The sequence below is a fragment of the Amblyomma americanum genome, chromosome 7 (assembly GCF_052857255.1).
Source record: "Amblyomma americanum isolate KBUSLIRL-KWMA chromosome 7, ASM5285725v1, whole genome shotgun sequence".
In the NCBI taxonomy this organism is placed as follows: Eukaryota; Metazoa; Arthropoda; class Arachnida; order Ixodida; family Ixodidae; genus Amblyomma; species Amblyomma americanum.
Window position 1 is genome coordinate 85,876,046 of NC_135503.1, and position 72,089 is coordinate 85,948,134.

General features: G+C 46.7%; 2 protein-coding genes across 3 annotated transcripts in view; one reads left to right on the forward strand and one right to left on the reverse strand.

Annotated features, from left to right (window-relative positions):
* Nucleotides 1–3,260: 3,260 nt before the first annotated feature.
* On the forward strand, nt 3,261–41,713 carry LOC144097305 (juvenile hormone acid O-methyltransferase-like). Of its 2 annotated transcripts, XM_077630049.1 has the most exons (5): nt 3,270–3,342; nt 34,413–34,482; nt 36,058–36,703; nt 39,749–39,914; nt 41,115–41,713. In XM_077630049.1, exons 3-5 carry the CDS (start codon nt 36,146–36,148, stop codon nt 41,285–41,287), a joined length of 897 nt encoding a protein of 298 aa, XP_077486175.1. In that variant the 5' UTR covers nt 3,270–3,342; nt 34,413–34,482; nt 36,058–36,145; the 3' UTR covers nt 41,288–41,713. The 2 variants fall into 2 exon arrangements, with proteins under 2 accessions (XP_077486174.1, XP_077486175.1); XM_077630048.1 differs by lacking the exon at nt 34,413–34,482 and having other exon boundaries at nt 3,261–3,372; nt 36,061–36,703.
* A 27,480-nt stretch (nt 41,714–69,193) lies between these two features.
* The window catches only part of LOC144097892 (lipase member M-like), a 33,506-nt gene continuing 30,610 nt past the window's right edge, over nt 69,194–72,089 (reverse strand). The window contains exon 8 of the mRNA XM_077630497.1: nt 69,194–69,324. Coding sequence (XP_077486623.1) covers nt 69,194–69,324 — 131 coding nt within the window. The remainder of the gene's footprint in view (nt 69,325–72,089) is intronic.

Consider the following 72,089-nt stretch of genomic DNA (forward strand, 5'->3'; position numbering starts at 1 on the left):
TTTTTCATGAGCTCTTGTACAGGGCATTGTACACTGCAGGCCCAAGCAGATACGTTTTAAAATGACCCGTGGAAATGCCGACCGCCGGCACTAAACATCGTTTTTTTTCTACACACGGGAACGTTACCGGTTAAGTTTTTAGACAAAAATAATTTTTTCTACAGCAGATTTCGCGTTGTTTGATTTATAAGGAGACCGAAATAGGGCTCATATTTGCTTACGTGGTGGAAAGCGGCACTTTAGATTTAATTCACGCGTCTCTTACTACTTCTGCACGAAGAGGGATGGCGCAATAGAATGGCAGGTTACAACTTAGAATCGGATTTGAGATCTGCTTGAATGTTATTCGTGAAAATATGCATTGGCTTGTCAGAATCAAAAAAGAGACGGCGGAATGTTCCGGGTGGCTCTCAAGACTACAGCCGCTCAAGACTAGATATGTGGCTCGATGATCACAAAGTCGCTTTAAGTTATTCTCTTATAATACATTGTGTTCTGCGGGCTATTTTGCTTTTCTTTCTCCTTATGTAGCGCTTCTGGTTTTTGTGAAATGTGGGGCTGTGCCACTATCCAGTAATAAAGGAATACAAAAGGTCATCATGGCGATGAGTTTGCGTACTCACTTTTCAAAGCAATTTCCGGGTTCGAATCCTACCCGTAGAACATCTCCTCTTTTTTTCATTTTTACAGGGCTAGCTGTTATGCGCCCATTCCTGGGTTTCGCATTGTAGTCGGCGCCGTCGGCGTCATCGTCTTCGGCGCAAACGGTGGGGGCGTTAGCACGTACCCGTTGCGCCGCCGGTCAACCTGTGTCGCATAAGCCCTCGGGAGGCTCTATTTGGAAAAGCCGCTGCGAGTGCAGAGGTCCATGCACCACTTCCGCTTCACAAGTTCTTTCCGTTCCCTCTTCAAATGTAGTCTATTAACAAGCCTTTTATGAACAAACCAATTAACCGTCGGCGCTCAGTCACCAGCTGCTGCGGAGCACCTGACCAAGGTGCCTGTCACACCTTTGACGCAGCGGAGGGCGCTAAGAATCACTGGCTCTCGACATACCGCCATTAGAATCTGAACCTGGCAACGTTTAACGCTAGAAACTTATCTAGTATGGCTAGCCTAGCAGTCCTGTTCGACGAACTAGCGGGCATTAAATCGGATGTCATATGACTTAGTGAAGTTAGGAGGACAAGTCAGACGTATACAGTACTAAAGGACGGGCCCATACTGTGCTATCGCGGATTAGCAGATAGACGACAAAGGTGTGGGATTTTTTTATTAATCTGGATATAGCTGGAAACGTAAAGAAGTTATATAGAATTGACGAGAGGGTAACTGCATTCGAAGTTAGGCTCAATAGGATGTACAAGCTGAAGGTGGTGAAGGCCTACGCGCCTATGCATCCAGCCATGATCACCAGATTGTTGAAAGCTTTTACGAAGACGTGTAATCGGACATTAACAAAATAAAATCACAGTACTCTGTATTTTTGGGTGACTTCAATGCGAAGGTCGGTAAGAAGGCTGGCGACCAGGCGGTAGGCGACCATAGGATAGGTTCAATAAATAGCAGAGGAGAGTTATTAGTAGAGTTCGCAGAAAGAAAGAATTTAATGATCATGCATACCTCCTTGCCCAAACGAGAGAACAGGAAATGGACCTAGAAGAGCCTCAATAGTTAGACTAAAAATGAAGTATAGACTTCATGATATGCGCTCAACCTGGCATCGTTCCGGACATGGAAGTCCTCGGGAAGGTGCATTGTAGCGTCAAAAGAATAATAAGGTCTTGAATTAGCTTAGACTTGAAAAGGAAATGGAAGAAGCTAGTGAAGCAGGAGTCTATTGATGAGTTAGCGGCAAGAGGAAAAAAGAGAATTTCAGGATATCGCTGCAGATCAGGCATTCATCTTTAACTGAGGTACGTGATCTTAATGTTCATACAATTAAAGATAATCTGACAGGTATCATTACGGAGTGCGCAGTAGAAGTAGGCGGTGGCACGGTTCGACAGGATACCGGCAAGCTACCTCAGGAAGCGAAAAATTTTATTAAGAAACGCCAATGCATGAGGGTGCCTAACCCTACAAACAAAATAAAACTAGCAGAGTTATCGAAGTTAATAAGTGCAACGAGGGGGGGGGGGGGTTGCCGACATCAGGAAGTTTAATATCAGGAATAAGCATGAAGAATCAAGCATGCTCTTGTGGCAACGGTCAGGCAATCTGCTGTGAGGCGACGAGCCCAAGCGAACACGGGGAGAGCATCGTGACGATTTGGTGCGTCACGCTGTGGGCGACTAACGGATGAAGAGAAGGCGGTCTTAAATCGTCTAGAAATTTAGCAATGACGCCTGATCAAGGGTCGGTACCGGTGGCATGCGCCTGGACAAGCTGAAGCGGTGGAACTGGACAGGAAACGCCTTGGACAGCTAAGCTCGTCTCAGAGTCCAAGATGCGGCAATGCCGTATGTGGATGACGAGCTTGTAGTGTCATAGAAAGTCGGCTCCGATTATTGGTTGGCGCACGTCCGCGATGACAAATACCCAGCAGCAGGTGCGTCTGAGACAGATTTTAAGAGTCACCGAGTTTTGACCGTAGGTCCGTATAATAGATCCATTGACAGCTGTGAGCGGAGGCGAGAGAGGAGGACGGTGGTACTCGACCAATGTAGGAGGAAGGACGCAGAGCTCGGCGCCAGTGTTGGTGATGCAGCGAATCTTGGTGCTACGGTTGGTGACATGGAAGAGGCGACTTGATCTTGGGGCGGGAACACCGGTCGCCGTCAGTGTTCAGCCTGACCGTTTTCCGCATAGGAGCAGGGCTGGCGGCATTGCCGTGCACGAGAACCGCAGCTACGGTGGTACCAGCCGCACCATTCTAATTGTACCATAACAGCCGTATCATACAAATAGTACCGTACCAACCCTACCATTCAAATCGGAACTGAAGGAGAAGTACGGTGGCTGGCATGACGGGAGCTGGAATGGCGATGTTGCAAAGAGCGCGTCCGGCGTGAGCGAAGAGCAACAACAACAGCTGTTATCTTCGCGACTTGCTGGGTGAGCTCTGCGTTTGCACTGAGGAGCCGCGAATTGCCATCGCCAGCAGCCGCGCCGGGGGACAGAGAGTCAGGAGGACGATGCATTTTAGCCGCAGAGGGAAAACCTACTTTCATTATCTTATCGGCTAGCTGAGCCAGGAAGTCCAGGGTCGCAGATGAAGACACACTAAACAGCATGCTCACCTGCTGGCGAAAGCGCTGTAGGAAACGTTGCCGCAGAAGGGTGCTCTCGGTAGATGTAGCCAGGGCTCCAGCCAGGGCGCGTATGCGACGGGGCAAGTCGGTAGGTTTGCGGTCAACGAGCTCCTCGGAGGTAAGAAGTTGCTGCAATCGACGCTGTTCTGTGTCGGTGGCGCACTGGATGAACGTAGGGTTAAGATGGTTTTAAGGTCGCTCGGCTGGAGGGGATCGTAAAATGTCACGAACAACGGCAGCAGTAGTGGGGGTAGACTCCGACGACATGGTCGCACATGGTCAGCTGCAAACTGACGCGATGACGACGGAACAATGATTCTATTGCAATGAAGGAAAGTTCAGTGTCCGACGACAGAATTCGAGAAGTTTGAGGGTACATACCGTAGAATCAGGAAGGACTGGCTGGAGTTGCGAAGACGGCGGCGCATCAGGGGCAGAATCCAAGGCCATAGCGCTCAGGAGGTAGAAAAGGCAAAGAGAGCGGGTCTCGGTCTCCGGGCAGCGGGAGGTCTAGCAAAGCGGCTGAGGCAGAAGCCAGGCAGGAGCTGAGAGCGAAGGAACAAAGTCCGCAGTCACCAATTTGTGGCGTAGGAGTGCTCCTATGGTGTGCTTTTGCAGAGATACCTATATTATTGTATCGCTACCCATCAGGTACAAGGCGTCAATATCACCAATGGGATTTTTCCTAACCGAAGGGTCTTTGGCCACAATAATATTAGTTTCATTTGAACGTTGTAAAACGAGGTTGAACATGGTTTTTATTTGCATTCATTCACGCCATATATACCTGCCCCAAGTATACGTATTCCCTTACCACCTCCAACACGTTTGCTACTAGTTGTGAACTGCTGTTCCCTTGCGAGACTGTTGAACATCAATTTGGTTTTGTGCATGTCAATTCCTGGACTCGCCGTTCTGCTCTGGCTGTCTAGCTTTTTGATCGTGCTTTGCAGTTCATCTCCTGAGTAACTTTTCAAGGAAATACAGTCAGCGAATCGCAAATTCCTTAGTATTCGCCACTAACTGTTATCCCCCGCTGTTCCCAACCCAGGCCTTGGTATACCTCCTTTAAACAGGCGGCGAATAACCGTAGCGATATCGCGTCTCCCGGGCTGACACGCTTTATTATTGGAATTTTATTGCTGACTTTATCGAGGACTACTGCGTCTGATCAGTGCGTATACACATCTTCCAGTTGTTTTTTTTTGACATAAGCCTCTTCTGCACCCTTATTCCGCAATACCTGCATGACTGCAAAGCTTTCCACTCAGTCTGATGTTTTCTCGAAATCAATGCACGCTATATACAATAGGGGCTGTTTATATTCTACCCATTTCTCTGCCACGTGACTGGCAGTGTGAATGTAGTCTTTCGTGGAGTATCCTTTACAAAAGCCTGCCTGATTATTTCTTTCATTGAAGTCTAAGGCTGTCCACACTCTATTATCGACTATCTTAGTAAATACCTTGCAGGAAACAGACACTAAGCTGATTGGTCTTATAATTTGTCACCACCTTGACGTCTCTATTCTTATGAATTAAGATGATGTTAGCATTCTTCAAACCTTCTGGCACGCTCGATGTCATAAGATATCGCGCATGCAGGGTGGCTAGTTTTCTAGCCCGATCCCCCCCCTGCCTTTGAGCAGATCTGCTGCTACCTGATACCCCTTTTGCACTTCTTCTAAGGCTTTTTTTACTTCCTCTTTCTTTACTGGAGAAATAACCCATTGCTGTGCGTTAGTGCCTCTGTGACTTTCAAGCTGATTACGTTGGCAACTGTACAGATTTGTGCAGAAATCTTCGGCTACAATAACTATCTTATTTAATGACATACTAATTACATAATACTAATTACATTCCTTATTTTGTATTTTGACACATACATCAGATTTTTGCCTAAGCCTGGTTCTCCTTTCACCACTTTAAGCTACCTCCATTCTGTGCAGCATGCTCGATTTTCTCCATATTAAACTTCTTTATTCGGTTACCATGCGCTTATTGATCATCTTCAGTAGCTCTGCCTCTTCTATTTCTTGTGCGGTGTTAGATGCGTTCATGTTTTGGCGCTTCTCAAAAAGGTCTTTCGACTCCTGAGAGAGCTTGCTGGTATCTCGCCCCAGCATCCAACCACCTACTTCTACTGCGCACTCCGTAATGATAGCTATATGATTATCTTTAATTGCCTGAACTATTATTAATGTCGCTGTTCTCAGTTAAGACATCATGTCTATTCTTCAGCGACATCCTGAATTCCTCTACGTTCCCTCCTACTGCTAACTCATTAATGGGCTTCCGTTACCCTAGTTTCACTAACTAGGCCCCATTCAACTAAAGGACATGCCCTCTGCTCCTCTGATTTCATTGCTTCAATTCACTGAGTAACTTCACATACCATTCAGATTCCGAAACTCGAGAAAAAAACATTGAAAGTTTTAATTACAGACAGCCTCGAGCTCTTTGCTTGATCACTGTCATCAACCTAGGCCTGACGGCGTCCAGAGCACGAAGAGGATTCTAAGTATCTCGCCAATTATCCCTATCTTGTGCCAGCCGCGAAAGCACCAATTCAACAAGCATTCAGCTACAGGCGCAGGCTTGCTAATCTCTTCCTCCCATTCCTGACGCTCCCTAGTCCGCTTTCCTTCTCTAGGAATCTACTCCCTCATTTTTAAAGATATTCGAATACCTTGGCTCCCAGATGCATACCCTGCGCCCCGAGACAATATTAGTTCGAATGGGCGTAGCTGTTTGGGTCTCTCTGGAGATTCCTCGCACCGCGCCTGCTTTGAACTTGTGTGCCGATTTCTATAATCTCACCCACTATGCTCCATTATTTTATCTTTACTTTATACATATAAGGACCATTTCCATAGCTCACTGCCTTGGGCTTTCAGTTCAAGATTTTTAGTTTGCGTCAAGTTTTCTGCTACATAGCTAAGTACCGATAAGATATACCAGTTAAAAACTGTCTTCGTCAGGAATATTGGTAAACTTCTCTTCATCATCTGAATGAGCCTGCCAAATATACGCCACTCCATTGTTATTCTCTGAGTAATTTCACTCTCGTGAACCGGAACTGCAGTCACTACCTCCCCATATAGACGTCTCCCCTACTATTCCAACGCTTCACTGTGTACTGTACGCCGCTGTTGCCTTCAAAGTCTGCTAAACATTGTGTTCGTTTTCTGTACATTCATATTTACTGCCACCGTCCTGCTTTCCCTATCAAAGCTATGCTATCGAATATATCTTCCAGTTCATCGCAAGGAAATCTCTTCAGTGAGTCGCCCAAGAAAAGTCATTCACCATGAACGTTTATAATGAACTCCTCCGAATCAAGTTCTTAGATTACCTACTATGCTCTCAGAACTCACTGCCTAACACTCTTCCTTATCGATATTTTATTAGCTTCTCTTAAGAGGAATATGTTGGGCGTGCACCCGCTAAGGATATTTTCCTTCACTTTTGAAATGCACTTTTACATATTCCCAGGTAATGTAATGCCTGCACGGCTCATGAAGTGTCCAGTAAATCAAATGTTTTATCATAATCTATGAATGCCAAACACAGAGGAGCTTGTTATACTGTGCGCTTATTTTTTGCGTCATTGATAGTGTCAGTATGGTCTATTGTCGAGTGGCGTTTAGTAAAGTGAGGTCGGAGCTTTCATTCCTTGAGGTCTAATTTTTCTCTTATTGTAATATTGTCACGGGTGGTACAGCTCGGTTGGATACGTCAAAGTAGGTGACTGCAGCGGACGTCAGTAGCAGTCCCAAAAGCGGAGCATTCGCAGCCAGACACTTCGCCTTCTTTTTCTAAGGCCAGCTCGCGCGCGCATTCCGCGCTCTCGTGGTTCTAGTAGAACGACGACGATGAATGGGTGGTGACATTACTCCCCGGCAAAATGAAGCATCGTCCCGATGCTGGGAGTGAGTGGAGAGATCGGAAGGACTGAACGGGGTTAGTGGGCGAGGCTACCGATCGTGATAAGGCTTCAGGCGGACCACGTGAACCACTTCAGGGCACGGGGACAGTCGGGACTTCTGAAATTCATCGGGAATGACCTCGTAGTTGAGGTCGCCCAATGACCTGACCACGCGGTATGGTCCGAAGTAGCGATGGAGGAGTTTTTCGCTCAGTCCTCGTCGCCGAATGGGGAACCACACCCACACACGGTCGCCAGGCGCATAATGGACGTCGTGACGGCGCCGATTGTAGCGATCTGCATCTCGAAGTTGTTGGTCCTGAATTCGAACTTTGGCCAGTTGGCGAGCAGCTTCGGCGCGTTCCAGGAACGTGTAGGTATCAGTGTGAAGGCTAGAGTCGTCCAGATGTGGTAACATTGCGTCGAGCATCGTCGTCACTGCACGGCCGTAGACGAGTTGGAATGGGGACATCTGCGTTGTTTCTTGCATGGCCGTATTGTAGGCGAAGGTGACATAAGGAAGCACTTCGTCCCACGTTTTGTGTTGAATATCGACGTACATGGAAATCATGTCAGAAAGGATTCGGTTCAGTCTTTCAGTCAACCCGTTCGTTTGAGGGTGGTACGACATTGTTCGGCGGTGGTCGGTATGACTGTAAACCAAGATCTCCTGCAGCAGCTCAGCCATGAACGCAGGGCCTCTGTCAGTGATCAGCACTTCAGGTGCCCCATGGCGGAGTACGATCTGATGCACGAAGAACTTAGCGACTTCTAAAGCGGTGCCGCTGGGTAGAGCTGACGTTTCTGCATAGCTGGTAAGGTAGTCCGTCGCGACAATTATCCATTTGTTGCCAGAGTTCGAACGTAGGAACGGACCCAGCATGCCCATTCCTATTCGTTGGAAGGGCCTTGTGGGTGGTCTAATGGGCATCAAGAACCCAGCTTGTTTGGCTGACGGTACCTTGCGACGCTGACAGGCTCGGCACGTTCTGACGTAGTGAGTGACATCAGCACGGAGACGAGGCCAGTAGTAATTCTCTTGGATTCGGGCTAGCGTACGGGCTATGCCCAAATGTCCAGAAGTGGGTTCGTCATGCGAGGCTTGGAGGATTTCATTGCGCAGGCTAAGGGGTACGACGATTAGGTATTGCGTATTGCTTGGAGCGAAATTTTTCTTGACGAGAAGACCATTGCGGATGCATAAAGATGGCAACACGTGCCTGAAAGCGCGTGGGGCGGTCGTGTTGCTGCCGTTGAGAAATTCCATTACGTCTTGAAGTTCGAGGTCGGCGCATTGCTGGTCAGCGAGGCAGGAGGCGCTGAGAGCAGTCAGTAAGATGTCGTCATCATTACAGGCGTCGGTAGAAGGATCTACTGGGGCGCAGGACAGACAATCGGCGTCAGAGTGCTTGCGCCCGGATTTGTACACGACAGTCATGTCGTATTCCTGGAGCCGCAAACTCCATCGGACGAGGCGAGCGGACGGGTCTTTAAGGCTTGCGAGCCAGCATAAGGCATGATGATCGGTCGCCACCTTAAAATTTTTGCCGTAAAGGTACGGTCAGAATTTCGAAGTGGCCCATACAATGGCAAGTCATTCTTTCTCGGTAGCGGAATAGTTTGATTCGGCTGGTGACAAACATCGACTTGCGTAAGCGATGACCCGTTCTTGACCTGCTTGGATCTGGACCAGGACAGCACCTAAGCCGATGTTGCTGGCATCAGTATGGAGCTCCGTGTCGGCGTTTACGTCGAAGTGAGCCAGAACGGGAGGCACCTGCAAGAAGCTTTGAAGGCTGCGGAATGCATTTTCTTGCGCTGCTTCCCATGTGAAAGGTGTGTCCGACCATGTTAGGCGCGTCAGCGGCTCGGCAATGCGAGCAAAATCTTTCACGAAGCGACGGTAATACGCGCACAATCCAAGAAAACGGCGGACAGCTTTCAGGTCTTGCGGCGGCGGAAAATGGGCAATAGCTGTTGTTTTTTCAGGATCAGGCTGAACACCGGCTTGATTCACAACGTGCCCTAAGACCTTCAGCTCTGTATACGCTAAGTGGCGTTTCTCATTTTTGAGCGTGAGTCCAGAAGACCTTATTGCTTGTAGGACCAATTCGAGGCGGTGAAGATGCTCCTGGAAAGTCGGGGCGAAGACGAAAACATCGTCAAGATAGACGAGACACGTCTGCCATTTTAAATCGGCAAGGACGGTATCCATGAGGCGTTGGAAAGTTGCCGGTGCAGAGCACAGTCCAAAGGGCATGGCCGTAAATTCATACAGGCCATCTGGAGTAATAAAAGCTGTTTTTTCACGGTCCCGCTCATCGACCTCAATTTGCCAGTAACCTGACTTGAGGTCCATCGAAGAAAAGTATTTAGCGCTACAAAGGCGATCCAGAGCGTCGTCGATCCGGGGGAGAGGATAGACATCCTTTTTGGTGATTTTGTTTAAGCGACGGTAGTCTACACAGAACCGCAATGTTCTGTCTTTCTTCTTCACAAGGACGACTGGCGCTGCCCAGGGACTCCGGGAAGGACGAACTACGTCGTCGCGGAGCATTTCCTTGACTTGGCGGCCAATAGCGTCGCGTTCAGCGGGAGACACTCGGTAGGGGGACTGTCGGAGAGGGTGCACGTTATCGTCCGTAATAATGTGATGCTTCGCTAGGTGAGTTCGTCCAACACGCGATGATACCGAGAAGATGTCGCCGTAGCGCAGAAGAAGATCTTTAACTTGTTGTTGCTGCGTCGGGGAGAGTGCTGGATTGACGTCGAACGTGAAACCAGTGACTGGGCTCTGCTCTTGCGACAACGACATTGTGGAAATACTGGGTGTGCTGCTGACATGGGCGATGGCATCAACGTGAGCCACAACGGTTCCCACGTTCAGATGTTGGTGTGCACCACCGAAATTGGTTATCAGCACTTCTGTTTCTCCGTCGACGAGATTAACGACTCCTCTGGCGACAGCAAGGCTCCTGGCAAAAAGCAAGATCTGGTTGCCTTCCGCGACGCCTTCGAAATTCAGCACAGTCTTGGCGCCGACAGAAACCATAATACTCGAACGAGGTGGGATGGTGACGTGGTCATCCAGGATGCAAAGTGCGGTCGGATGGTCTGGATCTCTGTGTATTGTGTTCTCTGTGGAGAAACACATGGCCTTTGACTGGAGGTCGATGACCGCTCCATTCTCGGTCAAGAAATCCATCCCGAGAATGACGTCACATGAACAATGTTCGAGTATAACGAATGTTGCCAGGTAGGTTGCGCCTTGAACTGCTACTCTTGATGTGCAAGTCCCGGTCGGTGTAACTAAGTGACCCCCGGCTGTACGAATCTGTGGGCCCATCCACGGAGTGGTGACCGTTTTCAGAGTGGCGGCGAAATTTCCACTGAGGATAGAGTAATCCGCCCCTGTGTCGACGAGTGCAGTGACGTCTGTTCCGTCGAGGGAAATGCTCAGGATTGCTGTCGTAGCCGGCGTGTGAGCGGTACGGCGCGGTGTTCGGTCACGGCTGCGGTGCGGCGCGGGTTCATTTCGATACGTCAGGTGGCATTCCCGTCGAGTCGGCGTTTCACGGTGTTGGACGGCATTCGGTCGGGGCATCGGGTGGCCACCTAGTTGCGGCGTAGGAGGGTCTGTTACATTTCGTCGGTGAGCAACCTCCCCCTCAAAGGTTGCTGCTTTTAGTTTTCCTGGCGGGGGCTTGGTGACCTTCCCCGAGGAAAGTCACCCTAAGACCGACGACGTGGGGATGGCGACCTGCGGGTCCCACCGGCAGATTCGGCCAGATAATCGTTGATTTCTCTGGGTCGCTGCCCAGGCTGCGGACGTGGTGCATCTGCAGGGAACCCCGGCAGGCCCATCTGACGATACCTGCAGTTGCGGTACAGGTGGCCCGGCTCACCGCAGTGATAGCAGAGAGGACGGTAGTTGGGAGTGCGCCAGATGTCACTTTTACGGGAATACGATGGAGCAGGACGAGCAGGTAGTGGGGGCCGAAAAGAGGCCGGGGTTTCCTGAAGACGAGTCGGCGGCGGTTGTGCGCGACGAGCAACAGCAGCGTATGTCATTTGCGGTGGGGCTGTAGACGGCTGAAAGGGAGCTGGTGTTGTAAGCGCCTGTTGCACCTCTTCCCGAATAACCTCGGATAGAGCAGTAACCGTTGGCGCAGGCGGCGTAGCCGGGAACAGCTTCTGGAGCTCCTCGCGAACGATAGCTCGTACGGTTTCGCGAAGCATGTGGGTGTTACTGATGTCCGTGGTTGCCGCAGTCATGGCCAAAGGTTGACGCTCGTATTGCCGCAACCGCATATCGAGTGTCTTTTCCATGGTGGTTGCCTCCGACAGAAACTCTGCGACCGTGCTCGGTAGATTGCGAACCAGTCCGGCAAAGATTTGCTCCTTGACACCTCGCATAAGGTACCGAGTTTCTTCTGCTCTGTCATGTCCGGGTCAGCTCGACGAAATAACTTTGCCATCTCTTCGAAGTATACCAGTATGCTTTCATTTGGTAGCTGGGTTCGGGACTGAAGGAGCAGATCGGCCCATTCTCTTCGAATCACCGTGGTGAAATACTTCAGGAACTGGTCTTTAAATACGTTCCACGTCGTTATGGACGACTCCCGGTTCTCGAACCACGTACGAGCTGCGCCCTCCAGCGAAAAGAACACGTGTTGAAGCTTGGAGTCTTCCGCCCATCTGTTGTACCGGGCCACGCGTTCAAATTTCTCCAGCCAGTCTTCCGGGTCTTCGCCTAAAGAACCTTGGAAGATCGGTGGCTCCCGAGGCTAATGCAGCACAACAGAAGGTGAACTAATCGTCGTCTGCATGCCTATTTCGGGCTGGACGGTCGTCGACGATGGCGCTGAACGAACCGCTTGGGTTGAGCGAGACTCCAGAAGCCCAAACTCGGGTTGAAGGCCTTGGAGCCGGCGGCTGCCGTGGTGTACAGGCGTCACCCCGATGGCAGATGACCCTCGAGGACTTGAATCCCTGCTTGCTGGGGGAGTCCGAGGCATGGAATGCGTTACCCCGCACCTCCACCAGATGTCACGGGTGGTACAGCTCGGTTGCATACGTCAAAGTAGGTGACCACAGCGGACGTCAGTAGCAGTCCCAAAAGCGGAGCATTCGCAGCCAGACACTTCGGCTTCTTTTTCTAAGGCCAGCTCGCGCGCGCATTCCGCGCTCTCGTGGTTCCAGTAGAACGACGACGATGAATGGACGGTGACAATATTATTGCCTTGGTAACATACCTTGTAGCCAACGGACTCTAACCAGACCATGCTGCAATTTTTAAAGGCTTTCACGTCCTCTTTCTTAAGGATTAGGGTAATGTTAGGTTTCTTCTAAGAATTCGGAACGGTCGAGGCGGTGAGGCAATGTGCATTAAGGAAGGACAGTTTTTCTAGCAGCATCTCCCCGCCCTCCTGATAGAGATCTGCAGTTACCGTATCTTCATCAGCTGTTTTCTCTCTTAGCAATGGTTGCAAGCCTTTCTTTATTTCCTCTTTCGTTACCGACTAAATGCACATTTCTTCTGCCTCTCTGTCTCCGTCATTTTCGTCCTGTATAGATCGGCTACATCGGAGTTCCCCTTAGAACTCCTCGGCTGCCTTAGCCATCTCATGGAAATCTGTAGGCTATGCCCTCCTTGTCTATTATCGCGTAACTTTTATTTTTTGTAAGCCTTGTTTCCTCTTAGAGGATCTGAGGCTACATCTGTTCTTTGGGGGATGCTTAGCTCTCTGCCAATTTTAATTTATTATGTCGGTTATCTTACAATTATGCATCCAAAAAAGCTCTATTTCTGCTGTACCTGTGGGATATAGACTTTCACATTTTAGCATGTCAGATTATTTATCTCCTGAGAAAGCTTAGCAGTATCCCGTCTAGCAAACTTGCCCCCCCCCTACTCTTTCAATAACGCACTGAGTCATGGTATCTGGTACCTCGTATTTCATGGCTTGACAACTAATGTCACTCTCCTCTGTTAAACCGGAATTTTCCTCTGCAGTGATATCGCATATTTCTCTACTTTCCCTCTTACCGCTTACTCGGCGATTGTTTTCTTCCTTAGAAGTTGATCTTGTTCTCTCGTCAGGTATAGGCTTATAATACACCTTACCAAACTATGGTCGCTGCATCGCACCTTGACGAGCATGTCCACATTCTGATGGATTTTTATGACTTAAAAGCACCTATGGGTTAAGAGCGCCATGGCGCAAGTTATTTTTGACTACTCAAGGTGGAATAAAAGACCCATTTTCAAAGCGTTTCACCCCAGATAAGCCAAGCACAAGACCAGGGGAAAGCTTGTAGACATGTATCACCGGTGGGTACCCGGTGGCACTGGGGATCGAACCCCGCACCTCCCGCATGCGAGGGGAGGCTCAGTCACTTGGCCACCGCTGCGGATCTTGTCCACATTCTGCATGACACCAGGGAAGTGCTCAAAACCAAGCCTATTTCATACTTAGTTCATACATTCGAGCTCTTCCACGCCCACTTCCGCTTCTCCCGTTCGTAGAAGGAGCTATCTGCGATGCAGAATTTATTTCGATCCTGAACTACTAATAGCTTCCTTCGGCTATTTTAAGAACCTGTCACAAGTTCGCCCACTCAACGACCTCCTGCTTGCTTTTTTCTTTATTTCAACATACTGTCAACCCCATCCGAGGTTTTTACAGGGGTGGGCGAAAGTCAAAAAATACCCTACTTCTAGATAAAACAATTATAGAAGAGTCAGCAGTTGTACAATGAAAAGGATGGGTCTACTTAAATCAAGACAAGAACAAACAAATTTGGGGTAATCAATTATACAGAACGCAGTATATATCGCGAACATTTTAACAATGTTTAGTCAGTTTTGTGGCAGCATACTCAGCTCGGCAAGCTCCAAAAATTTGAGGACTGTCGGCTGCATTACAATCGAAGCGTCAAGGGCATTCCATTCGCGCACTGCTCGCGGAAAAAAGGAAAAATGGAATGTGTTATTGCAACAAAAAATTCTTCAAGTGTAAGAGGATGTTTGCGGCGGGGGATTCTGGAGTGGCTTATATTGACGAAGTCTTCAGAGTTAAGCTTAAATGAATTGTGCAGAAGAAACTAGAAGAATTTCAAGCGGTGCAGTTTCGATCGGATAGATAAAGGCTGAAGTCCTGCGCGATGCAAAAGTTCAGTAGGTGAATCTGTGCGTCTTTACTGGTTATAGATAAATCGCGCAGCTTTTCGCTGCACACTTTCCAGTGCGGCTACAGTAGTACTTGTATAAGGGAACCGTGTAATGTTAGCATATTCTAATACCGGGCGTATAAGTGTAGTGTATGCCAGAAGCTTTATTTCGGGAGGCGAGTTTTTCAAGGCACGTTTGAGGAAAAACAGCTTGTTCATTGCCTTATTTGCTACATACTGAACGTGCGTTGTCCACTTCAGGTCGGATGAGATAAGGATGCCCAGATATCGATATTTCGTAAGAGTTCGTAGCGCAGTGTTATCACAAACATAAGTGAACTTAAGCGGATTTTTTTTCTTTGTGGCGGACATAGAAACAGTCTTGTCTTTGTTAATTTATACAGCTAAATTTATACAGTACACCCTCTTGTTCTATGTGAACGTTCAATCAGCTGATCGCTTTTGTCGAGATTATGCGTGCGTTTCTTGCCAGCAGGAAAAACCAGTGGCCAACAGACTACATTTGAACGGAACGTATTCCACTACTTTTCTGATTACAGCCCTCAGGAGTTCACACACGTAGAAATCGCAACGACCACAGCGCAGAGTCAATTGCTATGCAGGGTCGATCGTCTGCGGTCATACCAGTCATACTTACTGCGTAGTAAACATAGGCGATGATTGGAGAGTACGGCGTGTCGTCTGGCTGCAATAAATTGCAATTGAATACTTATGCATTTTTATTTATTTATTCATCTTTTTTATTTCATATATACTGCCAACCTTCACAGAAGGCCTTAGGCAGGAGTGGTACGCACATCCATTGTTTGAGGAAAAATATACAGCAAAAGAGAAAAACCAGCTTAACAAGAGTAAAACACAAGGGATCAAACATTATCATCCCGATTGGGACCTTCGTCTGAAAAAGTTGGTCGAAACACCTACACATGATCACGCTGTCCATACAGTAAATGTGACGACCAGAAAGGAAAAAATATAACAAGCAGACATATGAAACCAAATGCATAAAAAACGGTAAGACCAACACCGGAGCACAATTCCTGTACAGGTAAGATTAAGAAAGGCAAAACAAGAATGAGAAACGCCAAGTTTAATAAAGGAGCAGTACACGCGCATATATCTAGAACAATTTTCCAATTTTGATAGCAGGCACTCGACAGTGGGGCATTCCGCAGTATTAGCAGAACGTGCGTTCCACTCTCTTACTTTCTTAGGGAATCCTGTCAAATTCAGCTGTATCTTCCCAAATTTGTACGATCCCCATTGCGCCTTCTGCGGTGAAGCGGCTGGCGTATGCCATAAGGTATGGGCATGTCAGAAAAACCCAGCTGTACAAAAAATCGATAACCTAATAAATGAGGACTGGGAGGCGACGCTGTCCAGCTCACATTCGAAGGGCCAGCTTCCGCTGGTGAACCGGGCAATAGCGGCGGCAAAAGCTAATGGGCGCCTGGAATGAGCGCCCACCCAAACATTCTATGCATTAAGCGTTTTTCTGTCTCTCACTAATTTTTATTCAGAAAAAATACTCATATTGTACATGAAAATCAGGTGACATTACAAAGCCTAGAAGACTTGCGCACAACATTTCCAGGAGATATGACATTATCAACACACCCGCCACGTGGTGAACCCCTGTCAAAAAGCAGAGCCCTTCCTCTGCCTCTCCTCCTTCTACTTCATGCCGTCATCATGACTTATCAAGAAAAAAACCTGCTTATCAAAGAGTAACAAAGAAGGCTGGCTTATATATTGTAATGGTTTCTACCGGATGAAATATGCTTCCATTATTTGTCCTGCTGTTTTATCCCGGTGACGAAATAAAATATTTGTGTCAGTAACAAAAGGGCGGCACTTTTCCCTTTTCTCTTCTTTCCTGCAATCGCGGCAGTGACTCTTCAAATGGAAATAGCTTGAATTAAAGAGCGAACTGAGTTGTTCACGCGAACGAACGTTAATGAGTCGGCTGCTTTGGCCTAATTTATTTTATTTATTATAGATACCTCAAGGGCCCTTGAGGGCTTTGTTGCATGTCAGTGGAAACTGATATACTACTGCGCAGGCACAATCCACAACCCTTGCACTGTGTGAAACCGGGCATATGGAAGGGCTAAAAGTTATAACCTTCTAATGATCCTTTTAAATGGCGCGTCAGAGCCCGCTCAGTTTGTGAGGCGCAGAAAGCCCAAAGCCGACCACAAAACACCTCGCCACGTTTTTCAGATTATGTGGTGTCTATATGTCCATGAAAGAACAAGCCTCTTTTTTGTACACTTTATGCCCATTTGGCTTTACAAACGCCGCTTTTACCAATCGCACAAGCTGCTAGCAGGTGGCTAAAATTGCACAATTAGGAAACCCTGCGGTTATGACCTGTAAAAGCACACCATCAAAAATAAAATGGTAACATGAGCTTTGTAGGCTTCAACGAATTCAAGGTACTGCTGTCCTTTTTTTACAAATTTAGAGTGCCAAGATGAATAGTTTGGCACCGATTTCTGTGACCGTGGCGAATAGATCCAACATTCGTTGTCAATTCTGAAAAACAACTTAAAATTAAAAGCTGGACAGTATTACCGGATGCCACGTCAAACGTAAAGCACAATTCCTCTGCACATTCGCAAAAGAGCTTGAACTTGTAGTGAAGTTTTTCAACCAACATCAAAAAAAATTCTTCATGTCTGAAAATACGCAAAGCCAGTCCAGTGATATGCGCAATAATTGCTTTGACCACTTGATCTAGAAAAATTCTGCTGCGTACTGGCCCCATCAATGCAAATAACCTTTTCTTAGATAAAAGTTTTGCCTTGACAATCAACGTAGGTGGATTGCAAATAATCAGATAGACGTTCAATCGAGTTGTGGACCGAGAAAAATGGGGTGGGAAGATTCGAGGCTGGCCTTGTGTTTTCTACGCCTTACAAATTGAGCGGGTTCTGCCGCGCCATTATCATGCCCTGAGAAGTTATAATTTCAGCTGTTTGAAATTTTCAATGTCACATAGGTCAAGCCTTGTAGAGAGTGCCAGCGCAGTTGTATATGAGTTCCCACTGTCATGCAAGAAAGCATTTACGGGTAGAACCGTCCGATGCATTAACAATAATATGAGTGAGCGCCTGAACTCACCCTCTCATTCAAGCTGTTCGGATTTGAAAGATCAATGGCGCGACTGCGGAGAAAAAAGTAGAGAAAAAAAAGTGCCGCCCTTCGATTACTAACACATTTTGTTTAGCCAAAAAAGTTAAACGACAAAATAAAGAAAAATGGAAGCATATTTCATCCGAAAAAAACAACTACAATGAGTAAGCCAGCCTTCCCTATTCCTCGTTGGTGAAGTGGTTTATTTTCTTGATAATTCGTGACGATTACGTAGGGCAGAAAAATAAGGGGTTGGGGGAACGGCTCTGTTTCTTTACAAGGATTTACCACATGAGGGTTTAGTTGATAATGTCATATCGCTAGAAAGTGTTTTGCGGAAGTGCTCTTGGCCTTTTAGTGTCACATGAATCTTATGTATAAAATGAGTGTTTTTCTCAAGAAAAAAAAACAGTTGAAAGTCAGCGCTTGTTTCTGCCGTCTTCTACTGAGTCTTTCGATCGTTTAGCCCTGTACTACCCAAAATGAAATACTATTACCAACTCTTCCAGCTACCCGTCAGTTAACTAAATTTTAGTCTTGAGAATAATGCGCCTGAAACTATAATCATCATTATGAGGTGATATTCAAGCTCTTTTCTAACTCTACTAGGCCATTTCAAATAGCCTTCCATAACCTGGACACATATCTCACCCCATAGTACACCATTTTCTACCTTGTTTCAGACATTTGCTCTATACTCGTTCTTTGTTTAACCTCGCCGAGATAGTCAGTGGCCCAACTCGCGCTGCTGCTCGTTTTGCTGACACTATAGCAGGATACAAGCAAAGAAAGTAGCGGGAGGCCCTCCAGCCAATGGCGTAGGCCGACTGTCATAACGTCGTGGTTAATCTCATTTCAAGGAGGCACTTGTCAATCACCTCCTATTTTCCGCTTTCCTTGCGACTTTTTCAACGTAGCAGAGTCTAAGCAGGAACGGCAAGGAGTGGTGCTTTTTCCCCGTGCCCGAGGCTTGGACTCTTCTGCACTAATGACTCTGCACCCTCTCTCCAACTTCTCACTTCACCCCTCGGCACCGCTATCCCGAACAACAAACAGCCCACTCCCCAAACCCTCTCCTTCCTTTTTCCTCTGTGGCCTCTTCTGGATTGCAACTGGACGTCATGACAACCGGTCGACGCCAATGAGCTGGAAGACCTCCTTTGAGGGGCATTCCCCGCGGCCTTGTTGACATGTATCCGACGATCATCATCGTTACTGCAAATTCGGAAATTATTAGCTCCATGTACAGTACGCGTCAACGTTGCATACAGTGCTCGGGTGGTGCACTTTCCTGCAAAGAAATTCATATCTAGTCCCAGCTGCTAGGTTACAAGGGCAACACTTCTTGTGCGGAGGTAGTGCCAGACAGACAAGCGAACAAAGTAGACATGAGCACTTTTCCCGGAAATGAGGCGCTGGTGTGTAATTTCATTTTTCGTTACCAGGTATGCACTGCTCCAGCGCTCTACACGAGGATGACGCGGGCTGAACCTCCTTCCTGGTCTTTGTGACCACTGTCTAGAACAGTATCTTTTTATCACCAACGTCCACACTCATAAAAAAACGAAAAGCTATTTCAAATTGTAAAAAAGGCTAATTCTGGAGCAATTAATAGGAAACTTTTACTCTTTATTAATCATAACCTCTCGACTATTGATGTAAGATCTTTCTACGGTAAGAAGTCCGGTCTCTTCTCAGAAATAAAATTAAGCTCTTTAGCTCTCATATATGAGCCGGAAATACTGCTGTATTAGCTGGTGAGGCATTATGGAATGCGCATAGCTGAACGAGAGCGACACACAGCTTGGCTGAAATAATAACTGTGTTTCTGAAGGGAATCTATTCCCTCGTATTACACTTCGAAACAAAGATTAGCCAGTCCTTGGCTAATTTCCCTTTGATAACGCTTAAAGCAATTTGACAAATCATCTTCATCATTACAAAAGTGCACTGTGCATTTCTTTCATTTAAGCCTTGTTCACCGATTGCATGTCAGCATCATGCAATGGGAAGTACTCTTTTGAGGTGCTTTTAATAGAATGCGGTCGAGATCATCGCGCCTGATTGCATTAAGAAGGTCCGACACTATGTTGGACACCCTAGTGGCAGAGATTCGCCTTGGCCTGTTTTCATTTTCTACTGCGTTTTCTGCCCTCATGAGACCAAGGGTGGTGCATTGTTTGAATTCCGACGAAGAAATTCCACAACCCTTTCCGAGCTCTTCGCTAGCGAATCACGTGCCATGTCAGATATAACAGTAACCTCAGAGCCATGACGGATACGCATTGCGGACCCAGCAAAACTCTCGGCACACATATTTCAACAAAATTAAGATTTGAGCGAGGGCATTTTTGTTGCCGCTACAATAAAGAAAAAGTGAAATAAATGATGGAAGTTTAGGAAAACATTCAATGAAATTGACGGCACCAACCTCATGCGGCGACTTCTGGAGAACGCCATGTTTTCTGCTCTGCTGCAGCTGTTTTCGCGGCACTTACTCCTACTCAGGGAGGCTTTAATTTTACTGTTGTTCGGGGCCTTAGAAGCACGACTAGTCACTTTATTTATATATTCGACTTCTGTGATACAAATTGTTAATTACGTTTCTCAAAGTTAATTCCAAACCTAAGCTGTTTGTTTCAAGCTACATGGTATTGCCTTCATCAGTAGCCAGCTATAGCGCGCACCGGATGAACATATGTGTGTAAGGCACTGTATTAGCATGGCTTTAATAAAACACCCGAAAACATTATGGAATTAAAAAGCCTGCACATCTTCAGTAAGGCACATAGTGTAGTTCGTGTCATGGTAATCCGATATTACGGTCTTCATAATTGTTATCATCTGTTCAAAACAGGCTCTTAGGTTCATCCTTCACCCTTACAAGCGCAGCTCTTCGCGAACACCATTTCTTCAGGTTTTATGTTTGCAGTCGATGGTTCATCGTCCTATGTCCTACCGGAAGGTACCCTTTGTTATTATTGTACAGCGGTCAGTTGGTGTAAAACAGTCAATATTGTTAAGCAGTGAGGCAATCCGAACAGGACAGAGATATAAACCATTAAAAATTATTTCCCTTAGAAAATCGCTCAACAATTTTCAGTTATCTTTCCCATATACTGCTGAACCACGTGGCATCTTGCACAGGCCGTTCCCTGCGTAGCCATCATTAACAGGTGGAGAGAGGAAATTCCCTTAAACTCCATCTGCGACCTGTACGGTTCACAGCAAGAGGCTTCACACAGACTCCTCCACAGCTGCCACCGTCTCCGACGGCGGACTGTTTTCGCCTTTATGGCGCTCCTAATACTTTCGCATCGAAATGTACACTCGGAGATTATGCACTACGCCTTCCATCTTATGGGCCCGACATAAATTGTTTGTTGCTTCCACTTCAGACACATTTTATGCGATTGCTACTTCTTATCGGCGTTGCATGAAAGGGACCTTTCGGCTCTTGCTGCTCTTAATTAGCCGAAAATTGAAACACATCATTCGCAGAGCAGCCAATACGCTTGTGAAACGGGACTCAATAGCGCATAAAAGTAGTGCGCTTACAGCTATGATTTTTAGACCTGTGTAGAGCATGAGCTTAGCTGACGCTCTTTGTTCATGTATAGGTAAAGCTGGCATTTTTTGTATTTTAGTGCATGGGTCCCGCTGCATGGAAGCAGCTGTGTTAAGAGGACATGTCAGACGCCGACTGTCTCGCTAATGTGACCTGAATCTTTTCGGAACGCAAGAACAAAAATTGCGTTGAACCCATGAACGCTTATCACATTGTGCTGTACTCGGCTGTGTCAAGGGAAAATGTGAAGGACATAGGTCTTAATGAGCTTCAAACCTGGTCGTGTACAACCTGTACGGCCAGAAATAAAAGGACATGCAGCTGTGGCTCAGAGTTCAGCTCGCTCGATACTGAGCCAGAGGAAGCGGGCGCAGTGGTGGCCGCGGCGCCAGCGTTGGGTCCAAGCCAAACGCAAGGCGCCCGTGTAGTGTGCAATGGGAGCGCGGATTAGTATCCCGACTTGGTCCAACATAATCGAAGCCTTGCACTACAGCGTCCTTCACAGCCTGTGTACAAAGCGACGCAAATATTACGAGCGATTTCCACGAGTTCTATTTCGCAAGCACAACGGGAAAGCTGGAGGTTATCCTCTGCAGCATGCACACACTAGAAAAAAAGCAATATTAAAATTCTCAAAGCATGAACCCATTAAAAGTAATCTTGGATTTGAAGCAAGAACGACTAAGGGGATTCAGTCATCTTATCAGCTCGTGTCATCTAATCACGACATTTTCAAACCTGTCGAAGCAATTGCAGTAACGATTTGTAACATAATAAGAACGACGCAGGAAGCTTCTTTTCTGAGAAACTTATAATAGCGCCCTCACAAGAGATTAAAGCAGGAGGGGGGAAGACAGAAACGCACTTGTGGAGGGCTACGGAATAATTTCTCACAGCCAGTATTCTTTAACATGGCCTCGCATCGTGCAGCTCAAGGTCGTCATATGCATTTCGCCTGCTTCAAAACGCGTTCTGAACCTTCTGCACCGTCCGCGGCGACGGCGACGGCCTTTCACTGCAGGCGATATTCGTAAGACTGTCTAGCGCTGTACAATATCTACGCATGTTGACCAGCCCCAGATAGTCTTACTTAATTCGTACCCCTCCTGGAATGAAATCATGGCTATTAAGAGAGATTGCTGATCTACGTACACGCCAACTAGCAGGGGAGTGTTTTATGCGCGCGCAGGAGTAGAAGTTGCATGGGCTAGAGCTCTGCTCAGACGTGTACAGAAGTAAAACCTAATAAAATACGACATCTTCAATTTTGAAGAATTTTTATAGAAAAGCAAATAGAGAATAATGCATTTAGAAAATAAAACTGTTGAAGGTGGAGAAGCCCTAAAGCTTTAACCATATGCGGTCATGTGAAAAAATATGCCTGCCCAAGGCAGCACGAGAGAAAAAAAATGCCGCGTTGCCTCAGTTAGCAAAGGGCGGATATATGTGAGAAAAAAGAAGGGTGCATTTCGTATCTGAATCAAAAATAGACGTTACGATCAAACGGACATGAAATATCAGTATTTCTGTAATATATTCGCTGAAATGAAAAAAGGAATAGAGAAAATGGTTTTGGATTTAGGGAGTTTAACATCCCAAAGCAACTCAGGCTATGAGGGATAACATAGTAGAGGGTTCGCATAATTTCGACCACCCGAGGTTCTTTGACGTTCACTGACAGCCTCCACCGAAATTCTATCGCTGCTGCAGGGATCGAACACGCATCTTACGGGTTAACAAACGAGCACCATTACCACTGCCACCATTACCACCACGGCGGCTTGGCTTGGAGGGAGGTCGAACAAAGAAGTACGTGCACTAACGGACACTCTTGTCAGGAGCTTCTGAAATAGGGAGTGCATCAATGAATCAGGAAAGCTTAGGGTTTCATTGTTCCAAATGGCCTAATAAAGCAGACATATTAAATTCACTTAGCTAATATGGTGGTAGTTCTCATGCAGGAACTTTATCTGCACTATGCAAGGAATAGCCGGAAGGATAGGGGTTGTTCCTGTTTGCTAATGATTATACGAACTGATGCACACAGAGGTAAATAAAGGAGAAGCAGCATTTCCTTCCGAGATATCGAAAAGCAAAATAATCGCAGCAGTGAAGATTGTTATCCCAAGAAGTAAAAACATCGCTGTTTTTCTGGAGGACATTCGTACTTCTTTGATGTTTATACTGCTTATGAGACCTAGCAGCCGGTTTGTGTTAACTGGTGCCTTTTTTGCAGGTATCCTTTTGCGTTACTCAATCAAGAGTAACAGAACATCCATGCATCTAAGCAAGCTTTTTACTCGATAATGAAATTCAATGGAATGAATTTGCTATTTTTTCACACCAGTAATAAATGCTGCTTAACGGCTCTCTCGGGCCTATGAATGAAGAAAAACGAGCTAAAAACTAATTTGCTGCGCTTTAAATTCGAGACATATTGACCAATTGCACTAAAAGTTTTCTAAAAAGATAATTGCTCGCAGTACAGATGGCAATGCACATGTAAGATCTTTTGGTATTGGATTAGCTATTATCTCCCCGTCGTTTATGACGGTAGGAGTTTTCAGAGAAAAGCTTTTGTTATACACTCCGCCACTCGCAAAAAGGAATACAGCTTGAGACCTATCGAATATTTTCATTAACTCTGAAATTATCGAACTCTTTTGCATTCACCGAAAGCTTCAGGAGACGCTGCAGGAAAACACGGTGATATCCTGACTAAAAAGCGGTGCAGGTCACCTCACAACAGAGTCACCACGAAAACTAGTTTTTAAATAGCACCTTCACTTCCAGCAACGTTTAGCAGCTCGTCGTGATTAAGGAAAACATTCATTTTAGTGAATGATTACAGCCAGGATTTCCTTTTAATGGCTCAAGGGCAGGTCCGCCAAAACGGTGCGTGGTTATCTTATGAGCATTCATATTTTACACGAAACAATAAATTGAACGAGTCGCAGCCACGTCTTCCATAGCACTTGTTTTGTACCTTAAATTCAGTAAAATGGCCTGTTTACAAACGGCGAATGAACCATCGTGCTTGTGCTTTCGGGTGGCTCAAAGCGGAAGATGCCGAATTCCTGGGTGGTTGGAAGACAGCTGTTTTGGGTGTACCTGCTTTGTTACCAGAAACACCTCCGTTTCTGAAATGGGTGCTCACAATAAATGCTCTAGAAGATGTTATATCGACTTATGTTATTCTTCGCATTAAATCCTCCATAGTTTTTTCTGAGGTACCTCGACGTCTAATCTATGGCTCAAGCTGCTGAGCGGATAAAACTTTTTTCTTAGCACTTTCATTAGAGCAACACACCCTAATGCGCTCTATGCATCCAGGTTAAACAAACTACCTTATTTTATATTTGTGGTAAGAACTGTTGAGATCGATTAACTCCGCAGCCCGGCGAAATTCCTCCACTCCGGCAGAGTGCGTGGTGTAAACAAGAAAAGGCATAACGTCGCGGTGGTGTGACACCAGACATCTACGCATAACATTGTACTTATAAACACAGCACGGCAGAAGCGATGATGTCGGCATAGCTCGAATAGGGCAAACAACACCTGAATACGTGTTACGTGAATACTTGCAATGAATTGAGAGTACGGGGCAAGCATCACCAGTGCTGCTGCGAAAAACTTGAAAAAAATTTTCACAAAAGACATCTATAAATATTGCTGCGTGAAATTATAATGCAATGAACTATCAGTTGAATAATATTGCAACGAGTGCCTCAGGATGAAATTTTGGGAGGAATACCCAACACATTGCTGTTTTGAACCATTTATACATTTTGTCTGTACATTACTCACTTCAACTTCAGTTTACACAATTTTTAGAACCAGTACATATTATACAGAGCCGAATAAGTGTTCTACATTTCTCATTAATTTCGCATGCATCTTTCTTTTTAAATTCAAAATGATGCTATTTTTAGCTAAAAAGCTTCGTTCAAAACCCGAAAATCGTGGACCAAAAATTTCTTGAAGCATGATACAAAAGATCAACTGCTATACATAAACGTTCATAAGCAATTTTGACTGCAAAAGAAATACCAACCTGTAACTTGCTTACAGAAAGGTAGTTTTGCTCTAGCCTGGAAAATTCAAAGGGCTATCACAAGACGGGAAATCTTTTTTTTCCGAGAAATATTGGGGTAAATTTCTGTTCACAGTTCAGTAAGTACCACTACTTTTTTTCTAAGAAATTAGAGAGAGTCCATGCGCAAACTCTTAGGAGTTTGGCATAGAATGACCCAAAATTTCTTCTTCGCCTATATTTTTTGAAACTACGGCTAGATCCCCAAGAATAAATAATTAAACACTCATATAAAAAATCTCGTCATAAGCATGAAGACTGCATTGAACCAAATTTGGCTCGTGATGTCTATCACTAGTCCTATTTTCTCAATGCGATCACAATGTCGAACTCACTTCCACATGATTCTCTTCTGCTTGCCCTCGGTCAATGATTTGAGTCGTCAGCTTTGTCAATGATGTCCTATTTTGTTGACGTTGCATATTGTTTCCTTTCTTGTATGGCGTCTATTTGCGTGATTACATCTCATTTGGCTTTGTATACGTACTTTGGGCATTTTTTTTTTCAATCTGCCTCTCCTGCTTGGACCATGTGTGGTCTGCAGTCTATGATAAATAAACATTAATAAATAAATGACTTGCAAAGCAACAGTACCTGTTTCAACCTGGCTATGTAAGCAGCGGTAGTACTGGAGCGCACTTTTGTCATCAGCGCATTCCTGTTGAAATTTTGCGCTAAGCGGTATAAGTTCATTGATCTACTACAATTTTTGCCGACCTGCCTTGCGAGTACCCGAGCAATATGTTAAAAAGCACCAGGAAAAAAAGCCAGCAGCATATATTCATATCAACAGCCATAAAGCAAAAGCAGTCCAGCTGCGCGGTTGTGAGTGCTGCGAAGCGATGGCGCACACTTTTCATCGGTGCGGACTGTGCACTCGTTTCGACTGCATTGCCAAATCTCAAATGTCTCCGAGGGGTTCCGTCTACTTCAAGGACATCTGAATCGAATGGGATTGAACCCTTTTGAGTGCCAGCGCAGGTGCCGCTGTCGAGTCTAAGGACATTCGGCTCGTTAGCACTTGATGGTTTATGGTTTATGGGGGATTTAACGTCCCAAAGCGACTCAGGCTATGAGGGACGCCGTAGTTAAGGGCTCTGGAAATTTTGACCACCTGGGGTTCTTTTACGTGCACTGACATCGCACAGCACACGGGCCTCTAGAATTTCGCCTCCATCCGTTCGCACTTGAAACTCCCGTGTGGCAGGGAGAGCAGACGGCCACCAAGAACTGTGTGCGGAGTATTTAGTATCTAAACTGCATTTTCTCCAAAGAAGCGCCATAGTATACGTTCGGGTTAGATTTCCGCCACATTCCGCGCTCTTACATACAATCACTTAGTAATGCATGCGGGCTTTGTCCGCAAACTGGTTCTCAGCAACATGGCTTAGCAGCTGCCTGCCGCAGCGCAAGATAGATCAGAATGAATGGGGTAACAAATACAGAACACTCTGCAAACCGATTGAGGAGTAATTCAATCGCCTGTTTTCCACGTTATTCTTCACGATCGAGAAGTGCGGTCGTGCCAACCTTCATTACACATTAGCCTTCATTAACACTGACTGCACATGGCCAGGTAGGTAGAGCAGACGTGTTTTCTAACAGACGCTTGCTGTTTATAACAGCTTACATACCTAGCAATTCTGGACAAAAGCATTTTTGACCGAGAAACCAGTTATGAACGCGACTCTTTCATATAATGTAAGATTTCGCTATAACAATCAATATATCCGCAGATCACCCTACGACAGTCTTGAATTTTTTTCTGTTAACGTTTTTGCTTTCGTCAAAAGCGTTCCCCACTGGTTTTTTTCTGTCCGTCTCAACTGTTATATGCGACCGATGGAAACGTTTTAAAGAAAGATTTTGCTACATATCAGGAGAATATACCATTAGTTTCAATACTGCCGTAAAAGTATCTTAAACTTTTGCAGTTTTCTAAAATTTTTGTTCCGAATATCCGGACTTGGCGCAGGAATAATAAATTACACTATCAAAGTTAGTGCTGGGGTAAAAAACCCCGACCCCGCTAAATTATCGGTCGCTTTACCTTTCTACATTTAAACGCGCCTGAAAACGCAGCACCCAAAAACCGCACCGCTAAACAACGTTGTCTGTTCAGCAGTTGCCGTATTACCGAAGCGGAGATCTAGTGGTCTCCTATTCGGAAGGTGCCGGATTTGATTCACAGCGCCGCCGTGTACCAACCGGTTTCTCATCGGTATAAGCTTTCCTCTTGCCTGGTGCTCGACTTCGATAGGCTGAAATGCCTTCAGAATTGGTACTTCACCCTACCTTCAGTAACCAAAAATTTTATGACAAGGCTCTACTTGGCCAGGTGCTACCCTTTCGCCGTTAAAATTGGTCACCACAGTCATCATCAATTTAAAGTACCGTTTATTCTTGAATCCAGCGTCCTCGACTTCTCCCCTTCACGAAACGAAATATTTTGCTTAGTTCTCAAGCTTTTGCGCGAAGCAAATGCCTCAAGCGACAATGAAGTAGCCAAATTGTAAAGTCTGCCCCTTTTGTATTCTTTATTCAAACTTCCGATGTGGCTTGCCGCTTCTGGTTGATACTGTAGATTAAGACAAATCAGACGCTAAAATAATGAACAAAAACAAATGTTGTACTGTAAAGGTCTAAGGAGAAATAAATACAAGCGTAGAGCCGCATGCAGTTGCGCAGCCAGGACTGTGTGAGCGGTACAATTGCAGTGGCTTTTATAGCGCTGGCGTGCTCACCGCGCCCGCTCCTTGCGTAGAGGAAAATCCAGACATGTAATGGCGAGTCATATGACACATGCGACAAAGTTTAACGCTGCAGCCGATTTCACCCAATGCACTGCCGGAGAAGAGACATGGGGGTCTGGCTTTGTAGCTCTGAACTTTAATCAGACTAGAGTAGCCAAATTCAATTTTTCATCTGCATATATCTCGAAAAAAGATTAGATGAGTTGGGCATCTTTAAGACCATTATATGAGCAAAAAAAGTGATGTATGCCTTATTTAAGCGTCGACAGGCAGCCTTTGGTGGCTGAGTAATAAGGCTTTCTATTTAATATGTTTTCGGCCTGTTGACGTAGACATCAACACATATAAGAACTGCCGGTCCTGTAGCTGGCAAAATAAGCAAAAATTTGTAAGGTATGAGAAGGTGGTTTTGTGGTATCACTACATTCCCCCATTTTAAATTGCTAACTGGGCCCAATATGCAGCCTGCCCAAGCATTTGAGCAAGTCGTAACCGTCAGAACATCTGGCCTCCCTTGTCTCATGTTTTGTATAATGGACCTATACCAGATGACAAGAAACAACCAAATTCCTGCGAAATTGTTTTGCTAACAGAAAAACTACTGAAAAGTATGCAAGCACAGAGAAAATTTGCGTAAGAATCAACAGAAGCTGATGTACTATTCTCACGGTGCCCCTACGGGCAGCAATTAGAACAAAAAGCGATAAGTTCATAAGCGGCGAGTGGGTCCATTCGCCTGGCTCTGTTTCAGTCGTCGGTGGCCCAGAAGGGCTGTGCTGCACCTGACACGCTTTGTAAATAGTTATGGTCAGTCACAATTTAAAACTAAACAAGCGAGAAGCCTATGCGGGCGTTGCTTTTGGCAACAATTGACAATCTACTGGGGCCTCCACGGGAAGTTTCGCCCCACCGGCCCGGCCAGCCGTGTCTTTTAAATTCCCATTTTTGAAAGCGCCAATGAATGCGCATGAATAAAGCAATAATCGTCTACTGCTTGACTCTATCAACCCGGAGCCCGCCGTGGTGGCTCAGTGGTTATGGCGCTCGGCTGCTGACCCGAAAGACGCGGGTTCGATCCCAGCCGCGGCGGTCGAATTTCAATGGAGGAAAAACTCTAGAGGCACGTGCACGTTAAAGAACCCCAGGTGGTCAAAATTTCCGGAGCCCTTCACTACACCGTCCCTCATAGCCTGAGTCGCCTTGGGATGTTAAACCCAATAAACTAAACCAAACTAATCTATCAACCAGAACTCTGCCGCAAATAGAGCTATCAATTGTGGCTGACAGCTATTGCATTGGTGTCTCTCCAAGATAGGCGAAACACTGAGAGTGAAATAGAAATAACTTTGACAGACAGTACCATCAACCTGTGGGATGCTCTGTCGCATGTTTGTGCGTCACTGCTGCCTTTTATCGGTTGGTATTTCATGGAACCTTTTTGCAATTTTTGACCTGTCACTGTCGCCTCTTCTGCAAGCTTTCCCTAGGGTGGAAGCCTGCCGCTAATTTGGCCCGCTATTTTCCTCCATAGCACTAAAAAAAAGCGCTTCAGAGTGTGGCTATGAAGCCACTACTTTCGCAATGGCTCTATTATAAGACAGCAAAAGGACTCTTTTATCTTGTTGCTTTTAATCTTCGCAATGGCTTCCCAGCTGCGGCTAGAAACCTTGGAGCCGCGCGCGAATTTCTGTTATTTCGACAGTGCGTTTTTTTTTTTTTAACAAGATATACCCTGCGCCTCCTTTTACCCTCGGATATAAACGTAAGCGTGAGTATTAGTTCCCTGAGTACTGTCTAGGGCAGCAACTTGTTCCAGTGAAGCGAGGCCCCTGTTAGATAGACCGCCATTTTAAACTTGTAAGTAAAAATATCATCTTTTCTCAATTTCCTAGCAAAATTAATGTGACCGCCTACTTAAAGCCTAAATATAAGAGGTGCCTGTATCATTTTCTCTGCCTGGCTGTCTGAGTTTCGTAGCCATTAAGGAATGTGCACGGTGGAAAAAGCGCGCAAAAACGAAGACGGGCCGAAGAAAAAACACGCACGAGCCCTACACTCCCAACTGAGCATTTCCTTCTTGATGTTCAAATTTTTCTTGAAGTTCTTCGTTCAACGCACCGGTGTATGAATTAGTTCTCGCATTCCCCCATCCTTAGTAACATTTTCCTTCCAAAGGTGGATAGATCTATACAACAAAACTCGGGGCTCAACTTGAAGATATGTAGGCCTTAAAGATAGGTGGACGACTACTTCGTGTTTTCATTTTGTTCTAGCCTCAGCTACAGTGTAGTAGACGTCCCGAACTTGTTCAAGGAAAGCAGTACAGGCCTTAATTTTACAGTATCAGTCCCCAAAGACGGGTCTCTTCAGTTTCTAGACTCGCTGTTATCTGTCCTCCCCGGTCACGTATGGTGCTCATACGATCCCCGGTCCAAAAAACCCCTACTTGACTACTCGTCCGGTCACTCCAAGGTCATCAATAACGGTATAGCAACTTCGTGTATTAAAGCTGCGATCCCTAAGTCCTGTCTTTCCTCATTACAAGGGAGCATTCGTGAGCAGGCAGACTGGCTCAGGGGCACTTGGAACCCAAAAGATGTGATTACACAGGCTTGCAGCAAGCTGCTCAAGTGGGCGAAGGCTCGGTCCAGGCCAAAAAAACTTGGCTACGGAACGACGAAGGGGTGCAATTATTCCTTATGCACACAGAATGTTGCATGGGCTAAAAAAACTCGCAGGGCGGTACGACGTTTCAGTAGTTTTTTCTGCTCCTGCAAAGTTAGCCAAAATATGTGCTTAAGTGCGCAGCTAGCAGGATGATGGCGGAAAAAAGAAAATAAAAATTTGTGCAGTATTAAGCACACTGCAGAGCACAGTTCACCACTTGCTGCGTTGAGGTAGTTTACAACTTGCCGTTATCTTGTGGGGCCACGTACATCGGGCAAACAAGCCCCTCTATAAACGAGAGGTTGGGAGAACACAACAGGCTTCTCGACGGGAAGCCTCTTAACAATCTGCCGAAGCACTGCCGCACGTGCGAGATCAATGATGCAATGAAATAGAAAAATACATTCCTTTGTTTGCAAGCGTGACGAATATTTTCCGGCACCGAGAACAATTAGTCCGGGAATTGATAGAACCTTTCCACACGCGAATCTTCCAGAGAATTTGTATCAGTCAGTTTTCTGTGACGCTGACTGATAGTAAATTCCATTTTATAGCATCCTCTTTGGGATACCAAAGAAGCTTCTGGGCTTTATTGCTAGGTTTCTTGTTTTCTTCTCTCCGGTAAACATTTCCTGGTGATGACTGCTGCTTTGGTGATTCACTATTTCTGCCGTTTTCTATATTTTTTGATCCCAGGTCTGAATTGGGAACAGTTGCGGATAAGAGTTAACGGGAAAAACCCAATAATCGGCGATTCGCTGAACACATTGCCTTGCTGAGTCACTGAGGAGGTTAACTGCAAATCATGGCCAATGAGTTAGACAGGCAAAGCATGTCTAAAAATTAACATGCAGAAAACCAAAGCAATGTTCAACGGTGTAGCAAGAGAACAGTAGTTCACAATTGGCAGTGAGGTGCTGTAAGTGGTAAAGGAATACGTCTCCTTAGGGCAGGTAGTGACAGCTGATCCGGATCATGAGAGGGAAATAACTAGAAGGATAAGAATGGGGTGCAGCGCATATGGCAGGTTGTCTCAGATCACGAATGGCAGTGAATGGAAGTGAATGGCCCTCAAGAGAAACGTGCACAACAACTGCATCTCACCGGCACTCACCTACAGAGCAGAAACGTGGAGGCTATGAAAGGGGTTTAGCTTAAGTTAAGGACGACGCAGCGAGTGATGTTTTTCCATAGCTTTGGTTTTTCATGGTTTCTATGTTTTTTTCATGTTTTTCTAATGATAGGTGTAACTTTAAGAGACCGGAAGCGGGCAGAGTTTGTGAGGGAAAAAACGCTGTGTACTGATATCATAGTAAAAATCAAGAGGAAGAAATGGGCTTGGGCAGGGCATGTAATGCGAAGGCAGGATAACCGCTGGTCCTTAAGGGAGACGGAGAAGATTCCAAGAGAAAGCAAGGGTAGCAGGGGGCGGCAGGAAGTTAGGTGGAGGGATGAGATTAAAAAGTTCGCAGGCATAGGGTTGGCGCAGCTGGCAAAAGGCAGACTTAATTAGAGAAACACGGGAGGGGCCTTTGCCTGCAGTGGTTGTAGTCAGGGTGGCGATGATGATGATGACAATTCAATAATAAATGTTCAGTCGAGAGAGTAGCGCTCGTCCGCATTGTTTCTTCGTTCAGTCTTCGTCTTCACGCGCTGTTTCCACCTGGGCCATTCCATGCGAAACGTCCCTGTCCCTAAAAGCGACAATCACCGATTTTGTTGAAAAAAATTCAGGTAATTGTCGAATATGTGAATCCCGCTTTCTAAAGTATTTTCGCGGAACTGTTTTTATCACGTAAGTGCATTTCGAAGTTTTCGCGAATACGCGAAAATTGCTTGCAGGTAAATATCTTCATATCAGGTGTGAAAGCAGATTAAATAACTAATTCTCTTTTATTCTATCGCGTATGCATCGTTCTTTGATGCAACGTCATTAGTGCCTCCATATTAGAGTTTGCTCTTTATCTCGGTACAATAAAGAAGCAAAAAAGTGTGCGTTTTCATAATTTTTAATTATAAACGTTGTTCATGTTTCAGTCGCAATAAACTTTTCCACCATTCACATGGTGCTTGAGTTTCTGCCGAAAATATTTTAAACTTTCTTTAAGGAGTATTTTTCAAGAAATTCTGTCCCAAAGTAGGCAAAAAGTGCTGCTTTTTCTTAGATTGAGACCTATATAAGCATAAAGGCCCTCGAGATAAAATACTTGATATTACTCAGTAAACGCATACACTTATTAGCTTGCAATCCACAATGTTTTGTTCGAGTAAATTTTCTTTCACGCGAGAAAAAAATTTCACACAGCAAGGTGTGAATTAAATGGCGGGGTCACAACGACCGAGATGTTAAACAAAAGTGAGGACCTGTAACGCGTGCTTATCAAGCGGGATGTCTTATTTCATTCAGTACTACGCTCGCACATTTTTATATCCTTCTTGGAGCCGCTTTTTGGTTATTTTCTACTCGGTAAAATTCACAGTCGGCGAACAGCTCAGACTGGCCACCATTAAGGCTTACTTTAGTAAACGAGACAGAGTGTACGTGAAATCTTATGAATCTCGCTATTCTGTACCACGTCGCTTCTGTTTCTTCAGCACCCGCGGCAAACGTAGAGTGTGGGTGAGCGCTGCTAACAAACTTTTCTCCGTTTGCAGTGACCAATCACAGAACTTAAATGAAGACTGCGATGTTACTGGTGCTACTTAGTCCCTGGCGGTACCAATTTCATAGAAATACAATCCGAATGTTGCCGGCCGTGTCCGGGATGGCATCGAACCTAAGACGGCCGAAGTAGCACCCGCTTAGAGTTTGTGCATTCGCCAACTCGAAGCTTTCAAAAGCTTCAGGGATATAAAGTTAGCGTCTCCTAGGACGACATCATGAGGTCTACAAGTTATTGAGATAAAAAAGTCGTGGTAATAATGTATTCATTATCGAGAGCACAGCTCTAAAATAGCCTTATGAAAAAACCTAGGAAAGGAGAATAGTTGATAATTTATGAAGCCTTGACGTGAAAAAAATTACAAATGTGCCCTGTCCTCGCAGCCTATTACCATTAAAATAAGTTCCTTACTGCATGGAATAATTTTCCTCTCGCCCTTGGATTTGAACTTCATCGGAATCCATGCTTCTGTACCTGGAAAGATTACCGAAAAGCTGCACACAGATTCTTCACTATAATAATAATAATTGGTTTTTGGGCAAAGGAAATGGCGCAGTACCTGTCTCATATATCGTTGGACACCTGAACCGTGCCGTAAGGGAAGGGATAAAGGAGGGAGTGAAAGAATAAACGGAGATTTGCCGTAGTGGAGGGCTCCGGAATAATTTCGACCACCAGCTGGGGATCTTTAATGTGCACTGAAATTGCACAGCCAGCACACGGGCGCCTTAGCGTTTTGCCTCCATAAACACAAAGCCGCGGTCGGGTTCGATTTCGGGAACTCCGGATGAGCAGCCGAGCACCCTAACCACTGAGCCACCGCAGCGGTTATTTACTTTATATTTTACCAAACAGATGGTTAGAATGCTTCAGTGCCACTCAGCCCTCTGGATATGCCTTCTCAGAAACTCTTCTGTCTCTTTAGTTGTTTCTAAGATAAATCCACTTCTTCAACACGGTGGCAGCAAATTGAGTGCATCTGTCACTCTATTATACGTCGACACGCTATGATTCCTGCAGTCCTTCTCCGGTACAGTGCACACGAAGAGATTGCCCCACTCCGTGGCTCAGTTGCTAGGGGAAAATCTTGAGACATTGTTTTCCCCCAAATAAACCGTTAACGGGGCTAAGAGGCTGTTCCTATTATTTATGCAGAGCAGAAGTCGGTCGAGAACAGACGCTCGCTAGTGCTCATCCCGCAACCCCACTGCTGGACATTGTTTTCCAGCTATGTGTAACTGTTCACATGTGTTCCAATCTTGCCTGCTTGTATGGAGAAGTAGTATGACGACCTCAATCAAAGCTTGAACTTTTTGGGAAATTTATAACACGCTGAACTCGCTAGACCGATGCAACACAGTATCGGTCTCGCATTCCATAGGAATTCCATTGTGTCTATAGCGCCGACAAACTTTGCACACTTATATATCAATAAGGCGCTGTCTCACACATGACGTGCCACCATGTGAAATAGGCTGCGTCTAAAACTAAGTTTTCTGAAAAGCGCCCAGCAAGCATTGGCGCCTCGGTGTTTTCATGATGTCGAAGCGCCCCTGTTGCGATTTCTTCACCGCGGCATTCGATCACTTGTGGTAATCTTTTTCAATGCTTGTTGTAACTTATTGATCCTGCCCTCAGTGCCTGTCATCGGTCCTACAGTTCTACAGCCTGTCTAAACTGAAGCCTTCAATTCCCCTCTGAGCTCCTAACAAAACACTTCTTGGTGAATGTGCAACTTCACCTCGCAAGCAGTTTATTCGCGGTGCGTGCTGTATGAAATAAGGAACAACTCCGTACCTACTGATGTCGATTCGTGGCTTAGTTCCATGCGCATTCAATGTACTTCCACCCCATTTTGCATATTTGGCACTTACCTCCCTCCGTGGATGTTTTTTCTTGTTATTACGTGATAACTAGAACAAAGTAAAGCGTCAAACTGCGAACCTTTGCTTTTAGTATCTACCAAACTGGCCTTTGAATAATTGCCCGATTTTGTGCTTCTTGTATTCTCTATACATATCAGTATTTTGGGGTTTTAGTGTTTAAAGGTCACATCAACATTATTGGCTCAGTAAGGAAAGATAAGTATATAATACTGTGTTTGAACTAGATTTGTTTATGCTATTAATAACTCTATCTTTTGTTCACATCAATTAAAGAAACTAAAACCTTGTATTCATCTTTTGAACCGCTGTAAATGTCTCCCAAAATATTTACAATTGTTTTAGGCATTGCCTATTTAATACTAAACATCCATGTACCCGCCAAAATGTTGCCAAATAAGTTTCATACAATTAACAAAGCAGCGTACTTCAGTTTTCTCGCATGACTTGTCCTCAAGGAAGCAAAAAGGGATAGCGCGAAAAGTAACTTTAACTGTAATGAAAACAGATAGTTCGCCTAAGCAGTGGAGGTGGGCGACGCTAATGCGACAAAGCAGACAATTCCTTTCAAACTCAAAGTGGCATCCAACTTTGACAAGCTTCCTAGAAAATAATAGTTGGTTGGCCATCGCTTTCGTCTTAGATTGTTTGTTCGCTAAATGAGAAGAAAACGCTTTTCTTTCTTTCTGTATTTTTCTGGTGAGAAGAACCAAAATCACATGAGTAGACTCACTTGTCGGAAAAGAATGGCTGTCTACCAGCGCTATCTACTCACTCAGGAACTGTCCCGTCTTATCAAGATACATTTTTCTCCGGGAAATCATTTCGAGTTGTTTTCGAGCACTTGTACGCTTGGTGCGCTCGATATGATTGACCTGTGACCACACGTCAAGCTTTATGCTTCTTTCACAACTTCTCAGAGTTCCGGCAGAAGACAAGCGCAGCGCTCGTTCGGACAGACGCTCGTTCAGAAAACCAGAGAGCCGGACCCAGGGACGCGCAATCATGTCTGTGAGCACCGAAAACGTACCCACGGCGCCTAAGAAGTCCGAAAACTCCTCGTGTTACATCGACCCATCGTCTCTGAAGAACGCGAAGAAACCTGGCTACCAACACAAACTCGACGCTCTACAGCGAGTGCACTTCGTGCGTCCAACCGGCGCAGGACAGCAGCACCTCGACGTTGGTTGCGGTTCAGGAGGCTTCACCAGAGATGCCCTGCTCGACCACCTGCACCCTTGTCGTCGGATCGTTGCTGTTGACCGATCGGACCTCTTGCTTGACTACGCCCGAGAGCACGCCAGTCACCCTGCCATCATCTACGACCACCTGGACATCGAGACCGACGACCCCCAACCGCTGCTGGACAAGTACGGTCAGTTCGACCGCATATACTCGTTTTTGGCGCTGCAGTGCGTTCGAGACCTGGAAAGAGCGTACCGAAACATGTTCCGGCTCCTGAAAGACGGCGGCGAGTGCGCACTTGTGACCCTTACTGGATCTGTCATCACAGACGTGATGTACCAGCTGAGCTGCATGAAGCAGTGGAAGGCCTACGTTCCAGTGAGTTTTACGGCCGGCTTGGCTCCGGGTCTACGTGCATGCAATCGAAATCGGAATTCGTGTTGACTTAAGCCCTCACTCCCGCAAAAATGCGAGTGTGCCCGTTTATTCAAATTTCACAACGTAAAAATGAAATTCTTTCAAACAGACTCCACCCACAAAGCTCCTTTCAATGTAGTACACCGCTTTCAGCACGCTTAACACGAACGCTCGAGAACGTGGCTTGAACTCACGCCAGCGTAGCGAAGTGTTGGCTCGTGTCGTCGAGATAAGGTCTCTGCACGTTTTACGGCGACTGATGATAGCTGGAGCGCAGCTCAATTTTACTCATGTTACCCCTGTGTCTGACCAGCGTGGAGAGTGCACTCACTTGACAGACTCGTTCTGCCATGTTTCTTGGTTTCGAGTGTGGTTGTGGTCTCACGCGCGGCCAGAAAACGCGTTGCGGTCTGCTTATCTCTACAATGCGATATGGCGCGCGACAGTTTGTGCCCCTTTCGAGTTTGATGTCAAAGTTGCGGCTTGGAAGAAATGAACATTGGGATAAGCAAAGCAAGCACGGGTTTACTACATCTGTAAAGTTTTCGCGGTAACACGAGGAGAAAGCCGAGAACAGTATTGGTTCCTATGCTAACAACCTTCCACTAAGACACTTCGCTCTCGCCATAACCTCTTCTCAAGCTAATCACACACCCGGAGTTTACCATGGCAGCCACCCTCCGGATTTCCCCTCTCTCGTCATACCCTCCTCCTACGACATGAGTGACAGCGTAAGGACCCTGTGTCGCAGAAAAGCCGGTGCCGGCGTTTCCCAAAAGGTGTCCGTTACAAGAAGCTCCAATAGATAGCGCCAGCTGCAGCAGCTGCGCATCGGATCTTCAGGGATCGGAGTAATCACGAGCAAGCGCAAACCGCATGTGCCTTCGGTCACCGTCTTACTCCTCACTGTCATATAGAAAGGGAGCAGACGACGGCTCACATTGCAGTAGTCTCAAGCTGGTTCGCAGCAGACGCTTCGCTGTATTCTCAGTGAGCGCACCTGCGTTTTATGTAGTCTACGCAGGAAACGATCTCCTGACCCTCGGGTTGCGAGTCAGACGCGCTACCGCTACGCCACGCAGGCACATTCGTACGACTTCGTTAAAGCGGGGCTTTAAATGTATGTTTTCACATGTTCTTTCACATAATGATTGTGATAAGTTAAAAGAGGAGACAGTGTCCGTCTTTGTGTGGGCAAGAGTCATAGCTGTCGCGTCAGACCCCTAAAATCGGAGCTTAGGAATCCGCTCTGAACTGCGCCTTCATCTTCCGCATAATATTCCGCGTCGCGAAGCAACATTGCTTTGCCGTCTATGGTGCGGTCCTGCATTTACAGAGCAATACACGTTCCGGATTCAGTTAGCCGGCAGCCCTGCTTTTGAAATATGAGGCTGCCAAGGGACAGTTGTACACATCTCCTGTGTGTGTGCCCTACTTTGGCGGCTGAAAGACGTACACCGCTTTGTGCTGTCGACCATCTCGATCCTCAGCCTATAACACAGGATAAGATCCTGGGACAACTGCCATAGCAGTCGACTGCCCTCACGTCATACAACAAAGCTTTGCTTCCTGAGAGCAACTGGCTTGAGAAACAAATTGTGACTGTGCCCCTCGCCCCTTCTCTCTTTCCCTTCTCAATCTCATCATCACTCTTCCCTAGGGCAGGGTAGCCAACCAGAGCACCCTTCTGGTTAACTTCCCTGCCTTCTCTCTTACTCTTTATCTCTCTCTCTAAAAGTCTCTCCGTCTTTTTGTTCCCGTGATAACAACTCTGTGGCTGCACACTCCGCTCTTGCCATGATCTCCTTCCAATCTAACCGCGCTCCGACTGTTTACAATACCAGCCACCTTCCGGTTGTGCACTCCTCCGCTCTAATCATACTGTTGTGCTTTCGCGTGACCATTCCCCGGATGTTTGTCGAAGTAAAAGCCGGCTTGGTTTGGTTTGGTTAATGAGGGTTTAACTTCCCAAAGCGACTCAGGCTATGAGGGACGCCGTAGTGAAGGGCTCCAGAAATTTCGACCACCTGGGGTTCTTTAACGTGCACTGACATCGCACAGTACACGGACCTCTAGAACTTCGCCTCCATCGAAATTCGACCGCCGCGGCCGGGATCGAACCCGCGTCTTTCGGGCCAGCAGCCGAGCGCCATAACCACTCAGCCACCGCGGCGGCCCACGAAGTAAAAGCCCTCCGGTTATGCATTCTTACACTTTCGGCATGCCCTCATTCTTCTACGGTAACCACGGTGTCGAGTAATTTCCACAGCAACCACCCTCAGGATATTCTAAACTATCGCAACGCGAAATCAAGGAAACGAGCTCTGAAAAAGCAAGCTGCCGCCGTAAAATATTCTTGCCAAAATCTACTGCAGCGTGGAGTACATGCAGAAGATTTCTGTCAGATTTCACCTTCCGAAGCCACAATTAACAGCAAGATCTGCCAAGTTCCAGATGCGTAGGACAAGGCAAAATTTTAAAGTTCCGCAGTATACGAGGTCATTCAGAGTGTATAGAGAGAACACACTTGACGTAGAAAAATAACATGTACTTGTAATGTATGAGGAGTATATAAATACCTGAAGTGCTTTTTACAAATGACACAGGTTAGTTATCGTGAGCATGCCCTCAGAACAGACGCACTCATTTTTACCGCTATAACGTAATTATAGGTTTAGTTCTTCTTTATTTTGCAGGAAAGCAAGTGTTTTCAGCAACCGAGGCTACTATCAGCAAAAAATGTTAACCAGCATATGGCGAGCGTTCATCCCATTTGAGCTATTCGTTCTAAATTCTTTCAGCACTGTCTGGATAAAGATTGTAGCGTTGAGAAAGCTCACAGAAAAGGCGAACATAGGAGTAGAGCTCGTCCTACCCTCGCCTTTTCTCTGTGCATTCTCATCGTTATGTCTTATTTCAAAACAATACATCTGACGAACTGGCCCCAGATCGCGCGTCATACCCGTTCGATAATCCTGAAAATTTTTTCTACAATTCATTTTGCAGGATCCGACAAAGATATATTCGGACCGCTTCTTCTTTGAGCCGCCTATTGTGGGCGAGGAGGTGGTGAAAGCGGAAAAGAATGCCCTTGAAGAGGCAGGTCTCACCCTCGTATCATGCTCTGTTTACGACAGCCAGTGGAAAATGTCAGATGTGGAATCGTGGATCGGTGGGTGTTTATTTTTATTAATTCCAACAGATCCTCTTTGTTCTGAGAATCACAGCGCTGGCAGGCAAAGCACGCGAACAAGTAGGACACTGAACTGCTCTGGTCCTGCTCTTGCGTAGTCGTAACAAAGGGCTTGCATACATATACTGAAAACGAGTTCATAACAAAGCAGCAGGAGAGATCAACGGCTCGGTCATGGCCAGGGATGCTTCATTCACACAGTTTTCTTTTTCAGAGAATTTGAGAAGCTAAACTTCGTGAATAGGAATTTTTACTGAGATTTAGGGAAATGTAGGCACAGAAATTGTGCCACTTTTCCAAAATTCCAGCAGTTTTAAAGATTCTGTAGAGAAATGACACTTGAAATAGGGCATTTTACCTGAAAAAGAGATCGTTTGAAAATCACTTATCCTGGCAGGGGTCAGGGTATGAGCGGCTGGAAGCTTCCCTGCGGAGATAAAGTGAGGATGTGTAGAGCGCATGTCTATTGTCACCATTCCGATGTTTAGAGTGATTTGCACATAAATTAGCAAAACATAGAATATGCATTGACAGCTTTTGTGTCTTGTTATAGTTTTATATTTCCTAGTGAAATCTTCATAAAAAAGCTGCTTTGCGTGAAATACGCTATGTGTGGTTCTCATGAAGGAGTAGATATCAAATGGAATGAAGTAAATCGCTGCTCCAGCCAACCGGATAGTGCACCTTATAGTGCGTTGACCATTTCAAGGTACCAATGTTAATGTAATCACGGTAAGCCTTGAAAAAGACACTCGGTGATTCCAAGCAGCAGGACACTGAGCTGAAATAAGGGGGATTGAGTACCAGCTGCGGCGACTGTACTTGATCGACGGGAAATAATAAAATATTCCCGTGTGGTGTGCAATAATAGTGCGCGTTAATGAGTCCTACGTGGTCGAAATGAACCCGAAGAGCTACACTGCAGCTTTTGGACGTTGACACCAAAATATTGGCAGTGCCACCAGCTCGAACAATGAAGAGATAACTCATGCTCGCTATAAAAAGATTTCAAAAACATGGACATTATTTCACCGCCCTGCGCGTATCAAAAGCACTGCGTAGTATTTACGCCGACTTTATATCTGAAATTAGGGCCAGGGTGAAAAGCACTCGGTTGACTCTATTTCAGGGCCCGGAAACTAAAAAAATAGCCTAAATGCTTCCTGTTTTTTTTTTCAGATTTGTACGCGCCGGTGTTCAAGCTGGACGCCAATATTCCCGAAAAGCAGCGTGACGCCTTCCGCACGGACTGCCGGAGCCTGCTGGCTAAGAACACGATCACCACGGATGACGGTTGCTCCATGAGGCACAGCTTTGTCGTTGTACACGCGCAGAGACCTCCTCGTGACTAAAGATAAATTTGTTGACTTTTTTTATTTTGCAAAGTGAGCCTCTCTTAACGAGTTAATTTGGTACGGTTGGAAGTGTGGCCATGAGGATGATACCTCAAGAGTGGCACTAATAGAGAATATCATATAATACGCATGGACATTGTTAAGGAGCACAATCAAGCAATATTTTTATTATTATTGAACAATGCATTCAGGACGCAGAGCCGGCTTAGATTTCTTTAAGCTATGTTTCTTTGTTATTCATAATTCTGAAATGAGCAATCATTCCACAATATGATTAGGTGACTCGCCTGCGTGTCATCTCTAAAACAAAGTGACAACAGCCTAACCTTTGAAAATGTGGCGGGCAGGTACGCTTGATTTCTTTGTAGCTTACCCTAATTTTGTAGCCATTTCTAGAATAAATAAAATGACATCGAAAGCAAACCTGGGTGGTTTTTTAAGCTTAGCTACTGCTTAACAGCCCTACAGAAAAGCAAGAGGGGTTATTGAATGCTGACACGCTTAGCTTAGCACCAATTTTCCTTGTTTGAGTCTACCGCTTTATTCTCTCTATTGTAGTAATCTTGAAACTGTATTTGGCATTTCACCGAAGACTTACCTTTATCCGCAAATTTTCGAGACTGATTTACTTTCTTCTCTAGAAATGAGTCCCATAAGCAAATGTTGGTGCGTATGTGTAGCGCTATCTCTTCGGACTAACCTGAACTATTTATTTAATTTGCTGCGGCAGCCGCTAGATGGTACTACATGTAGAAAGATACATTGTCACTAGTGGCCTACGCATTCTACGGTGAGTGAATGTCGAGCAATGGATGGCCACCTCGAGCAGCGTGTAAGCATAAAATTCTGCGTGAAGCTTGGCAAGGCAGCCACACACACGTATGAGCTCCTTGGTGACGCTTACGGCAACGAGACATTATCTCGGGCGCGAGTTTTCGAGTGGCACAAGAGGTTCGTTTCAGGGAGAATGTCGGTGGAAGACGACCCAAGGTAGGGGCGCTCTTCAACTTCACGGAATGAAAACATAGTGGCTCGGATCAGGGAAATCGTACAGCAATACCGCAGCATTAAAGTCCGCATGCTATCAGATGCTCTTGACAATCAGCAAGACAACATTCCACCTAATTTTGCGTGAGAACTTCGGGAAACAAAAGCTGAATGCCAGAATTGTGCCGCACTCCCTCACACAGGACCAGAAGGACACGCGGGCATCAGTGAGCGCTGATTTGCTCTCCGAGGCAGAGAAGGCTGCTGCATCCGTCGACAGCATCATTGCTGAAGACGAAACAGAAGACGGCGATTAGTGGGCCGGCTGTCTGACACCGGTCCGTACTTTTCGGCTTTATTTTCTCACTTCAGAGGTTTTCCAGTCTTTTTGGCGTGTGTCCTCGACGTGCGACGACCTGGGGGTCCCTGGCCGCCGGCAAAAGCACGTCAAGCGACCTCCTCGGCGCTGTGCGCCGTATCAACGCCGACACGGAACATCACCGCCAGCTGAACTCCATGCTGCACTGATGGCAGCAGCGCCAGCCGCGGGTCCAGCGGCCCCTGTAGTTGCGGCTACAGACCAGGCCCCGACAAACAAGAGACTGCTCGACGACCAAGCCAGCAACGAGCCTCTGACCGACCATCCAGAGGACATGGACCAAGCATCATTTACAGTTGTATCGTACAAGAAAAAGAGAGCTACCGGTGTTCCTGTAGTTTTCAGGCCCACTGAGGAAGGAGGAAGCCTATGGAAAGACAACCCCAACGTTTTGGCTTCGGCGGTTGTAGCATCGGCTCAAGAAAAAGTCCTCAGCCATCGCATTCACAAGGATGGGAGCCTGATGGTTACAGTATCGACGCTGCCCGCCGCCAGCCGCCTGCTCACGGTAACTAAGCTGGCTGGAGTGGCTGTAGAGGCCAGAGTCCCATACTCTTACATGGCAAGCTATGGCAAAATACAAGATTTACCTGTCACCTACACAGACGAAGATCTGCAGGAATATCTACGCGACCAAGGTGTCCTCTCAGCAAGGAGGCTAATCGCCTACACTCCTGAGGATGGTGGAAAGATAAAAGCGGTACGCCGTCGCACAGTTATATTGGAATTCGCAAAAGATGCGCCGCTACCAAAACGAGTAACTTTGGGGTTCTGTAGTTACCCTGTAACTGAATACGTCGGAGCAGCAACTCAGTGCCATAAATGTCAGCGGCATGGCCACATATCAAGACACTGTAACGGCCCCGTGCGCTGCAAAGTGTGTGCTGGCCCCCATTCGCACAAAGAATGCACTTCGAGAGCGCAACCTAAATGCGCTAACTGCGGTGGCCCACACCCTGCTTCCTATGGAGGGTGTTATAAAAAGAAAGCAGCCACAGTTGCTCGCACGGCAGAGACAAACACAAGGGAAACCCCCTAAGCGCCATGAACCACCACCTAACCCCGACGTGGTTTTCACGACTACGGCAGCTCTTTCCGAGAATCAGTCAACACAGCGTGGCACAGCAGCTGACAAGACCTACGCAGATGCGGTAAAAAAGAAGCGTGGGAAGTCCGTTGGTTCTTCTCCTTCATCAAAGCTACTGCAACGCACTACACAAGACCCGACAAACAGCGTCGCTTGCTCTGACCCTAGGGTGCCACAACATGACAAGAAGATCAGCGGCAGGCAGCAAACCGGAAGCTCTGAACAAGATGTCACATGCCTACTGATTCCGATGCTGTTTGCAGCCATCAAGGCTCTTATCCGTGCAAACCCCTCGTCAGGAAGACTCCCAGAAGTAGAAGCTGTCCTTGCAATGGAGCCGTTGGTGTCGGTCTCCTACGCTCCGCAGGGGCGTAATACCACACTTCAGTAATCATGGCTTCCACAGCGAGAACTTCACCGCAGCTGACAATCCACAACATCTTTCGTACATGCACCATTTTCCAGTGGAACGCTCGCGGGCTACGCTCGAAACTCTCAGATTTCCGACAGCTTGTGCGAGCGTACCGCTTCCCCTTCATAGTCATCTGTGAATCACGCGTCGAGGAAACTTTCCGACTCAATGGATACTATTTCCATCATTCACAACGACCAGATAACGTCAGCAGATTGCTGATAGGCTTTCGCAAGGATATCCCGGCCTCACCGGTTGATGTCCCGCCTCACAGCGACAATGAATACGTATGCGCTGTCACAGTTATTGCCGGACAACAGTACACTCTGATTGGAGTATATCTTGAGCCAGGCACGCCATTTTATGCTTTGAGACTTGAAGACTTGATAGCAAGGACGCCCTCTCCGCATATTATTTGCGGAGACTTCAATGCTCATAATGAAATTTGGGGCAGCTCGCATACATGTGCCCGAGGTGCCAAGCTTGCAAAACTTCTCTCCAAGCATTCAGTTCAGCCATTAAATGGCGGCAGCATCACCTACCTCCGAGGCCCGACGACTACCAGCAGCATCGACGTGACATTTGTCACAAGTTCATTCGCCCACAACTTTGGCTGGTGCACTGATTTGGAGACACGTGGAAGCAACCATTACCCAATCCTCATATCGGCTTTCCATGCGCAGAGGAACCCAAAGAAATTCCTTATAAAATCTACAGAATGGGACGCATACAAGGACGCTGTAAGCAGAGGAGTTACTGCGGCAACTCGCAATGAGGAATTAGCATCGACAATTGCGTATTGCCTGAGGGCGAGTACACAACTTACAGCTAAAAATGATAACCTACCTTCAAATGATGACACATTCCAAAGGCTTTGCGCTATACGCAGGCGAGATGAAAGGAAAGCTCTGCGCACAAAAAGCCTCGATGACCTACGTGCATGCCGACGCGCACAACGTCACATTCGACGCTACATGGATAAACTCAGTCGGCAAAAGTGGCGTGACTTTTGTTCTACGCTGGATGTGCGCAAACCAGTAACCAATATTTGGCGGATAGTTAGAGGTATGCGCACGCCACTTCAACAACTCCACCCCTTCGCTGCACTCTCCCTTCACGAACAAAAATCTATAAAAGAAGTCTCAGAAGAATACTTCAAGCTGCTGTCGGCAGGGTCAGGGCATTCGACACTCTTCGCAGACGGTCAAACAGGCATCCCAAAGGCGGCAGTGCCAGCGTTAGACCTGCCTTTCACAATGGAAGAACTATCCACAGCTATCGCGGAGACTAACAGGCACACGTCTCCGGGTCATGACGAGGTGACCTATGACGCCATTGCAAAGCTACCCCACACCTCCCGTCTTCGACTCCTGGAGTATTACAATTCTTCCTGGATGGCTGGTGAGGTCCCCACGGAATGGAAGCTGGCGAAAATCGTGCCCGTTTTGAAACCCTGTAAGCAGCCAACAAGCTACGCATCATTCCGGCCCATTGCCCTACTGAGCTGCGTAGGTAAGCTCATGGAGCGCATGATCTGCAAGCGCATAACTTGGTTCCTAGAAAGCCGAAATGAGTTCCCCCAAGAAATGAACGGGTTCCGTCAAAACAGGTCTGCGACTGACAATATCATCGCCCTCGTCTCATCAATTGAGGAGTACCTTCATGCTGGGTACATCCCAACAGCCGTTTTCCTAGACATCAAGGCCGCTTTTGACTCCGTCTTTCACCATGCAATTCTCGCAGCCTTTGGCAGTCTTGGCCTTGGAGGAAGGCTATACAAGTGGATTGGGCATTATTTAAAAGAACGAAAAATTTTTATTACCACTCCATACGGTCCAACACGCTTTCACGCAGTGGAGAGGGGCGTACCACAGGGAGCGGTGATCAGCCCTCTCCTGTTCAATATTGTCCTTATTCACATAAGAAGACACCTTCCGCGAGGGGTCCGCATAACAATTTATGCTGATGATATCTGCATCTGGACCGCGTCACGTTCGCGCTATATTACCCAGCAACGTCTTCAGAGGGCACTATTGCACATTTCGATGCACCTGGCTTCCAGAGGTCTTCGTCTCTCGCCAGAAAAGAGTGTTGCAATGGCGTTTACAAGAAAAACGATGACCCGATATTCGCTGCTCCTAGGCGGACGATCGCTGCCATATGTACGATCTCAGCGATTCCTGGGTGTTGTAATCGACTATAAAATGTCATGGTCACCTCAGATCAAAAAACTCCGTGCGAGGATTATTACTGCAGCATCGCAAGTGTTCAGATTCATGGCGGGAACAAGGTGGGGTAGCAACTGCCGATCAATGCTTCTGCTTGAAAAAGCCTACGTTGAAGGAGCCTTGCGCTACTGTCTACCAGTGCTTCAAAGATTATCTACATCAAGCAATAAGACTCTCAATGCCGCACGGAACAACTGCCTGCGAATATGTCTTGGCCTCCCAAAGGGTTCCTCTGCATCAGGAACAGTAGCGGAGGCAGGTTGTCTCCCACTAGAGGTAATTGCCGCCCAGGAAACTATGCGTACCCATCTCCGCCATGTCCTGCAAGGGAAGAAGCACTTCCTACACCGTGTCCACCTAACTCACAGCAACTCTAGCTTTGGCCAGGCAGTGCAGCTCCTGCCCCTTCCTACTATTAATCAGCCTCAGAAACTACTACCTCTGGCCTTTCCTCCATGGACACTCTCTCCTCTAAAGGTGAAGAAGTCTGTTCCAGGTGTGAATGCAAAGAGCCGCATGCCACAGGCAGCACTTCTGCAAGCTACTCTCGCCTACTTAATCGAAGAATATACGCAGCACACCCATATCTTCACCGATGGTTCAACTACTAAAAAAACTTCTTCTTGTGGCCTTTATGTGCCCTCAACAGGCCATGCCCTTTCTTACCGGCTGCAGCGGAGGACCTCTACAACAGCTGAGCTTCACGGCATTAAGGAAGCTGTTTCTTACATCCTGCGCCGAACCGCCGGCCGTTGGGTTATCTTCACCGATTCCAAAGCATCTCTGCAGACCCTGGCCAACCTTCTGAAGAAAACGAATCACCAGCCAGTTTCCCTGGACATTGGGTATATCCATCATTTAGCTATTGCCGCAGGCCACTGCATAACATTTCAGTGGGTACCTGCTCACTGTGGCATTATGGCTAATGAAAAAGCAGATGAAGCGGCCCGTAAGGGCCATTAACATCAGAGATACATTCGAAGTTTTCTCACGAAATCTGATGCGTCCCAAATGGCTAAAAGTTTTGCGTTCCAAGAAACGTATCGGCTTTGGAGTTTGCCGACACATCAGTACCAATTTCTTCACTCAATCGACACACATCTTAGATCAAGACTCTCACCCAGAATTCCTCGACAACTCGAAACACTTTATCACCGACTTCGTCTGAATGCTGCATATACAAATGGCCTGCGATACCGTTTTGGACAAATGAACAGTCCGCATTGTGACAACTGTGCTTCGATAGAAACTGTGGAACATATCCTGCTTGAGTGCCCTGCGTATGCTAACGAGCGTGCGTACTATGAACATTGCATGCAAAAGCTCTGCCCAGTGCCCCTAACAATGGACAAAGTTTTAGGCCCCTTAGCCTGCTTCAGGCAACAGAGACTTGCAATGAACTTTCTTTTTGCATATTTAAAAGACATTGGACATCTCGATAAGCTCTAAATTCACTTGCAGGTTACCTTCATGCATTCTTCTTGCAGTGAACTTCGTCAGCCCATTCGTCGGACTATGCACTCCATCATTCCATAGGTTACATCAATACTCGCCACTGCATCCTTAGTACCCATTTCATGGCTGCATTTTATCTTCGTTTTTTTTCACCTCTTCCACGCTGCTCTCCTTCAGTCTTTATCTCCCATATTCCCCTCCCTACGCAGAGTAGCATGCCAGCGATATTGAAACGCCGGCTAAATTCTCTGTTTCTTCATTAAAGAGTCTCTCTCTCTAAGACGAAACATGGTGTTTTCAGTACGATCCTCAAAAGAAGAGGAAGAGCGCCTAATGGCGGTCCACAAGCTCTTCGTCGTCGAGAAAGGTGCGGCGACAGAAAACCAAAACAAAGACGATGCTGATAGTTTTTTTTTTCGATGCCGGAGGCGTCATACACCACGAATTCGTCCCACAAAGGCAGGCGGTGAATCAGCAGTTTTATATCTGCGTGCTCCAACCCATGCGTGATGCACTGCGACGCCTTCGCCCTTCTTATGGGCATCTGAACAATGGAGCCTTCAAGGCCGCACACACCTCTCAGCGGGACAACATTTCTCGCCAAGCACAGCATTACTGTACGTTTCCATCCGCGACACTCGCCTGATCGCTCCCCATGCGATATAATCCTGTTTCCTCGTGTAAAGAGAGCCCTAAAAGGTCGTCGGAGCGTGGAGGCCATTCAAGACGCCACGACAAAGGTGCCGACAGCCCTGCCAAAAGTAGAGTTTTCTAACTGTTTCCAAGACCTCAAGAAGCGTTGGAAGCTGTGTACAGACTGCAAGGGAGACTATTTTAAAGCGGTGCTGCACAAATCATTTCAATGCTAAACGCATTTTTTAATAAACTCAGTCTGGGAACATTACGGGCAAAGGTTGTATAAAACAAGCATTAAGCTGTATGGCGTACATATCTCCACGAGTATGGATGACATTAGAAGTTTACGAAGATAAGGGGGCCGTGATAGTATAGGTGAGGGTTAATGGCTGGATTTGTCCTGTAGCAAACGTAGTTAGGCGGACGATGGTGATGAGCCTACGTTGAGCGTCGATAAGCAACATCCTCATGGGAGAAAAGCAACGGAAGAAGCGACACAAGGAGGACGGAGCACAATCGCAGAGTGGAGGCTATGTGAAGAGCGATAGAAATCAGGTCGCCTCGTAGATTAATGAATGGGGGGGGGGGGAGACGATAGCGGGAAAAAGGCTCAATGGAGGCGGTTGCTTTAAAGAGTAGGATGGGTTAGGCTCAGACTGATGACGTTGGCAACTCATCCTGTACCGCATAGTCTAAGCCAGCCACGATATCTCCTACCACTGTTCCGGGGCACCACCGTCCTCTGCGAACTTCAACAGTGCATTTGCTCCCAGGCGCTTCTTGGTGCGTGGACGTACAGGAAAGAGCACATTAGCGGCACAATACAGATACATATTAAATGTCGGCACGTGGTGCGTGACATTCCTGCGCTCCTGAGGAAATTAAGAGTGTGTCTACAGTGGCCTGATTCTCTAATGTAAGGTGGAAGCAACAGCGATCGAGAGCTTCTCCCGAGGCAAAGCGGCAGTAGGAAACGATTTATAGGCAGCGGAAGCGAGTCGAGAAGTGATGCAATGGCGTTTGTAGCATATATATTCTGCCTCAGCTTTCACCAAGCACTTGGGTACTTCGCTGCGAAAAAGGTCGGTCGCTGAACGAGGTTTCGCTTGATTTTGAGAAAGGAAAAAAGTCCTACGTCGTTCTTCTGCTGTGTGTGTGTGTTTCTCGGCGCTACTGCTTTCCTTTCTCGGGTACAATAAACCCGTATAGAACAAAAAGAAGTTATAAAATGTACGTTTCGCTTGAACGTGACTTTCATCACTTGGTCACCGTCTTCGGCCACAGCACGGCAGACCAATACAACTAAACGAGAGCACAAAGGTGTATTTACAGACATTGTTTTATAAAGTGTGCGTGGCAACAAAAGACAATGCACCCAAAAAACAATATTTTATGTATCCTGTCGCCGTCCGTGTAACGGTCCGTGTTGTTACGTTCTTCAACTAAGGACCTTCATAATAACATGAACCTAGTAAACACGAGTTTTTTATCTGTTTCCTCATTTTTAATAGATAATTTCAACTTTTCTGATATCACTTCAGACACCCAGCCCCCTTGCCTGTCTCCAGTTTCTTCCGAAGCCAGTCCTCTTAAAAATTGATGCTTGGTTTTCGCGCTTACCCATTCAATCGCGAATTCTACGAAAATCTCTGTGAACGCAGCTAACTCTTTGCATTTTATCCTAAACAATCGAATCAACACTTTTGTAGCCACTAGGTATTTACCCAAGATCGTGATCACGCTTTGCTCACTTTCTACTCTAAAGCTGTTGCTCTTCAATCTGCAAAAATAAAAAGGGAATACTTGATCACATTAGAGCTAGCTTCGACGTAACTAACAACCAAAAACACTATTTACTGAAAACGTGTTCATTAAATTTGAGGATCGCTCTGTTAATACGAACTGGGTTGTCCTTATATCCACAGTCCACGAACTAACTCTAAAATATACTACTCCGAAATATATTCTAAGCCACATCATCAATTTTGATCCACAAGCTTCGTGGCACACCGCCCATGTAAAATGGCTGTCAAATATAAAATTTCATTGATATCGCACCGCTAGGTTATCACCGAGTAACGCCCATTTGGACATTAAAAAACATACAGTGCCACTGCTAATGTTTACGTTACTGTGCTTAAACAATTAAAAAAATACATTTCAGCACTTTAACAAGCATGCTGCCTTGTAACACCAAAAAAAATTTGGCCCATCGCTAACCCAGACCTACTGGCGAATCCATTAACTTGAACGACGCGTCAGCGGATCCTGTTCCTCTGCGTTTGTGTGTCTCGGCTGTTAAAGATATCTTTGTTCATAACATTTCGCTCTGATCAAACAAAAACCTTCCTGAGGCACGCCAGTATAACTACGTAATTTCTCTTGAAATGTTTTTAAAACAATCTGGGGTTGCTAATCTAATGCACTGAAATATTTTCCGTCGCACGAATTTGACTGTATTAATGCTTAATTTTTTAAGAACGCAATTACCTGTAGTTCTTGAACACTAGCTAAGATTCTTCAGCAAATAGTCGATACTTTCATTTTCCCGACACACGGAAATATCACGAAGGTGTTTCCATTACACAAATAAGGGAACAGAACCTCTCCTACGAATTATCGTCCTTACCAGCGTACCAGTACTTCCTGCAAACTATTTGAACATGCAATTTTCACAAACCTTGGTAACTTTCTCGTGTCTGATTCGTTGTTCACACTCGCGCAGCGTCGTTGTCTAACATCAGGTTCCTGCGTCACTCAACTTGGCAGCTTCACTAATGAACTTCATCTCATTTTAGACCGTGCATCATAAGTTCACTGCATTTCCCTTGATTGCTTCCAAGAATTCGACTAAGAGTGCCATTGTTCATTATGTTTAAGCTAACCAAACTGGATATTGACTACAATGTTCTGAAATGGACTGAATAACTCGTTTTGAAACGGTTATTGTTCCTTTCCGCTAGCAACTATCACTCGCCTTTCAATGAAGATTACTTGGGCGGACCTCAAGGGTGCGTGCTTGAACTCTTTTGTACCTTATTTGCATAAATGACCTTCCTTTTCATTGGGTCATATATCAGTCACCGGTTTCTTGATGATTGCGTTTTTTTGTTGAATGAAATAACTAGCCCATGCTAACCTTCTTCAACTCAATCTCTAACATTTCTCTTATGTTTATTGAAGTGCTTCTAGAGCTCAATAAAAATAAGTGCAAAATTAATTATCAAGATGCGCTAACACTGCGTCTGTGTACTATTTAAATAACGTTTCCTTAGAAGCGGTCAATACATAAAAATACCTGGATTGCGATATCTCAGTAGAGCTCACTTGAACGCATCTTCAGTATAATACCATGAGTGATAACCGCACGTTTAGCTATATCAGCTGTAACTTCTCTAAAGCCCCCTCTTCCCTGAAATTTAGGGGTGTTGGAATACTCGGATGTTTCGAATGCTGAGTCAAATATTCCCCTCTTTGATTATTCGAACGAAACAAATATTAAAAGAACGTCTTGCTGGGCAAGTTGGTACATCTTTGGATTACAGGCGCGAAAACAGACAGACCACAAGGCGCTCCGTCCCGTTTATCTACCTTGTGGTCTGTCTGTTTTCGCGCCTGTAATCCAAAGAAACAAATATTGTGTGCTCAAAATTATTTCGAATTAACTGAATATGTACACATGTTTTCGAATACTTTTGGAATGATTTGCACGAAGTTCTAATAAGATCTGCAGTATGTTTTTCCCACGATTTTTCCAAAACGCGTACCATACAGGCCGGGTACCATGAGGCCGTGATCTGCATGCGAGCGAGAGCGGGTTAGAGGCAATATACAGAGTAGCTATGATAAAGGCCATATAATCATCATATATGCCCTCGGAGATTGGACTATTCGTATTCGATTCGGTAGCAAAGGTACACTAGTCGTTTTCGATTTGATTTGGAAAAAGCACTGTTCGCACACTCCAACTTCATATTGGTGCTTTACAAAACACTAATGCGCTCTAAACTGGAATACGCCATCACCATATGAGATTTCCACGACGAAAAACAAATTACCTCGCAGGACCGTTGCGATTTAAAGGTTGCAAAAACCTCGCAAACACACACACATGAGAGAAGAGAACGAGACAGAGTGCCTCTTCTATCGTGTGAGTATGGTTTTTTGGTGCATGTAAATTGCAATTATCGATTACCAACTAGCCCAACAAGAAGTTCTCTTAATACGTCACTTCAGCAGGTCCAGAATAAAGCTGACCTTATTATTTCGTCCAACTCGCACCGTACCGCGAGCGTGACAAGTTCGAAAGCAATTCTCTCTTTACCTCTCATAGTATCCCAACCGAAGACAACTCGTCTGAGTCATCATTACGTCTCCCAGATACGTCTCCCACCGCATTGATCATCGTTCCAACTGAAACATGTAAAACCATATCTACGTTTCAGTGAGTGGAACCACCTTCTCTCGGATATAGTCGAACAGTCATAACCAGCATTTTCGAACTGAACTAGCTAACTTCATATAGCAGGAGCATGAAAACTACTTTGTTCCACGACATCCATTGTATTTGTTTCTGTAATTTGGTATTTGCAACCACTCCCCTTTTCAATGCCTTTGTTCTGAGGATTCTTAAATAAATAAATAAATTCGGGTTTTAGGATAGTCTAGGAGTGGCATGGATTAGACCGCTATTACTTTTTTATCAGAACTGCAGCAGCCATTTACCGCGTCGTCCTTTTTATGTTACCTGTCGCACCATCCATGTCTTAGTGCACAGCTCAGTGACGGATACTACTCTTCTTCGCTCTCTATGTGCTAGCAGATTCCTCTTTCCCGGTTCTACATTAGACTTCCTGTCGCATAGTCATCTATACGGACCGTTCAAGCTCGCAGCATGCTGCGTATCTGGACGAAATTCTGACTGGGAAAAACCTTTCGGCATTCCACGCCGAAAGGACATGTGGACTTTCGATATTCATGGATGCAATGATGATGATAACGAAAAGATTTTATTAAATAAAGAGCTTTTTTTAGCCCTGGGCTGCTACGGCCTTATGCTGTTTTTCTGCGCACTGAAAACTTGCAGCGCCTGCTAGGAGCTGCCACAACCACGTCGCTGTTTCACGCTTGTCGAGCTCTTGGCTGCTTGCTGCAGGCACTTAATCTTATCGTTTCGAGGGCCTCCAGCGTCCACAAGCTCGCAAGCGCTTCTCATGCTAGACAAACTGTAATCGGTCAGCGCAAGTTGAAACGACAATAAAGGTTTCAGGCACAGTACTTCAACAAGAGTGAGCTCTTCTTTGCAATAGATACGTGGTCACAGAGGTGGTGGGTTCGATAACCTGACATGAAAAAATAATATACGACAAAGGACGGTCGCAGAAACAACCTTCTTCAGCATCAGTGGGGCGCCATGCCAGATTACTCGCGCACGGTGCATAGAGACCTATCCCAGCGAAGATCTGAGCACGCATGCGGAGAAGCTTTGGCAAGGTTTGAAATTGCCTCCAGTAGTGTCACCTTGGCAACTACTGGTCGAGGTACACTTGCCACTGGGTGAATTCCTATGGCCGGTTCGCAGGTCCCGCTTTTGATAACGCCGCCGACCGGGAGTCCGCAGAGCACTTCGGTACTTGCCAGTGACACGGTAAAGAGACACTGACGGCAAACTGAATGTGTCCTGCATTGACAGGTTACCACATTCTAACCACAATTACTCTATGTTTGCAAAAAAAAGAGACGTTAAAAATATTTAAGTCGAAAATATAACACAGCTGTCGCTGTCGCTGGCCGATTTCGCTGAATTTATGTGTTTCAAAACAATTCCTCTATGCCAGATCAAGGGGATAGGCTACACACTTATTCACATCAGACAGTGCATGGTCTCGGAGTTCTTTTCGGCGTACACCTCAACAATTTAGGCCAGTTGGTGGCAAAATATTTAAAGGCAACTTTTTATTCTTTTCTTTATTTCAGCTACCTCAGCGACCCTCGGGTGGCGCTATGCATGAGGGGTGGGTTAAAACATGGCTTTAATAAAACAATAGTTCGATGGCTTCCCCGAAGTGAGCCAGGCTTTTATGAATGGTGACACTTGTCGGAATACTTTCTCAGACTAAAGCTGTTTGGACAAAGGAGTGAAGGTTGGTCGTGGTGCAAGCTGGAAGTAGGTAAACGGCCTTGTCGTGACTTGTGTGGGCTTAAAAACATTTATCAATTTGGATAGGAGAATTATAAAGGAATGTGTGAAATATTTTATGAAACAAAGGTAGTCTCGCAATTATACAGTGTTGATGGAGGCTAGATATGCATGTTTTTTTAAGGTGCGTAACGCTGGGCGGTTACAAGTATATAGAGGAGATGAATGTAACGGGTGTGATTTTGAACCACTTCAATAGAATTAATAAAGTTAGGTTGAGCACGGCGCCAGATGGCAGATCTCTCTCTTATTTGAGTCGAGAGAGTGTTTTGTAAGATAGGAATTTAACCGTTGGGGCAGCTATGCATAAATTACGAGTAAGGTAGCCGAGAGCTCTGTTAGTGTCGTTAACTATGCGCATTATGTCGGTGTAACAATTAGGGGCCTGTGAGATATCAATCCCGAGATACTGAATACTATTGACAGATGAGGTACTGGAGCCGTTCAGACGAAAATGTGTTGCGGGGCATGGACGAAGGAAATAATTTAGGAAAGGCCGATACATGGTTTTCTTTACATTTCTTCCATCCTACTCACATAGAGCTCAGTGCTGATGCAACAGATTTTTTATAGTACTGTGTAAATTGCTGAGATGCCTCTTATGGGTGAGGAATATTTACAGTTGTGTCTGCCATTCCTTACTTTTTTACTGTTTCAGCTATAAGCAGGCTATTGTATGACGTCTCTTCTTGCCCGGGGCACTAAAAGATCATAGGGGGTTCTACGCACGCTACTCTTTCCTGATTTGTACATTCCACTGCCTACTGCCGCACCTTTGGCATGGCAGTGCATGTAGAACTAAATGGAAAACCTAAAAAAACGGTGATCGGTCCGCAAATATAGTATTCTCTAATTTTTTTAGAAGCTATCTTATGAAACACTTAAAATGTAAGCACTTTCGCTCCCGCTTTCTTTATTCTTAATGGTTGCGTTCTAACGGTTCTTTGCTCGACAAGTCCATGTGATCTTCTTGGTTTGCCAAATGAAGGACAGCTGCACTTGGCATGCGCACCTGTGAGATAGAGTTGCAAGTTTACGTGCCAGTATGTCAAATGCTGATCGCTATTCACGCTTTCCCTAGTAGAGAGCTCTCTCTTCCTCCCGATGCACATATCAAAAGGACCTTACCTTGGGTCTATTCCCCCGAACTGCCCACTAAAAAAAAGAAAGCTGAATGTACTTTGCCTGGTGGCAACCACCTCACTCTCTACCACCCTTTGGTATGCTCTATTTCCTTCAGAATTAAATTCTCCCTGTTTTGCACCTCAGTTGCATGATCATATCGCAACAAACCTTGAGGTTCGTACGAGGTTCGATATGATATGCAGCAGAGCACCCAGGAACTTCCCGAGTGGGCTACCCGGATCACATATCCCTACATAAGAGACTCTAAAGAGCGCGCATTTGCGGGCCAATATGAAAGCACCACTCCTAAATCCAACAGAGGGCAGACCAACATGACTGATGTGGCCATACAGGAGTTTTGAGTTAAGTACTATGCAGGGACGCCAGCTCAGCTTACACACCAAGAGCGCCCCTCACCCCACTATCGCTGTAGCATGAGACCGAATAGCCAAGACTGGTTCTCTAGCTGCAAAAGTATTCAAATCCTTTGCCTCCACTGCCGGTGCCTGTGGTCACCTTTCGCCAGTGTTCTGTGATGCGATTACGGTACGGGCTCTCTCGGGTGCATGGCCCATACGTCAAAGCCGTTGTCAACAAGTAGAAGCCCGAGAAGCTGGAGAGTTTTTATGGTTTCATGAAGTATTCTCATTTCATTCATATTATATGCGCCAAATTACAGTGACGCGTCAGCGTAAAATTAGAAGCTAAATGATTTAATCGACATAAATACAATAATACTTCACTACAGGCCGTTTACAAAGCGCGTCATTTGAGGCATATACGTAAAATGTGGAGACTTTACTTTAACTCAACGAAACTTTCATTTTTCAGGGCAACCAAGTTTTTCTCCTAAAATTTAGAACTAGAGCCTTATCTTTCTATTGGCAGCAAACGGAGGTCAGTTTTTGCTCTTACCTTAAGTCAGCGTGGATTCATAGCCTACATTTCAAGACTGGATGCGTAAGGTTTGATTTGCTCTTCCTTATGGAGTCACTTGCCTGGGCTCTGGGAAGGCTGACTGAGGAACCATATGTCTGAGGCAGCTAGGAAGTTTATCAGCAGAAAACATGATAAAGGCGTTACTTCTCCCTTCGGCTTCTTTGTGGGAAAACGTCGCAATGATAACATTCCTGCCAAATCCTGTCCATTTCGAGCAATTAGCCGTCGTCACTCATTAGGTAGCCTGAACTCGCAGCGAAAGCTGTTGTGCATGAACAGTTTACACTGCACTGAGGAAATTAGAAATGAATTAGAGGCTGTTATCAGTGCCATATAACGCTCCCCCCCCCCCTCCTCCCGCTTCCATGATCTTAAATGAAGAACTCGAAGCAAAGCTGCGGCACCTGGAAAACGAGGTTTTATGGACTTATGAGTACTATAGAGTCATACACATTGCAGTACCGCAACTTGTACCAGCGCAGAAGTGTAGCAGTTGCAGATATGACCGTCCCCTTTAATTGTATTGTCTAGCGTCTGAACCGTAAGTGCCCCGCGTACTCGGAAAGCTCGGCCTCTGAGCCAGGAGCGGACGAAAAGTTCGTCAAGTGCCCGAAAGATGATGATGGCAGTCACAGGAAAAGGCGGAGTCCTTTTGTGCAGACGATATGAAACTTAAAGGGTTTGCCTTTGGCAAACTCACGCTTGCTAAGCACTATAGGAATTGTGAAATTTAAATAGTTTATTTGTTTATTGGATACCTGCAAAACATATCAGTCAAACGCGTGCGTGTGTGGCAATATTTGTTCACACGCTGGTCCTTTAAGAATTTTTGATTCCAGTTCATCGCCATTGGGGCTCTCTCCTTGAAATGATCAAGCTATACGCGTGACGCTGTTGCGTCTTAATAATAATGCAGCAGTGACCAGCCAGTTATCTGTCGCTCAATTCCGCGGGAACTGATGTCGGGAAGCAAACTTGTCTGTGCAATATAATCCCTACCATAAGTGTTTCCTCATCATCATCAGGATAACTACGTCTACAGAAGGAAAAAGTCCTCTCCAGTATACCACCATCTTACCTTGTTCCGTGCCAGCTGCGACCATCTTATCCGGGCAAGCTTCCTAATCTCATCCTTCCTACTGACTTTCTACCTGTCTGCTATGTTTGTCTTCTTTTGGAATCCGCCCTGTTATTCTATGAAAGAATTTGGTTTTCTGTTAAAACTTTTGCGGAAGTATAAGAAAGATCTTCGATGATCTGTGATATCGCTGACAACTTTGGTGCTGTCAACCATTCAACAGTCAGTCTCGGCAAACATTTTGGGCGAAGGCTCTACTATGCTAGTCCAAACAAAAGTTTCGCTGCGTGTTGCTGAAACCTCTAAAGGACTAGCAGGTGGGTATCAACGGTGTCCCTAGCATCCGGATCTGCGCCTAGAAACAGGTGGTCGCTGCGCCGAGCTGCCCGCTTCGCCGCGGCGTAGCTCCGTTCCACTGGATCGCTAGACAAAGATAGTATATAGGCGTATACTAGTTAGTGTGATTAACCATGCTGACGTCGTAGTATAGTAAAGTGCATAATTAGTAGTAAACATTAGAAAGTCTATGTAATGCATCATTTGAAAGAGGATGTTTAGGCACATTAAGTAATATTAATTAGACAGACTAATTAAAGTAAATATACGGTTGATAATTGCCACTCTGCTCACATTCTGCTGGCGCCGCCATGCGGCCGAGAATGGCTCATGACGGAGAGAGGAAGACGCTTGGGCGCGCGCTGCTGCTCAACTTGGCTGTTCGGTTAAACGTCCATTTTTGAGTCGCACTACGTTTGTCGGCGACATTTTGGTGGAGCCACTCGGTATCGTCTCATGAGCGCTCACCCCGAAGACAATTTTTACGTTGATTCCCGACACTTGGAAACAACAACCGTCTACAAGGCGAGCCGCCGCCTGCGAAGCCTGGAACCTGAGTGTCAGCCACTGACGACGTCGGTGCGTGCCATGATGTCCACTACTGGCAGTCAGACAGGTCAGCCTTCTGGCACTGTCCCGCCGGTTGTACTCCTTACACCTCGCTTACTGTCATTCTTCCATGGCGATTGGTTCGAGGATGACGAGGACAGGTTGGCCAGCTTAGACCATGTGGCCGTTTTCTACCAATGCGACGGCGATAGCTACGAAATGTGTATTTCGCGTTCTAAAACTCGGCGCAGACATAGTTCGAGAACGGTGAGGCTTCCTTCACCAAATGGGAAGCGTTTCGTCGAGAGTTGCTCATTACCTTCAGCGCAAAGAAACGAAAGAAGAAAGCCGGAAGCGCGTTTCGCTCCTGATCACAGCAGTCGAACGAAAGAGCCCCCTTGTTTATAGAAGATGTGAAAAGTCTCTTCAATCGGCTGACACTTCCATGTCCGAGGCAACGAAGGTACGCCACATCATGTGTGGTTTGAAGAAGCAGCTCTTCGCTGGCCTCATACGCGACCCTCCAAAAACCGTTGCTGACTTCGCCAAAGAAGCCACGGGTATGAACATTCTTCGCAGGAAGGCAGTGCGCAATACGGTCGTCAGGGAAGTGTTGCACTACTACTGTGCGTCAGTGCCAGTCGCCGGGGACGAGGCGCTTTGGGAGATGGTGCGGGGTGTAGTCCGCGAAGAACTGCGCAACCTCCATTTAGATGCTCTACCTGCAAGTGTTGCAGCTGTAGCCGATGCCACCCGTGACGAAATTCGGTGAACGGTGCAGCCACCACCGGCACCACAGCCGGAGCCGCACATCATGAGCCACACCGGAGCCCCACAGAGACCTGAGCCGTTGCTACATGCATTCATTCCTGCTGCCGTACGAACGCAGGGATATCTTCCCGCAGTCGAGGTGCGTGACCCGCGCCCTGTTCTACGAAAAGCAGACGTGTGGCGCACACCCAACAGACGGCCGCTCTGCTACCACTGCGGGAGCTAGGTCATGTCCTCCGCAACTACCCATACCGGAGGATGGTATTAAGAGGATTTCCACCAGGCGCATCTCGATCGCGCAGTAGTGAGATACCGCAGGGCATTTAACAGTACTTGGCCAATAACGAGCCAAGACTTCAGTCTAGGTCACCGTCTGCAAGACTGGGTGCTTCGCCCTGTCGCGCCTCATGGTCAGGTCACTGCAGACGCACGCCCTACCGCTGGCATGTCCTCACGTCCCTCCAGCGGTGGACCGCTGCTGCCGCTGAGAGTAAAAGTCTCCATGCGACCATTTGATGTGACGACCCGAACGCCGACCTCAAAGACGGTCTCATCGGCGACCCCACCGACGTCCACATCGACGACCTCACCGACGAGCTCAACGACGATCTCATCGACGACGCCACCGAGGGCCTCTCCGGCGAGTTGTAAAAGAATGGTTTCCGCCGCCGAAATTCTAGTCGCCGCTATGACGTACACGGCAGCACTCGTGGATACCGGAGCCGATTCTTCTGTCATGAAAAGCCAGCTATCCACGACCCTCACAATGGTTTTCACACCTTGGTCTGGGCTGCAAATGCGAACAGCTGGTCTCCATGTGGTAATGCCGATTGGCGTCCGCACCTACCGCATATAGATCTGCGGTGCAACTTTCATTGCCTCCTTTGCCGTGCTACGAGAGCGCTCCAGAGAAGTCAATCCCGGCATGAACTTACTTAAAAAGTATGGTGCGGTCATCAACCTGCGGGAGCAATTGGTATCGTTTTTACACAGCGAGCCGTTGATATCGACCCCGGGCCGCACAGACCAGCACTACGCATATCTGACGACCACATAACGATACCGCAGAGAGCAAGCAAGTTTTTCAGTCCAGTGTGATACCAGCTTCGGCACTATTGGCATTGCCGAAGCGAACACGTCGCTGCTGCTGTCTCGGCAAGTTTGCGTTGCTCGCTCTCTTGTCCACCTTGTTGACGGGCGTACCGAGCTCTTAGTGTCCAACTTTAGTTGCGTACCCTTAACATTCGGCGAAAAAAAAAAGTGATCACTCATTTTGAAGAACTTTGCGAGCATGCTGGCCAGTGTGCCTTATCCACCACAACGGAACCCGGAACAGCGGAAGAGACACGGCAGCAGCCGTTAAGACTGATCTGACCCCGGACCGTCTGACCAATCAGAAACGCCGCGTGGAAAGCCTTATTGACTCTTTCCGTGACTGCTTTTTGGCAACCTCCAAGGTTCGCCAGACGCCAATACCTAAGCACAGCATCATCGTCAATAGTGACCAAAGACCGCTACTTTAGCCTCCTTATCTTCAGAGGAACGTGATACCATCTGCCGCCAAGTTGCCGAATCGCTCCACGACGACGTCAAACAACGTCGACAAGCCCCTGCGCTTCCCCTGTTGTCCTAGCGAAGAAAGACAGCAACTTACTTTTCTGCGTAGATTACAGACGTCTCAACACCCTTACTAAAAAGAATGTCTATATACTGCCGCGGTTTGATGACTCATTAGACCTAAAGGCATTGACTTTTGGTCACGGATCTCTCCGGAGAACACTCGGACCGAAAGGATGGACTAGGTGACGGGTGTGCCCATACAAACGCACATTTAATACACCCTACTTGGCACACACACTAGAACACAAAACTAACAAAAATAACACAAAACACAAAGACTATAAATACACACGACCCGGGCACACTGCTACTAGCGTCTACTACTAGTGTTCTACTATTAGCAGTCGGCGTTCGTGCTCACGGTTCGTTCGGTGTGGCTGCGGCGTCGTATGGATCCAGTAGGCGGCGTCGAGGCGGCGTTCGCCGTGCTTGAGCTGGCATCGCTGGCGGCGTTCGACGCGCTTGGGCTGGCGTCGCTGGCGGCGTCGCTGGCTGTGTCGTACAAGCTCCCGGTCCAAGCGCCGTGGAGGTGATGCCGGTGTTGTTGGCGTTAGGGGCACCACCCGGATGGGTGGCAACAGCGCTGGAGACACCCCTGGCCGTAGCAGGTGGTAGCGTTCTCTGTTGACTCCCCGGAACGATCTCAGGCACGGCAGGAAGTCCACTATGCGGAGTCGTAGAACGCGAGCTCACCGGAGCAGTAGCCGGCGTCGCTCTCTTCCAGCCAATGTGTCCCTGACCCGCCAGAGCCTCCGCTTCTCTGCTGTTCCTCCTCGGGCCTCGCTCTCACTCCCCATTTTATAGCCTCGGTGTTAGTCCACGTATGCCTTGTCGTCGTCTTCTTCTCTTCTCCACCAATCATCTCTCTCCACCTCACCGAATGCTTCTCCACCAATCATTTCCCTCCACCTCACCGAATGCTTCTTCTTCCTCTTCTTTATTCTTCGGTTAATTCGCGTCGTCTTCTTCACACCTTTTTCCTTTAAAATTTAATTTAGTCTCCTTGATATATGTGACACTTTTCTTAGCCTGCCTCCGCCACGCCACCTACTTTTCGTCGCTCGACATGCGTAGCGGTTACTGGCAAATCGAGGTCGACGAACGTGACCGAGAAAAGATCGCCTTCGTTACTCATGACAGACTGTACGAATCTAATGTGCTTCCTGCAACGTTCCAACGGATGATGTACTCCGTAATATCTGACCTGAAGTGGCAGTTCTGCCTTGTGCATCTCGATGACGTGATTTTCTCCGACACGTTCTAAGAGCACCTGAAGCATTTGCGCGCTCTTTTCGAGGCAGTTCGTTCCGTGGGTCTGTCTCTCACGCCTGAAAAATGTTACTTCGCATTTAGGGAGCTAAAATTTCATGGCCACATCGTGAGCGCTCCGGCCGTTAGCCCCGACCAAGAAAAGATGGCCGCCGTTGCTGCATTCCCCCCGCCAACATATAAACGAAGCTTGCGTCGTTTCTTGGGCTATGCGCATTATATCAGAGATTCCTTCAAAACTACTCCAAGCTCGCAGAGCCACTAAATCACCTGACGAAGGACTCAGAACCCTTCTCCTGGGGCCAGGATCTGGAAAAAGCCTTCACAAAACACAAGGCCTGCCTCCAATCTACGCCTATCCTTGGCCACTTCGACGAGGAAGCCGACATGGAACCGCACACAGATGTCAGCAATGTTGACCTCGATTCGGTGATCGCGCAGTGCAAGACGGTGTAGAACGCATGATCGCATACGCAAGTCGCACTTTGTCCCGTTCGGAAGTGAATTTTTCCACCACTGAAAAGGAGTGTCCAGCTATTCTGTGGGCAGTCACGAAATTTCGTCCGTACCTGTACGGCGCCCGTTTCGAGTCGTGAGCAGTCATCACTGCTTGTGTTGGCTTGCGAACCTGAAAATCCATTGGGGAGGCTTGCTAGCTGGAGCCTTCGGTTGCAAGAGTTCGACGTCACAATCGTGTATAAGTCAGGTCAGAAACATAGCGATGCGGACTGTTTCTCCCGAGCTCCTCGTCCATGCCCACCGAATGAGTCCGAAGACGATTCTGCTTTACTCGGCACTCTCACCACATCCGCCCTTTCCATATGTACCGCATCCGGATATGTTTCACTTCCAAGTGAAGAGTTTAACTCAAGCTCGTATGCTCTACCCAGCGTGTCTCAACAAACGTACAGGTTCAATACTGCTGTAAGCGGTCCTATCACTGCTGTCCTGGACAAGTCCGGTTTTTCCGGCTGTCTGAATTGGCGATAAAAAAACACGAGAAGGCCGACTGCGGACTGCTGCCTCTCATCGAGTACCTCGAAGAAACCGCTCTTTTCCGACACTGTAATGCGAAGTCTACAGGGGCGCACGTGAACATAGATCTCACGGCAAATGAAACCACGGCATCCTCGTGTTAAATCGATGTCTGCTTTAGTTTTTCCAAAAAGTGGCTAGAGTCCTTAACGTAGGTCGTCGTTTTCCGACTAGTCGGTGTAGGGCTTCGTGCAGATGACGGGACAGTTTGTACAATGGTGAACGCCTGTGGACTACAATTGGTCGCAGTGGTGCACCTGGCTTGTTCACTTTTGGAACTCCTTAGACCGCGGGAGCCGAGCCGTTGTGGCAAAGAAGCTTGTTGTACAAGTGTTCCTTCTCAGGAGGTACGTACTTGAACACTTCAGTCACCAGCTTCCGCAGTTCCGATTCAATTTTTTTCGTTGGATCGCGGTTGAGTTTCATATAGGTCTCTGCATCCTCAGTAGGCATGGATTTAGTAGGCCCATTCCCGGTGTCTTCCATCGGTAACTGCCACGGATTACGTCTGGCGCTATTCTGAGAACAAGGCCCTTCCCCGTGGAACCGCGGCTGAGGTTGCACAGTTCTTTGTTCAATACATTGTGCTTCGCCACGGCGCCCTCGCGGTTGTATTCAAAGACTGGGGAACCGCTTTTACGTCGGCTCTTACAAATGAGGCCCTGCGTCTCAGTAGCACGAGTCATAGAAAAACGACCCTTTACCAACCTCAAACGAATGAACTGACTGAGAGCGTGAACAAGACCAATGCAGATATGATGTCAAGGTACGTCGATGCTGACCATAGCAACTGGAATGAAATACTCTCTTACATGACGATTGCGTACAACACCGCCCTCCGAGAAATGACGCGCTTCAGTCCTTTCAGTTTTGCGTATGGCCGTGACGCGCTGCGCATGCTTGGCGCCATGCTGCTGCCGAGTTATGCCCCTCGTCTGTCGCGGGCGCTAAACAATTCGTTCGTCACGCAGAAGCCGCTCCCCATCTTGCTAAACACCGAAAGCGACACCAGCATAAACCGGCGCCCGGTGCTACAACCTCCGCCACAGGGAGGTGATTTAAAATCCCGGCGAGCACGCCTGGGTATAGAGCCCGAAATATTGGCGCGGGTGCTCTGCAAAGCTTCTGCTAATGGGTACTACGTCAAGTCAGCGAGGTGATCTATGAAGTGGTCCCGCAAGGAACTGTCCGCTCTTCTCGACCGCCCAAGTATGAAGTCGTCCGCGTGTCGCACATGAAACCGTATTACTCCCGTTAGCCTCTGCCGGGGTTTACATTCAGTGCTGACGCCACATGCGCCTTTGCACTTTCGGTGCCTCTATACTGCCCCTCCCCCCCCCCCCCCCTCTTCTTGACGATGGCATCGAGGCAATGCCCTACTGCTCACATTCTGCCCCATGCGGCCGAGCGGCATGACCTGGCTCGTGACAGAGCGATAAAGACGCTCGGGTGCTCTCTGCTGGTCTGCTTGGCCATTCGATTAAAAGCCCCTTTTTGAGTCGCGCTACGTTGTTCGGAGACAATATGTATGTTGCTATACCAACGAATACCTACAAGTGCTACGCACTTGACGTGACCTTCAGCTTAACCTTGAAAAATAATTTAGCGAAATGTAAGAATAACAATGGCTGAACGTATGTCGTCATATACGGTATAACGCAATGCAAGGCACATAACTTAGCATGACGTCAATCAGCTCGTTGAAAGGGCGCCTACCAATGCTGCTCTCGCCACATACGGCGACGACATCGACGAGAATGAGTGCGCAGTCCCTTCGATGAGCTCCGGTGCTGGAAGTTGTCCGGAAAGCACTCAACGTTACAGACCCCAGGCCATGTCTGTAGCTCCCCGATACAACAGAGCTTTCGCTCTCTAACCAGGTTCAACAGTATTTAAACCGCATCCAATTTCATTTTGGGGTGTTGATCAATGAACATTTTACTGGTGATTTTAGTGCAGTAGCACTACTACCTGTATTCTCGCAAAAACCCGATGTCTAAAGCCGATTTTTCCTTCGAACTTTGCGCGCACGCATGGGGTCTAGTTGGAGGAGCATATCTGTAGCATGCAGGAACCAATCATAGGCGCGCGCCGTAGGTGACGTCACAAGCTGCTCTGCCGCAGCTGCCGCGCCGGGGATAGAGGGGAATCTCGTCTCGCGTAGCATTCGTAGCTAGACGTGTCAGTGCGGCACTAAGCCTTCTAATCTAGGATTTCACCGAGCTCTGTTTGTCTGAAGCGTGCTTAGCCTAAAATAAAATAATAAAAAAAATACTTTATGACCCCGGTGGGTTTAGAACCTGGAGTGGCCGCAAGAGATCAGTTTTGCTGAGCACCGCATTACGCCACTACAACATCGCCGCTTGTTTATTTAGTTTCAACATGCGATTCCTCAGAGAGATGCAATGCTTTATGTACATGAATTATTTACAAGCATTAGGAATACTGACGAATCAGCCGGGTGCATGACACGACGCACCTTAGCGACCAAGCACGAGAAAAGACGCAAAGTGGAGCACATAAGTATTACATCAAAATGCGATATGCCTTAGCAACAGAGCACTAGAATAAATGCAACACGAAGAGCACACCACTAATAATGAATGCCACTGCGGCTTCAACTCGGTATGGACATGCACTCCATTGGCTTCAGCTTGCGCTACTCTCGTCCGAATTTATTCGAGTTACTACCAAGTAACCGAGTAAGCGCTGTGGACAGGAAGTGTGGACCCTCTCCGTAGACGCCACGCATGAGCTAAGTAATGCTTGTTCATTAAATGTTCGACGTCGGGCTTTATTGGAGAACAAATATACATGTGTGCACTCTAAGAAGCCCCTCATTTCACCTGCCCTGCAAGGCCATCGCATGGCGAGTGTGTCCGTTCTGGTACTGTTCATTCCACAAATAGCATTCGAGGATGTCGTCGGTTCCTGCTGGTTCACGGAACACTCGCATTAAAAAAGTGTGAATTGAGGTAAACAGATCACTTATAGCATTTCACTGAGCCATGGTGTACATCGTACTTACATTATATTCGAAAGATCATTTTTTTAATTTTTTGGGGATATTGATTCTGGACTCAAGCGACTCACACACAGTAAATTCGCGAGTGCTTTATCGCGTCATCTAATCTCAAATACAAAAAAAATTAAAATACCACTGGAATAAAAAATTACGGACCACTTAAGCCTCATTATGAGATGGCAGTGGGTTAGTATTGGGCTTTCCCAATGCTGGAAGAGCTAAGGTAGGCGATTTTATACATTAATCTGCGAAAGCTTATACGCAATGCCAGATAGACCCTCCACCTTCAACCACGCAGCCAACCGCCGGGTTATTCCAGTGGTAACCAACCTCAGGAGGCGCATTCCTCCATCCGCGTCAGAACCTCTTGCGTAAACTGCAGCCACCCCCTGGGTTCTACCCGTGGCATCCACCTTGCGGCATGTCGCTGCTCCCCTCGACAGGTGGAGAGGAGCATCTCCCTTTCTCCCCTTTTCTACATGCCAGCCACGACAGGTGGCCGGTGGTATCCACAACACAGCAACGCCGGACACCACCTGTTCTTTAGAGTGGGGCTTCTAATGCTAAGACATTAAATTTTTTTCATACCTTTCTCCAGGCCAGGTCGCCCTATTCGGCCCAGAGCATAGATGCATCTACTTTAGAATACTAGAATACTATTCCTGATCGCCTCTAACGGCAGCAGACGTGGCACAACAGTAAGCATGAGCGCGGCACGTGCAACCATTTCGGGCCCCAATCCGCTTAAATTGCCACAGGACTGCTAAATACTCTGGCGCTCTGACAAAGAAAAAGAATAGGAGAGGCGGGCAATACATGCGTTCATGTCGACATGACTACTTGCAGTATTCGGAGCTTTTTTTTTTGCTGAATCTAAAGAGAAAAACAGCGCAAGAAAAAACGCCATTTCAACAGCATTTAAGAGTTTATTGTATCTTTTGCCTGCTGTGCACAGCACCACAGAAACAAATGAAATTTTGCCCGTACATAGATATTCATGCTGACACAGTTACTCTTCAGTTTTTTTGTGATTAATCAGCTTCATCGTTTCTACTTATGAGCTCATGTCGAATTTTTCCTAGATTAGCTAACAGCTATGCAACATAAATTCCCCTGCATGAGGAACGGTTGCTCTATCTGATCATGCCTTACTGATGTACTTGTTGTTACATCTTCATTATTACCAATGTCATTTTACGTACATATTCTTTCTGTGAGCAGCTATATTTTGGATAAGTATAAATTTTGCGGTATGTACGGTTTGGCGTCCTGAAGCAAGACAGGCTGTGAGTTAAGCGCTGCAGTGAAACGCGCCCTTTTAATTTATATCGCCTTGGGCTATTTAATATGAGGCTTCATCGCACAGCGCACACGAATTGTTTTATTTAATCTAAGGAGAAATGCGGCTGAGGAAGTCAAGTTGGACCCCGCGACCTTGGGATCAGTAGTCTAGCGCCGAAAACACGGAGCCAATAAATCATTAGAGAAAGAAGCGCCAACACAAACGAGCACAAGAAAAAGACACGGACAAGCGTCGACATGGATGTTGTTCCACTCGTTCTTTTTCAGCCCTAGTGCGTTAGCACTAGATGCATTGCTAGAGAAAAAAATTCTAGAGTACACTTGAGCGCCGCCTTAAGGGTATGACGCGATAGCATATGGGGTTACGCTTTCTATTCTGAGCAGTTTGACATCTTTGAACGCACTTTTCGTTTTTAATTGTTGTAATCAATTAATTGATCAATTAATATTTTTTTAATTAGCATAATCAAGCATTAGGTTTTGATTCTGAGCATTTTGATACCTTTGAAGCCCCTTTTTCTAATTTTTTTCATTTTTTAAATAAATAAATTAATTACAATGGTTTCATTAACTTGCCATCGCATGTCATACACCAATCAATCACCATTAACTCAGATACAAATCATCATGGTATGATTCTTTCCTACACAGCCCCAGATTATAGGTCGCCTGTTCGAGTCTCTGCCGCAAGCTAGGCTGCAGTTTAACTAGTAAGTTTATGTTGCACGAAACGCTGAATCGTATGACACCATCTGGTACATTCTCCGGAAAACGGTTGGCATGATACGACTTTCTTTACGCAGCCCCTGATTATTTCCGAAACGCGGTGCCGACTACGCCGACGGCTTTTCGACCGAGCGAGCAGTATACGCTATCGCGTGGAAAAAATCCTATCTACTGTTGAAGCATTCACCTGCCAGCTGCTACATGCCACGGTTGTCATGTGGGCTAGCACTATAGGTGAGTCACTAGCTAAAACGCCACGGTGTGATCTGGTGAAGCCTAAGCGTGTCACCTGCCCCGTTTGACAGGTGGCAACGTGGATAAAGGGCAATCCTCCTGTACACTTGGAGAGCAGAGAGAAGTGCAAATAGGAGAAGGAATTGGAAGAGAGAGTGACAGGCAATAATAATAATAATAATAATTGGTTTTTGGGGGGAAAGGAAAATGGCGCAGTATCTGTCTCATATATCGTTGGACACCTGAACCGCGCCGTAAGGGAAGGGATAAAGGAGGGAGCGAAAGAAGAAAGGAAGAAGAGGTGCCGTAGTGGAGGGCTCCGGAATAATTTCGACCACCTGGGGATCTTTAATGTGCACTGACATCGCACAGGGGAGTGACAGGCAAAGAGTTGCAAGTGGCGGTGCTGAGAGGGAATTCTGCCTTTCCTCTTAATGCGCCAGCGAAAACGCCTGTTATGTATCCTGGTGAGTGAGTAAACTCTTTTTTGTACTAAACAGTACAATGGTGGTCAGTAGGTGATGTCCAGACCATGCAGGTCTCGTACAGCATAGGCCCATTCGACGGCCTTGACTTGAGTGTCTCGGTCGTCGCTGGCCTTTACTGAAAGCCACGCTACTGGTGAGGGAGCACTGATGAGATCTGGGGTAGGAGGTCGCGCATTATAGCCTCAGATTATGAGGTTCGAAGTTCTTTCATCGCCGTAGAAGTGGCAGTTCTGGCAAGATATTTCAGTAAATACGCGTATGTGCGAGTATACATTTGGATTGGGGAAACAGTCGGTCTGAATACTTCTCCACGCCACCTGCCTCAGGAGGGAGTGGTGCGGAGGAGAGAATTGCCTTCTTGCAAGTATGAAATTGGTGTTGTGGCGTGGTACGAAATAAGAGCTTCACTGGTTGTCTCCTGGTTCAGACCATCCACTGCTCAGCCGCCACTAACTCGAGCTTGTGCGTTGCCATTCTCGTGTCCAGGATTTCTGGCATGCACCGGGACCCATATAAGGTCAATGTCTCAGATGGGGTGCAGCGTCAACATTCTTCAGGATATTTCTGACCGTGAGTGAGATGCCGCCTTTTCCAAAGTTGGTGATGGGGTATTTGGAATCGCTAACGATGGCTATAGCGTCATTGAAAGCATTGGCAGCTGCAATTGCGGCTTCTTCCGCAATTACAGCGTGTTTGGTGAATACCGTAGCGGCCATGAATGGAGTGGCCACTGCGGATGGGATACCCTGCAGATGGCCAATCAATGGAAGGCTCTCTTATTAGTTGGCTGCATCGACGTAGATGACGTCTCGGGGCCTCGGCAAGTGTCAATGGAAATCGCTGGGTCTTGCCTCCCTCCGACCCTCTAGGGTTTGCGGGTTCATGTTCTTGGGTTGAAGTATGAACCGAATCTTTCTTTGGATATGGCAAGTAACGTGGCTTGGATGGTCCGCCATATATTCCTTTCGATGCCCAGTCTCTCCAGCATTGTTCTTCCCGCTAGGATGGCAGAGAGTCGAACCATCTGTGGAGTTAGGTGGGCTTCTTCTAAGTTCAGAAGAGGTATTGTGTACTCCCAGGGCGAGGAGTTCTTCGGTGAGGTAGCCCCAACGCCGGTTTATATGCATGCCGGACTCGGGTATCAATCTTTTGTTCTTCTACCTTCTTTAGATGGGGTTGCGGGAAGCCTTATGTAATTCTCTGATGACGAAGGCTTGATGGATTTTGTGTATGTCGTGCTCTTTTATGCCTCGTCTCTTGGTGATGCACCTCATCCTGCGCGCCGTCTGCTGCACTGAGCTTTTCAGTCTCCCCAAGGCTACAATGTTGCTAAGGGTGTTGGAGATGTGCAGTCATGAGACACGTATGTTCTCCACTCCTTCTACGTTTTTGCCTTGGATCGTAATGTTTATTGGGATCCTGTCTTCGTGGTTTTTGCTCCGTCGAATAACGAGGAGTCCTGATTTGGGTTGGGAACACTCGAGGCCTGCTCGTCTTGCCTCCTCCTCCACCGTGTCAGCCGCTGCTTGAAGAACTTCTTATTTGCTCCTCGGAACCGCGGTTTGTATAGAGAGTATACTGTATGTTTTTAATGGCACTTAACATGTCTGAAACTTCAATTAAAGCCAGGTTGAAAAGCTAGAGCGACACGAGGCTCCTTGTGGCGTTCCTCTTTTGCCTAGCCTGATTTGGTTGGATTTCAGTAGTGCAATGGTCATCCCTACCGTTCTGTTTTCCAGGAAGGCTTTACCATATTTTTTTTTTACAGTCGTTCGCCTGGGTTGAGGTCGGCTTGGTGTTTTAGAAAAACCGGTTGCGAGGCAGATACAGCCAAGTGGAAGGGCGGAAATCTAGTCGCGCCAGCTCCCGCTTACATTGTATGTGAAACAGTCTTACGTAACCTGCGCGAAAGGTACATTCATGCTGTGCTAGCGCGCCTATGTCGCATTTAGTTTAACGATGTGAATTGTGGGTAATTTTTTTAATATTTTCTAGCTTGAGCTGATTGTGATCTCTAATTCCTATCAAGCAGCCAGTATATAAGCCTTCAGAGTAACTATCAGTGTTGTCTTTAGTCGTCATTATTTCTTCCGAAACCATAAACGTGCCTTCTTAAATCCACTACATAAACTCTTCTCCAATGCAGTACTATGGAACAAACTTTTCTTCAACCACACTGTCAGCGACACCTTGTTGATCGCATTTACATAACCTGCCTTGATTATTATAAGAGAAAGACTTTTTTTTCGTGCTTCATTCCTCTTACAACGTGGGAACGAAAGCACCTCGCCCCCAAATTTTTTTCCATAGATCGTAAAATTTTTCTCAAATCTTTTGCAAACATTGAATATTAAATTTGAAGTTATTGTTAGTACAGACACCAAAAAAAAACATTAGTACTACGGGCATGCCACATGAGCGACAGATAACAGCGCTCGCCGCTGCGGTTAGGAACGCGTCGAAAAGAAAAGCGCCAGGTCTGTTGCAAAGAACCGCGCTGCACCAGCCGCGCGGTGCGATTTTCGCAGCGCGGTGCCATTTTGGGCGCTTCAGTGACGTCATTGTGCTCATCTTTTTTTACTCCACCTGTACATGTATTCTTTTATTTTGTTCAATTATTTAACCGCTCCTCTTTCGAATGCCTCTCACTCTGAGAATAAATAAATAACTCTCTGACCAACACGTGTCCACGAAATTCGGACGTCGGTGCATTTCGACAGTCGGTGATTGTTGGAGATTTGCCAAACGACTGGAAAACTGTCCCTGCTGATCGGACGTCCCCTCGTTTCGTACCTATGGCGCCTGTCGCTTTTCCTGTGAAGAGCCGCGCTGCTGGCGTGATTGTACACATTGCCGCTCCATTTCATTCTAATCACGAGCACTCGCAATCCTCTTTTGCTCCCTACCGATAGCGCAGTG

Bases quoted from the DNA above. Each gene is read 5' to 3' on its own strand.
- LOC144097305 (XM_077630048.1), top strand. From the start codon at position 36,146: ATGTCTGTGAGCACCGAAAACGTACCCACGGCGCCTAAGAAGTCCGAA. The intron at 36,704-39,748 runs GTGAGTTTTACG...TTCATTTTGCAG, and splicing joins AGTGGAAGGCCTACGTTCCA to GATCCGACAAAGATATATTC. The intron at 39,915-41,114 runs GTGGGTGTTTAT...TTTTTTTTTCAG, and splicing joins AGATGTGGAATCGTGGATCG to ATTTGTACGCGCCGGTGTTC.